At 41.3% G+C, this 72,089-nt stretch overlaps 1 protein-coding gene and 1 pseudogene across 1 annotated transcript; one reads left to right on the top strand and one right to left on the bottom strand.

Moving 5' to 3' along the window:
• The first annotated feature begins 11,674 nt into the window (after nt 1–11,674).
• On the top strand, nt 11,675–44,083 carry DRAM1 (DNA damage regulated autophagy modulator 1). Its single transcript, XM_039877964.1, has 7 exons — nt 11,675–12,186; nt 24,583–24,650; nt 27,360–27,502; nt 33,301–33,478; nt 38,027–38,085; nt 41,342–41,434; nt 42,052–44,083. Exons 1-7 carry the CDS (start codon nt 12,056–12,058, stop codon nt 42,094–42,096), a joined length of 717 nt encoding a protein of 238 aa, XP_039733898.1. The 5' UTR covers nt 11,675–12,055; the 3' UTR covers nt 42,097–44,083.
• Nucleotides 44,084–44,310: 227 nt separating this feature from the next.
• LOC120615193 (uncharacterized) lies at nt 44,311–44,429 on the bottom strand (annotated as a pseudogene).
• Between the last annotated feature and the right edge of the window lie 27,660 nt (nt 44,430–72,089).

Raw genomic sequence — 72,089 nt, 5'->3', positions numbered from 1 at the left:
CAGAGGCTCAGGTGTTGTCTCTCTCGGATTTGTGGCAGGGGTTACCAGGTTACTCCCCGCAACCCCATGGCAGGTCCCACTCAATTCTCTTCCACTCCCCAAAATATATGTGAGGGAGAGGGCTTTTGGCTTTCTTTAAGCCATCAAGAGAGGCTAACTCTGTCTCGTTAAATTACTGTTACATCCCTTCATCCACACTGAGCAAGCCTAGGAACACTCTGTAGAATGGCGTTTTATCCATTTCAAAACAAGAAGCCAGCCTGAAGAAGGACCCAGTTAGGATCCCCATAGTAGAAGCCTCACAGTGTCCCCAGCTTCACATTTCCTTGCCCTATAGCTGAACAATAGATTGTCCCCAGTGGCTTGGCCCAGAGCTTAGAACATCCTCTGTCACAGAAAGTTGCCCTGAAACTTATGATTAATGTCCTTATGCTTACTGATCACAGTCCTTCTGGTCTAGCATCCTTTCCTGACTGCTCCCATCTTTGTTCCTGGGTTGCTAATGCCATCAGAGGACCACGTTGCAAGAGGGATAGGTTCATGAAACACAACAGACCACCAACACCCTCTCCACCACCCAACCATCATGCAGCCTCTGGGGAATACTGCCCAGATTTTCCCCTAAATACTCTAAGCTGGGCCAAGAAAGTAAGGCAGTTTTGAAGGTCTTAACCTGCAGCCTTCTCAGATCACTGGTGCTCTGACAATGAACGCTTATTCTAAATATCTCAACTCTTGTGTGGATCTATTGGCTGAGCGGTACAGGCAGCATGAGCCCTGGACTCGATTGCCCCCCTCCCCCCTGGGTTTCAAGGCCAGAGCCCCCTTTGTATGTGGTTTATCCTCTCATTGCAAATTGTTGTTTTCCCCTTTTCTAATTAATCTTTTGAGTTTCCACAGGGAACAGGGGCTGCGTGCAAAGTAAGGATCTTGGCCTCTAATCTCTTCTCCTACATCTTCCACACTCTGCACCACTAGACCAGAGGAAACGTCACAATGGGTAGATTTCTCTTTTAGAAAATCTTCCTTCTTCCTGAAGGGTACCGGCATATGCTGTGCTGGCTAGAAAATTACTGCTTGGCTATTGCCCATGGGAACATAGGCTATCGCCCATGGGAACATAGGCTATCACCCATGGGAACATAACATTCTAACAGTAAGCTTTCTGCTTCTATACCCCCGCTTGCACACCCGACCTGTGGGTTGACAGGTAGTGAATAGGAGGAAAATAGACCTTTGTGTCTAAGACAGAATGAGGAATGGGATTTAGGGCTTAAAAACCCTGTACCTCTACATTTCAGGGCTGCTTAATTTGGGGTCTGCGTACCCCTGGCAGACCCAGCTGGCTGAATAAAGAGCATGTTTCCTATAACTCACTCATTTCTGGTGGTCCGTGTGTCTTTCGGGGGCTGGCGGCTACAACAATGCCACCCTAAAATATGACTTTTTGGCATCTGAGTTGTTTTGAGTTAGAGGCAATTGAGAACCAGCAGATGAAAAAAATAAATAAATTTAAAAACAGGGCACCAGTTTTCCTTTTGTAAAGAAAATTTACATTTACAAAGGAATTTTAAATTGGAAAAGTTGTCTTTTCCAATTTAAAATTGAAAAATTTTAAATAGGGGTCTTAGTAGGAAGAGAAAGACCCCTAAATCTCATCAACAAGAAAGCTTTCACTTAAATCTGTGTAAATCTTATCAAACAATCCTTATTTATTATACTTTCCCTTGTCACCTTCCCGAAGCTTGCCTCCTTCCTTCCCTCCCCCAACCCAGAAGCCAAAACCCTGTTTCTTCTGTTCAGCCTAAGATGGTATCTAAGCCCAAGTTCAAGTACTACTTTGGGTTTCTCTTTCATGAGTACTCCTCTGTGCATGTGTGTTGCACATGTCAATAAACTTGTTCGTTTTTCTCTCATTAATCTGTCTTTTGCCAGTCTAATTTACAAGATCCCAGCCAGATAACCTAAAATAGGCAGAGGAAAAAGTCTTTTTTCCCTCCCTTATATTTCTTAATCTAAAGCTAGTACTTCTCCTCCCTTTCTCTGAGGCAGTAAACCTCTGCCAGCCTTAAAGTTAAGAATGTTTGTAAGAGAAAGAAACAGATTATAGAGAAAAATCTCTTTAAGGGAGATATTTTTACCATATTATACCAGTTACGTCATCCTTTAACTAGACATTTTGAGTGATTTCCCACATCATCCTTGCCACCTTTTAAAGAAAATCAAGAAGCTATATGGTTTTATGTAGTTGAGATATAATGTTTAAAATTTTGACAATAAGACATTAGAACCTAATATTAATGAAGAAGATGATGATGAAATTGAATAAAAACATAGAAAACTGGACATAGCAGGAATCAGAATGCACACTCCTTCAGATTTTGATCTGCTGCTGAGTGCTTTGAGCCAGTTTTCAAAATACTTTTCTTTTTTAAAAAATTGTTTAACCAAAATAATGTAGAAACAAGTGTCCTGGATGAGAACATGAAACCTAGACTATGGTAGTTATGATGGAGATTCTGCCAGTACAGAGCCATGTGAGTTTGGATACATTACCTCTCTAGTTTTATGTCCTCTTATATAAATTCAAAGGATGAGGCCAGATGACCTGTAAGGACCTCCTCTATGGCTCTATGATTTTGTCTGAAATACTCAGTTCATTGTCCAGAAATGTGGCATTGAACTGTCATTCATGGGTCACATGTTAACCTCTTACTGGAAATGAAATACATCACACTGCTATTATGCAACCCTCCAGCCCTTTAAGGGTTGGGCTATTAAAGTTAGCCAGAATAATATGCCCAATTTAAGCACAGGCACAGCAATTATGTGACTGCGATTGGCAAATCTGAAAAATTTCTGCACAGGGAACACATTTTTGCTTCTTTTTATTCCCTTTTCTTTTTCCTCCCTTTCTTCCATGACTTTATTTCATTACTTTACTTCCTCTGCTAGTGAGTCTTCAAATTCTCTCTCAGATAAGATTTTGCCCTAACCCATAAATGTGACCATCTCCTCATTTTGTGTTCATGTAGTATTCTCTACCTATCATCTTAGAATAGAAATCTGAACCTACTGCCTCGGTCGATGCAACTTTTACTGAAATGCAACATTTACTGAAATGTTTCTTATAAAGATTGTCAATGACTGCTTATCTGCCCAAACCAGTCTTTTCTCTTCTTATGCATGATTTCACCTCAGCATTTACTCCGTTGGTGATCTCACCTATTTTTATAGTGTACCATACCCATCCATTGATGTCTCCCAGGTCAGTTTCCAACTACCTAGTAGTTGTCTTCACCTGGGTATCCTATAAGCATCTTACGCTATTTATTAAACAGTTGTATATCTAAAACCAAACTCCTAATCCTCCAAACTTTTTTTGTTCCCTGGCTCAATTAATGATTAATATGCACTGAACCTCTCAAGCAGGAAACCAAACCTATTTCATAATTCTTCTCTCCTATTCCATTTATCCAATTGGCCACTAAATCCCTTTCCTCCATTCACAATCCACTGCCTTAGGCTATGTTGTTAGCATTTGTTAAAAGGACCCACTCATCATTAATCCCCACTGCTATCTCTAGTCCATCCCCTCCCAGGCCTGCTGGAATTTTCACTTCAGAGAATAAATCTAATAATGATACCACCCTCCTAAACTTTCACCTCCTTGAAGACTGCTTCCCAGTTATAACTATTATCCTTAGCATACTGATGCAAGGCCTTTCACAATGCCATCATCGTGATCTCCCCAGCCTTATCCTCACATGTTCCAGTCACATCTCCTAAGCAAATCAAGTTCATTTGAACACCGTGACCATAATTTCGGGCACTGAATATTCTCCTTAGGTATGCTTAATCACAAAGCACAACATCTGACAAATTTTTCAGCCTCAATCAATGTTTGTTGAATGAATTAACCATGAATCCTGGGTGACTGGCTCTTCCATAAAACATTTTAAATTAATTGAGTAAAAGGATTATGAAAGAAACGTGTCCTTCAAAAAAATTATTTCTTTCTAATTAGAGGAAGACAAATAATTCCCTGCTGATCTGAAGTTTCTGTCATTATCCTAGCTATTTTCAAATCTTATTCAATTCACCTTGAACTATCAAAAGAACAGCTGACAAAACCTTTCCAGCCCCCTCTGTAATATCTGTACATGAGATTATTGTAAACTTGAGCATTATACCTCAGTTTTCCATAGATAATGATAACTAAATCATGAGCTGCACCTCATAAGAAAACTCTCTGTAGGAATGTTGAAGTACATAGAGATTTAAGGTTAGCTAAACTAAGAATGGCAGATCATATGAGTTCCTGTATTTGCAAGTTAATTTAGAAACTATTCATAAGGGGAAGGGAGAAAAAACAAAATTTACAAGAAATTCTCACTCTTATTGTCATAATGGAAATTCCCAAATTTCTCACATGTGTTCTCTTCTTCATCTCTGGTAGCATAAAAACATCTGCCAGAAAATATGAAACTGAAAAAGTAGCTGGTGCCATTGTCCAAACCTATAATAACTTGTAACTATCAGATCATTCTCATGAACAGGTATCACTCCCATGAAGGGCTCTGGTTTTTCTCCCTTGAAGTAATGAAAATGTCTAAGCCTTTGTCGTATCTTTCTGATTTCTGTACTCAGTGATATAGGGTTAATAGTGCCTCTTATGAAATACTGATATGCTGATGGTATGTACAATTATATAAAGACCCAGATTCTCTAGGCAATAGTATTAAACTAATATCAAGCATTCATCTGTTCATATTTTTTCAATAAACATTTATTAATCATTTATTTTGTGCTAGTAGTTGGCACTAGAGAAACAAATATAGGAGGTTCAGTTCCTGCTCACAGTTTGGAGTCGAGTGGGTAGGCTGACAAGTTAATGTTGTGAAACACATAATAAAAGCCACCCAGGATGCTTTGGGATGTAGAGGAGTGGCACAGAGGTCAGACATTGGTGGTGTTAGGAAAGACTTCCTGAAAAAGCTCATTGCTGAGGTGAATAGCTTCAGCAAATATTAAGCATCTTGTCAAGCACTATCCCAAGCCTGGGGATATAAGCAGTGAACAAAGCACAAGGTCCTGCCCTCATGGAGCTTACATTCTAGAATCCCCTGAAGACAGTTTGCCAGATGAACGATTTAAAAAGAAAATGAACATTATATTGTGCTGGCTGGAAAATTACTGCTTGGCCATCACCCATGGGAACATAGGCTATCATCCATGGGAACATAGGCTATCACCCATGGGAATATAACATTCTAACAATAAACTTTCTGCTTCTGTACCCCCCGCTTGCACAACCAACCTGTGGGTTGACAGGAAGCGAATAAGAGAAAAATAGACCTTTGTGTTTAAGACAGAATGAGGAATGGGATTTAGGGTTGAAAACCCTGTACCTCTACTTTTTGGGGCTGCTTAATTTGAGGTCTGCATACCCCTGGCAGACCCAGGTGGCTGAATAAAGAGCATGTTTCCTATAACTCACTGATTTCTGGTGGTCTTTCGGGGGCTGGCGGCTACAACAATATCTCTAAATCTCTAAAGTTTAATTATGTACTGGTGAGTATAGCTTAGGCACCAGAAAAGTGGCTCACTATATAATCTCTGTCCTATTCAAACATGTTGAGAATATGTTGAAATTTCATGCCTTTATAAACAGAGGGGTGACTTCTCTCCATACCTGGGAACAGGGCCCAGAATCCATTTACAGCTTAGGGGTTCCTGCCAAAATAAGGACACACACACACACACACACACACACACACACACACACACAGGAGTGGGCCATTTACATGCTGACCAACACCCCAAATCATGTCATCCCTATTGTGACAATGTGCCCAGAAGCTGGACTATATGAGGAAGAGATTCTACCTAACCCCTATTCCTTTTAAGTTGATTCTTGATCATAAAAGGGAAAATAGAACTCATACACAGTGCTTTTTAAAGAGGTGGTACACATTAATATGTGTGCCTCTTTTTCAGAGCAATGGTTACACACATTCACTCAGATTAACTTATCTGACTGTTGCCAAGGACTCTTTGAAGGGGAAGGGTGTGACATGTCACTTGGGCGGAATGATCCTGCGATCCTGCCATTCATTGAAAAACATACTATTTTGATTTAATTCTAAATGTATTGATTTGCAATAATTTTTATTCTCTTTAGTTCTCCTGTATTTGTTTGTTATTCATAGCAATGTTTGTTAACATCTACCTGACCCTGTGAATGTAGAAATACCATATCAACTCAATTCAGATGAGTTAGACAAGACAGGAGAATCAAGTTACATAGATCTAGGTTTAAAGTCTATATCAATAACATATGTTACTGAACTCAAGGGGTTTGTTTTGCCTACATGCATCAAAGCCAAAAGAGACACACACAGGAGTCTACAGAAAGGAAAGTAGAGGTTTAAAGAAACAGCACCAGAGCCCAGAGATACAGGTGAGCTAGAGCTCAAAGACCTGACTCCCCAGTGGCCTCTAGGGGATGGGTTATAAGGGGAAACTCATTAGAGTTTGGGTCATGGGCTCTACTGGTTGGTTGGGGCTAAGGTAGGAGGCGGTTAATCATTGCATCAGGTCCTGATGTCAGTTGTGGCATTGTTCTTTCTGATTTCTCATGGAGATGCTGGTTGAGTCTTCTGCCTTAACACGTGTGGAGGTGCAAGATGTTATCTTTAGTTTGAGGATGGAAACTCTGTTTCTGTGGTCAATTGACCTGGGGCTTTGTTCCTAAGACTTTTTGATGCTGATTTATGGGCTTAATGATTGAGGGAGTGGCCGTGCAGTGTGCAGAAGAATAAAGAAAGAAAAGAAGCAAGTGAGCCCAAGGCCAGTTTGAATCAAGGAGAAAGAAAACAAGTCTTTTTAAAGAAGTGAAGATTTACAGGGTCACATATGGCTTCCAAGGTCATCATATGCATTGTCATCCAGCCAGATGATGGGGGAAGACAAAAAGCGAAGAAGATATGTCCACTTTTCACTACCTGTACTGGGCAGTGACTCATATCTTCTATTGGTAAGAACTACTCTTATGATCCTACCAGGAGAAAATGAAGTCCCTGTATGAGAAATCCCTTCCCAGTAAGAATTACACGGAGGAAAAGGAACAGGAATCTTTCTAGGTGAACGTCTAATCATTTCCACTACAATGTATGTTTTCTGCTTCTACAATATAATTTAGAAAAGTATACTAACTTTGCTCAAATGATTACTAGACTTAGTGTGGTGATCACATAGTAAGATGTGTAAATGTCAAATCAGCGTGTTGTACGCCTGAAGTGAATATAATATTGTATGCAACTATATTTTAATAAATGAACTAAAACTGGAATAAACTAAAAAAAAGTAATATGGTTGTCATAAAGTGACTAATGAAGTGTGAGATTTTAAATATAAGATCTTATTGAGTGTGTGGGTAATTACTGCAACTTTAAAAAGTGTGGTTATTTTGGAATAATTTTAGATTTTTAGAAAAGTTGCCAAGATGGCACAGAAATGCAGGTGATATAAGACTCAGTTTCTCTGAATGTTAACATCTTATACATAACCATGGTACATTTGCCATAACTAAGAAATTAACATTGTCTCATTACCATTAACTAAGCTATAGGCTTTACACAAATTTCACTAGTTTTTCTACTAAAGTCCTTTTTCTTTTCCAATATCCAGTTTGATATGCCATGCGTTTAGTCATCATGCCTCTTTTGTTCCCTCTAGTATGTGACAGTTTCTCAATTTTTTTCTTGTTTTTCATAATCTTGGCACTTTTGAAGGTTCTAATCAGCTATTTTATAGACTGGCCCTCAATCGGGGTTTATGTTGTCTTCTTACGATTAAATTGCAAGTATAGGTTTTAGGAAAAGTACCAAAGAGGTTAAGTACTTTCTCATTGTATCATTTTATGAGATCTTATATCAATGTACAGAACATCAATTTATTACTGGTGACATAACTTTGATTATCTGGTTAAGGTAATGTCTATACTTTAGGTCTTTAGAAACAAGTCACTAAGTTCAATCTACATTTAAGGAGAGGGGCTACCGAAACTTTTAGAATGGAGAATTGAGGCTTTTACTTCCTGTGAATAAAAATATATAGAATAATTAAAGACATGGTGATGGGAATGTAATTTTTATACTCTTTTATCTGATATTAAAGAGTTGAGTAATGACAAGTGACCAAGCTGCTGAATTGTGAATTTTAAAAAGTTGCTTTCATAATTATTTATTCCTAATAAAAGAAGTGGACCTAATGTAGTGCCCAGCTTCTGCTTCTAATTTTGTTGGACTAAGATTGTTGGACTAGGATTTTGTTGGACTAGGATTTGTTGGACAAAATGCTATCGAACAGCATTCTATGCTACAGAGAAATCATTAGTAGAAGCAATAGATGCGGCAGACTTCATTGTTGTCTTATTTTAAGAAACTGCCACAGTCACCCCAAACTTCAGCAACCACCCTAATTAGTCAGCAGCCATCAACATTAAGTGATGTTCCTCAGTTGTTTATATTGTTATAGAATATTGTGTAAGTTTTCAAATTGCATAAATATCTCCATGCATAAGCACACACAAATACACCAAAATTCAAAACTAAAAGATAACTACATATATTTTGAGGCATTTCCATCTGGAATTCTGGAGTTTGAGAAATTAGAAGAGTGAAACAGCTCTTCACAATAGTTGCGGTTATAAGCTCATGAGTCGGATAGACCTAGGTTTAAGTTCTGCACCTCTATTTATTAGCTGCATTACCTTAAGCCTTGTTTACCTCACCCATAAAAAGAGAATGACACTTGAGCATTGGTGTCAGGATTATTTAGATCAGGAAGCACACTGCCTTTCAATAAACAGTGGCTACCAAAGAAGAATGGCTTCATCCTCAAAAGGACAGTCCATTGAGACCCTTACTTTGAGTCAGTGTGACTTCCTTTGACAGAAAGGAAGTCAGGAATCAATTCAAGGGGAGAAGCACAACTTTTATTATATATTCAAAGGTACCCAGTGTAGGATAGGAAAAATACTTAGGTTCTCTGCAATTGTTTAACAACAATAAAAAAAAAATTAGGAAGAGGAAAACAAGTTTACTAATATGTATATTTCATATATACATGGGAGAAAATCAAGGATGAGTAACTCAAAGGGATGGCTAGAGCTTGGCTTTAGATAGCATCTTAATAAGGAAACAATGAATTTGTACAGAAATGACATGACAAAGGTGAAACTTATGGGGGGAAACTAATGGAGTAAAATTTGTTTGCAGATTCCTCTGGTGCCATCTCTGGGCTGAGTCTAGAGCAGTCTCAGGTAAAGGAAATTTATATCCTGCCTTTGGACAGAAAGGAGGAGGGCGGAGAGAGCTCTTCTTGCTTTTGCTGCTTCTTAATTGCCTGCAGCTCAAAGCTAATTCCTATGTCAAAGAAGCATATTTTGGGGTGACATTCTGGTTTCCTTCACCAGTAAGATTGTTTCCTAGGACTTTACCGTTTTGTACCTGTCAACAAGAAATGTCCAAACCTATAAGAGAATTTTTATAAGAGTTCACTTGAATCAAACCGACAACATATGCAAGATCTCAAATACTCCAGAGAATAAGTTTTGCAGTTTCTTTTATGCATTCGAAGTTAAGGAAGATTGCATGGAGGTGGAGGAAAGCAAGGTGGAGACTGGAATACAAGGTAGGTAACAAGATTCTGTGCTCTCTTGAGGGTGGTTAGGCTTATTTCAAAGGTCTGTTAACCTAGATGCCTAGAAACAATGTGCGGGGCTTACTTAAGGCAAAGATAAACCTTTTACTAAAGAAGTTATAGTCCTGGGACATGACTATCAACCGTGACCTGCCCAGTTAGATTGATCAGATTACCTTGTGAGGTTACTTTCCATAGAACCCATCCCCTTTTCCCCCGCATCCACAATACCATATGAACTTCACTATTCCAAGGAAAGGATATTATGAGGTCTATGGTATTGAAAGCGTTTAGAAGGGGAACCAGCACTGTGTTTCTCAGGACTGCTTGACACTATGTGTATATATGTATCATTTATTATATACTCATTTTAAATATATACATGTATACATACATACTTTAAACAAAATATTTATTGCTATTATAGTCAGACAACTCTTGTAATGTGTCAAGGGTGATTAGTCAATTGGATTGCTTAAGGGAATTACCTAAGCAGTAAAAAGTTAAGATGGTCAGGTGAATTCCATTTGATGTCATGATTCCTCTGCCTCGGGGAAGGTTTTTTAAAATCAGATTAATCAGTATTAGAGTAGGAAAGGAAAAAAGGAAGGGGAAGGAAGACCAAGAGAGAAGGTGGGTTTCAGAACACAGACACCTAGGTAGAGATGTACACTATGGATCACCATGGATGACAGCTTTTGCAATTTCTAAAAAGCCTTAATTTAAAGCTTCTGCATTATTCAAAATGGTGCTCACTCCCCCCACAGCCACAATGATCTCCTGAAATATGAGTCTGTCCATATACCTAAACTCTCTTCACTACCAACCAATCAACAAACTAACAAAAACAAAAAACAAACCCAAACCAAAACAAACCCAAAACCAAAACACATTTTTAAAATGAAGATTCTTAGCAGGGCTCTGGTTATATGGTCTCTTTGTCCACCTCTGTATTCCCTGTCTTAACACTTATTGGGGTGTTTTTTTTAATTCCAGAAAAATAAGCAGTTTCAGTCTATGCATTTTCTCCTGTGTCCTTGGCTTGGAATGCTCATCGCATCTTTCTTTGCCTGGTGAACAATTATTTACTTTAGAACATTCTGATATCTTCAGGGACTCTTCCCTGGTTCTCCATTCCAGCATTGGCCTGACTCCCAGCTCCGTGCATATGTCTATTTTTTAAAATCTTCTATCTAATATTCCATACGATTTTATTTTACTTTGAATTTCAGTTCTCTAGGTCTCATAGAACTATTTAATCTTTGTATCTTGTCCCCTAGCAGAGTGTGGCACCCAAGAAATGGTTATGCGGCCGAAGTTCGGTCACGAATGACCCAAAGACCTCCGCTACAAACCTTGGGCTCAGAATCCCTAAATTATATCTCAAAACTACCACGCTGGCAAGTGCCCCCAGAACACAAATCCCTTTTCCAGAGTTTAAAATGTATTAAGTCACCAGTACTCATCTTAGGTCAAGGCTCCAAGCCTGGGCTAACCCTGATCAGTGTGAGCGGGCAAAGGGAGATCTAATTTCTAGGAAACATACTCCAAGTCCGCGGTGGCGGAAAGCAGAACCGTAGGCGTCACAAGGGGGCGACCAGCGTGGGTAGGGCTCAGTCCCACCCAGACCCGTACACACTCTTGGTTTTCAGGTGGACACCATCCAGGTGGCTGTCCCATCCGTGCCGCGTGGCCCGGGGAACATCAGGGCACACTTCTCCCGGACCCCTTCTGCGGGAGCGGCAGCAGCAGCGCGGCAGGATGCGGTGGATGTCACCACGCGGTGGCCAGCCTCCACCCGGCGACGGGCGGGCAGCGGGACGCGGGTGGGTAAGCCCTCGGTGTTCGTGGGCTGGTACCCCGGAACTCCCGAGGGAAGGAGGTGCCGCGAGGAGTTGATCGGTTTCTCCGGAGTTGCGCAACTGCCAGCGCCGCGGGGCGGGCGGTCCCGCCCGCGTCCCAGCGCCGCCGGCCCGCGCCGACCCCCGCAGAGTCCGAACCAAAAGCGAAAGGAGCCGCGCGGCGGGGAGGTCGTCGCGAGCCTCCAAGCCCGCGGGGCCGCGGCTTTGTGACTTCACTCGTTTCGCAACAAGCCCGGGCCGCCCGGGCCCCACCTACCCCGGCCCGTCGCCTCGCCGCGCGCGTCCTCCTCCGCTCCCCGCGCTTCCCCTCCCTCCGGGGCCGGGCCTGCCCCCGCCGTCGCGGAGCCTCCCGTCCGGCCGCCCGTGGCTGTCCGCGCGGTGGCTGCCGCCTGGCGGGCCGGCACGTGGCTGCCCTCGCCCCGCGCCGCAGCCCGGAGCAGCCCAGCGCCCGGCCCCGCAGAGCGCCGCGCACTCCCGGCGGCGCGATGCTGTGCTTCTTGAGGGGAATGGCCTTCGTCCCCTTCCTCCTGGTGACCTGGTCGTCCGCCGCCTTCATCATCTCCTACGTGGTCGCCGTGCTCTCCGGGCACGTCAACCCCTTCCTCCCTTACATCAGGTGAGGGGCAGGGTAGGCAGAGGGCTGGGGACCAGGCAGAGGCACTACAGGGGAGCGCTGCTGTTGTAGAGGGCAGGGGATCGGACCCAGCTGGAGTGTTTTGCAGAAAGACGGGGGTCTGACCGCGAGGAGAGGAGAGGGTGCATCCTGGCAGATGTGTAGGGAAGCTGGGAGTACGGAGCTGAGCAGTGGTAGTTGTGACTTTACCCTGAACGCCAGACAGAGCGGCATCAGGAGGGGTTCAGGATAGACAGTAGAACTTGCAGACTAGGAATGGTACAGAATCTGTAGAAGACGCTTCTTGGGCGATATTGAAACAAGGGCGGGTCCTGATGGATGCCATTTATTGGAAGTGCAAGTTGCAGATCCAGGTGAGCGCTAAAACAGCTCACAAGTTTCACTTCCGCTTCCCACCATCCTCCTGAAGCGGATAGCTGGCTCATTTTTTATGAAAGGAAACTAAGTTTAAGCAGATGTTGAAAAACCACCAGTGTGACCCTGATGTCACAGCTGGGAAATGGTGGAAGCAGAATTCACACACACCTTGATCTGTCCTATGCCAAAAGCAACAGTGCTACCTCCAGGCCTTTGGGAGCTGAGTTTAAGCTCTTATAGATGGAGCTGCCCAAGAACCCTCTGGGTTCTGTGTCCCCAAAGTCAGAGCCCACAAATTGTCAACTTGTCATATTCTTTGTGTTGTCATTATTTTGTTTCCTTCTTCATGAGTTTTTCTTGAGTTTTGACCCAGCCTTTTGAGGGTCACTTCATCAGCGCCCCAGACACATGTCCTGATCCTTTTCATGTGGCTCCCAACTCTGTGCTTTCCTGGCGGATGTGTTTATTAGAACGATTCTTCATTATTTAAGTGCTGTGACTCCTCTGGGTCTGTAGTGACTAGTGAGGGGATAAAAAAGTTGATGACATTCAAAGTTTGTAGAGATTTCTAGAGATTGTAGGACCTCTCCCACCTGCAGCCATTCTGCCTATGTGCAATGTTCTGTAATTTTTTTAGTGAGTGAGGAAGGGGAAACGAAGATGAAGCAAGAGGAGACTAGAGTTTAGAAATGCAAGAAAGAGAGCTTTATGGAGAATAGGGCAAGTCTGCAGTACTGGTGGTGGTTTTGCCCATGCACAAAGAGGTGTTCCATGCATCAAGCAGACTCTCCCATCAGGCCTTGTGCCCCTGCAGAAACCTGGGCCTGGTTTCTCAAGGCTCATCTCTGTCCCACGTGCCATTGTCTTGCTCCTCTTGATTCTGAAGCAGAATAGATAGATCCTCTTAGACTTGTGTAAAAAGCTGCTTTTCCTGCAGTGATTTTTATTGAGAAGGGTAGCTGTGTTTGTCCTGGATCCGAAGGTCAGGAACAGATAATATTTGATACACATTGGCCAGGCAATCAGAGGGCAGGGTTTGAGTCTTTGTAGAGGTGTGTGATATAGTTGTGATTAATATCACCTCCCAAGGTGAACTTGAAATGGAAGACATTCAGAAATGGGGAAATGAGCTGATAAGATGAACCACTTGTGTGATACTCTAAGAAGAGGTTTTAAAGTAAACAAAGAAAGGAAGCCCTTAGGAAAAGCAGAATTACAGGAGGAAAGGGCATGAGATTGTCCTCTTGCTGCCAGGAACCATCACCCTACAATCAACAAGCATGTATGTCTTGCCCACATGTGCCTGGGCCTTTTAGATTGTCTCCTCTCTCTGCCTACAAGAGCAGCTGGAGCACTAAATTGCCTCTGCCCCTTCTAGAAAACTAAATAACCGAGGCAAGGGCAAGATGTAGATAAGAACTAGACATCAGGACCTGATGGAAGGAGTGCCAGATTTATCAGTTTTGTCCAGAAATGTTCAATCTTATCTCTTGTAATTCATCTCTGCTCTCAATACCTCCTATTCTTCCTTACACGCACCCCCCCTCCACCGCTCCCTCCACTTCCTCCAGCCACACTGGTTTCCTTCCTGTGTGTTACATATGTGCGCCTCCCCTCATGGCCTTTGCACTGGCTCTTCCTCTGCCAGAGTGCTCTACCTCCATATTTCACCCTCTCCTCCTCCTTTGTTCAGATATTATCTCCATGAGGCCTGCTCTGATGACCCTATTTAAAATTGCACCCTAGTGCTCCTGATCCCCCATATCCAGTCTTATTCTTCCCCATAGCACTTATCACCTTCCAACAAATTATGTGATTTACTTATGATGTTGCTTGTTTGTTTTCCCTCTCCGAAGTGTGAGAGATCCATCAAGGCTCCCAATATGTGTCGAATTAACAGTTCTCAGGCAGTCACTAATGGGTATTGTTATCATTCCTCCTAGAACAGGGCAGATTCCTTCAGGGAAGGCCTGATTAGGTAGGTCACTGGTGGTTGGTCAGCGATTTGGATGTACAGACAGACGCTCCTCGACTTTGGGGTTACGCCCCAATAAACCCATTGCAAGACAAAATGTGTTTAGTAACCTAACCTACAGAATAGGATAGCTCAGCCTAACCTACCTTAAATGTGCCCAAAACACGTACATTAGCTATAGTTGGGCAAAATCATTGAACACGAAGCCTGTTTTATGATAAAGTGTTGAATGTCTCATGTCATTTGTCAAATACTGTACTGAAGTGAAGAAACAGAATGGCTGTATGGGGACTCACCATTAATCATTAGCACAGCTGAAAGTACCCTGGGCCTGAAGGATGTCTGAAGCATTGAACCAAAACAGAACCCTGGCAACATAGTACACTTTAGGGTACCATTTTTTTAAAAACTTTTTTGTTTTATTAAAGTATAGTTGGCATACAGTATTATATTCATTTCATGTCTTTGACATAGTGATTGGACATTTATAGAGTATAAATTGTTTACTTTTGTGATCTTGTGACTGGGAGCTGAAGTTCATGGCCACCGGCCAGCATCACCAGAGAGTATCATACTGCATATCGCGAGCCTGGGAAGGGATCAAAATTCAAAATTTAAAGTATAGTTTCTGTTGAATGCGCATCGCTTTCACACCACCATGAAGTAAAGAAAATCAAAAGTAGAACCATCGTAAGTCGGGGACCATCTGTATTTAGAATGAGCCTCCTTTTATGTGATGACATTGTTCAACCAATCTGTTCCAATGTCTTTTAAACAAGTGGAACACATTGAAGAAGAGCCTTTGCAATCTAATTAAGAGCCTGAACCTGGGAGGATCTCTGTCTAGTATGGCATTCAAACCCAGCCTCCTTATCAAATATTTTCTTACAACATTGTTATCTTCAGTATATTGGATAAATGGGAAAATAGCTCTTAGGCATATGGAAAGATGCTCAACCTCATGAATCAAGTAAAAAATTCAAATTAAAACTCCTTGCTGCCTCTTTTCATCTCCTAGACTGGCAGAAACCCAAATATTTGGCACACTTTCTTGGTGAGTCTTTGGGGAAACAGGCTCTCATATGTTGCTGGTAGGGATGTAAATTGATTCAATCTCTATCGAGGAACTTTGGTATTATCTATCAAAATGTCAAAATTATATATCTACACGGTTACTCAATATTGCTTTCAATAACAAAAGGTTGGAAACCATGCAAACATCCATCAGGAGAGGACAGGCTAAATAAATATAATTTATCCAAAGAATACCTCAAACAAAGCTCTCTTTAAATTAATACATTGATATGGAAAAATTTCTGATACATTGTTACATGGAAAAAGCAAGATGTAAAACAAAGTATGCTACCAATTAGTGGAGGAGGTGGAGGTTAGGAGTGAGGGGCAGGGAATAGTATACATTTGTATTTGTTTATATAAACTAATAAAAGTTTATCTGTGTATGATGGAGGAAGTTGGTCATGGTCAGGGAAACCTTAGCAGATGGGAATAAGGTGGAAATAAGACTTTTTTTTGCCATACTTTAAAAAAGTTAATCTCTTTATTTTGAGATAATTGTAGATTTATATGCAATTATAAAAAGTAATACAGAAAGGTCCCATATGTCTTTTACCCAGTTTTTCCCAAAAGTAACATCTCGCAAACCTGGCATACCTTTTTGTATTTATTTTTCAGCCAAATGGATGGGTTTTCTATCAAAAAACTAAATTAAAAACATGGGATTCAAACAGCCACTAAATTTAACGAGTTGGAGTAGAACAGTGCAATAGTTCTGTATTATGAAACCATTAATGCAAGGATGTCAAAACCGAGGACAAATAAAAGTCAGTCTGAAAGGATTAGTTTAGATTTTTACAAGGTTACACCCATATTCTTGAGAATCATCCATAGTTAATGTGTTTCTTATATTTCCTCCATGACCAAATCCCTCAGGCTGTCTTGGATCAACATTGCTTATCAACTCCTCCCAGATGATAAACTACTCTGGTTACATCTTCTTTGGCTTGTGTCTCATGCTTCCAGAATATTCTGTGGCTTTTTAAAGTTTTGCCAATTCTGCATCACAGTTGCATCCTTTATTACCCTAGTCTCACTTTTTTTGCAAGTGCTATTTGCTATATACATTGTGGTCTTTGGCCACACCCATTGTTCCTCTTGACCACAAATCTTGGTCAGTGATTGGTGACAGAAAACCTAGAATTAAGCCACCTTAAAAGGGGGACCAAATGGCATAATAAATAAATAAAAGAAGTTGGGTTTTTAACTCCAAAAATGAATCTGAAAATTAGGGAAATTATTTTATCTTTCATTTAGTTAATGATCACAAAGTTTAGATTATAATCACAATTATGTGCTAATTCTTATAATGAATAAAATTTATTATAACAAACACTTCTTATAATGAACAAAATAAAATGAAAAGACAAAATTCTTGTAATGAACTAAAAATCTTAAAATGATTCAGGTGCTGCTATTTTAAGGGAGGAGTACATACTTTTCAATACTTGACACAAAGTCCTCGATTTCACATTTGTCTTTTGAAGGGAGACATGAAGCAGCTTATTTTTGAAGAAATGATTTATGACTTCAGTTTTTCCAATGACCATTCTTAATCTGTGTAAGAATATTGATTTTGTGGACTGTCTCTCACACAAAAGTTCCATGACATTAGAGATTTAGGGTCTGTTCACTGCTGCATCCCCAGCATTTATGAAAGTTCCAGACACATAGGTGCTTAGTAAATACACCAGATGCACCTGTTTTATTTATGTTTGTTTTATTAATTTTGTCATCTCCTCTTCAATTGTTAACTGATTCTGTCAGTGTTGTTCATTGCTTTTGGCAATGTCGTTCATCTCTTCTCCAACACTATGTCTACTGACTTCATGAAATTCTCCATGTTTTACAAGATTTGAAACCTCAATCTGTAGCCAATTTGACTATTTACTTATCAACCTTCCCAGATAATAAGCCACTCTTTATATCTTCTTCTTAGGCTCAGTCTCATGCTTCCAGAATATTCTGTGGCCCTTTATTTTTAAAGTTTTGCCAGTTCTGCATCCTGCTTGCTTCTTATTAGCTTAGTCTCACTTTTTGTGCAAGTGCTGTTTGCTGGATAGAGTGTGGGCTTTGGTCACTCTCATTATTCCTTCTCAGGACCAAAAACACCGTTTAGTGATTGGTGATGAAAACTGGGTCATCTGTTTATACAGCATTTGATAATCATACTGAGAGGCAACATAGTGTGTTGGATAAGGGAACAACTTTGGAGCAGACAACTTTGGTTAGAAAATACCATGTGCTCCACCTATAGGACTTCAGACAAATTACTTGACTTCTCTCTTCCTCTCCGATAATAACACTTCCCTTATAAGTTAACACATGAACCCACTTAGATCTCATTAACATTCTGGTCCAAGAAAGTAATAAGTTCTCTGTAAGCATTTGCTATTAGTATTATCAAAGGAGCAGTCCACAGTGGTCTGGATAGATGCCAACGTTAAGTAGGAAAGCACATTTGGTTGAGGGCTAATTTTGTAAGTGATCAGTTTATTGGTGGAGGATATAGCAGGTTTCTTTATCTTTCTTTCCTCCTTTTTTTTCCTCCTTTTGAAGTTGATCAGCAACCTTTATTCTGCTCCTTATCATTCATTAAACAACCCACACAATTCATTTCCTTTACCTCTGCCCCAAGTAACAGTAGCCAGGAATGGAATACACAATAGTGGAAGACCTTGTAGAGAAAACTAACCAGCCTCAACTTAATGAACTTACTGGTTTAACTGATAACTTCATTTTCTGAAAAATAAACAGACTCAAGCCAGTGGACCCTGAAAACTCCTCCCAGTGGTGGCCACTCTCTGAGCTGCTCTGCTTTCTTCTTTCACCTGTTTCTTTGTATGTTTATCAAATGCCAGCTGTGTTTGTTCTCAAATTTGTTTATGTCAATTGTATTTTGTTTATTGTAATGGTGTCATTTAACTCAATATCCATAAACTTGGTCTGTAAATGCAAAAAGAGAATTGTAATTTCTAAGGAAACTCGATTAAATGTTTTGGAAAGATTCAAAAGAGATAAGTCAAAAAAATTGTAATTTATTTAATAGTGTTTATGACAAATGTAAAGATTTACAAAAACTGACAAAACACTAGAAGGATGCTGCATTCAAATTGCTTCAAAAGTGTCTTTAAGATTTCTCTCCACTCTAAAGAAACCCAAACTGGAAATGAGATCATTCAGAGTAAATGGTTTATATGCCAGGAAGACAGATATAGTGGACTTGTACTCGGCTGTAGTGGACTCATACTCTTGTGACGGCCTTGGCCTACATCAGCAGGTAGGCAAGTGACTGTACCTTTAGATATCTGTGGTGTGTATGTAACCATAAAAGTTTTTATGACTTCTCGCTTCAACCAACTCTTTTGATTACTAACTGTGTTGAATTTCAGGCAGTTCGACTGTAACGACGGGGTCCCAGGTAATAACTAATCACAGAATGAAGTCTGTGTGCATAATTTTGACACAATTTTACTGACACTCATCTTTATAGTGCAATGATTATGGCCTCCTAGTATCTCTAAGCCATAGAGTTATTAGAACGAAAAAGGAGGCATGCCATTGAAAAGTTTGAGCTAAAAAAGTATCCTTTTAAATTGTAATTTATAGTTTAATATTTTCTTCCAAAAAGCATTACCAAAATTAGTTAATTCTAAGAAAAGAATAATGAGAAAATTGAAGATCCCAAAATTTTACAGCTTGAAAATTAATTGATGTTTGGCTTCTGAACCAATTGTAAATAGATAATTTCTCCTCTGTTCAATTTAAATTTTCCATTGCCACTTGATAACGTTACCGTCCCCCCCGCCGACTAAATTAAATAGAATTGTGAACGTTTTTCTTTTGCTACTCCTACTTTTAAAAAGGCATTAATTGCTCAAGAGTCTTGACTGATGCAGGGCTGACAACTTTTAAATATAAGGGCTCAATTTCAACTTAAAAAAAGAAAAAGTCTTCCTAAACATAATAGTCCTGTTTACCTGACAGTAATTGTGTCTCAGTCCAACAAGAATATGCATTGTAGAGTTATTGCATGCCAAGGACAACTTATGAATGGTTCCAGAAGGATTAGCTGATGCTGACGTGGTTGTAAGTATACAATACTGTAAACTTATATGGAAATATGATATCATACAAAGCACAACAGAGAAGAGTCCTAAGTTGTGTCCATTAAAATTATCCAGCTCTAGATGCAGGACCTGGCGTCCCCGTATGCTATCTATTTGACCTTTTTTAAGACTCAGTTTCCTCATTTTTCAGATCGCGATAGTAGGTACTTTCCTTATAATGTTGTGAGGATGTGCCTGGCCAAGTGTAAGTGCCGAGAAAACGTTAATTATTTTTTCTTTTGTAATATCAACAGCTTTAGTCTAAGCAGCAATGCTTTCTAGATTCCCCTCAAAAAACTTCTCGAATGTGACCTCTTACTCACCTCCCTCTTGATTAACGCTCTGGTCCCAGCCACTGTCATCTCTTGACAAACTGCGGGAATAGCTCCCTCATATGGTTTTCCTGGTCTACACTTGTCCCTCTACAGTCCTTTTGTACCATCCTTTAAAAACATTAACTTCATATCACTTCCCTGCTCTCAGCCCTCACCAGCTTTCCCTCATGCTTAGAATAACATTTGGAGTCCTTATCGCAACCATGGGGCTCTCGGTGACTCCCCCCGCCACATGCACACACATCCTTGCTCGCTCCCCTCCAGCCACACCACTTCCTTGCAGTTCCTCTAACATATTGCCACCTCTAGGGCTTTGGCTTCGCTATTCTCTCTGCTTGTAATTTTCCTGGCCCAAATATTCCATTTCATTCAGATGTCTGTTCAAGTACCTTTCCCAGATTACTCTGTCTCAGGTAGGCGGCTCACCTAGCCCTCTGTCTTCTTCTCCAGCTTTCCTTTCCTTCACAGCATTTATCACCCCGAGACTGTTTTTACTGCCCGCCGCATAGGAATATAAGTTCCACGAAAGAGGGACTTTTTCTGTTTTATTTACAACTACATTCACCATGCCTACAAAGTTGCCCATTACACAGAAGGCAGTCGGTAACTATGTGTTGAATCAATGAATCCTTGAAGTTTTTGTTAGCTATCAAGCTTCTTGAAGGTAGTGAATTATTATTTTTTATCTCTGTATCCCCAATCAACTGTCACAGTTCCCGAAGCTTAAACAATTTTTTAAAAAATGCGGTATGAGTGACCAAAGAGGAAACTCAGATTGACAGAGGGAAAATTATATATGAGTCGTGTGAGGAAAGAGCAAGTTATTTGCATTTACGAGCAGGAAATTCTTTTTACATTTAAAAATAGTCTATATAGCTTTACCATGCCACTCTAAGGTAATTGTCACCAAGTAAAGCTGCCTAAAAGTTAGTCTTAATAATTAAAAGCATCTCATAAAATGTAATTACTTTTTATTATCATACTTATTCCTTTTAAATAATGTATTTAAATATTGTGAAGATAGAGGAAGTAATGACCTCCTTTTACTGGTGCATTAAGTGTTTTTAGGTTCTAAGTCTTGATTACTCTTCCAAGCAATGGGCCTAGGATTTTAATAAGCCTCAGTCTGGGCACGTAGATAAGTTTGCATCTTGCCATGTCAGTCCTCCCAATAAACCATGACTCCAAGCTTTAGAGTAATGGAATTGCATGTATCCAGTGATTTAAAGAACAGCATTTGACCAAGCTCATATGGTCATACATGCCTTTTTTGTATTGTTTCCATTCCTTTGAACATCAAGTGATTACGCACTAGCTCAACATTACAAATTAATTTGGAGAAGGACGTTAGATGAATGACTTGGAATTTTCCATGATGAAATTAACTTGTAGAATTACAAATGAAGGAAGTGTAGACATAAACTGATTTCCTAGGCACGACCTACCCTGGAAACTACCGTGTACACATAATCTCAGCAGCTTCTAAGCCACATGCAAATGAGCTATTAGTTCCTATCCCCTCTTCACTTTTCAAGAAGTGCCTCATTTATGAGGTGGCAAGTGGGGAGGTAGATAGGACTGGGGCAGGGCTGGAACCACATTGCTTAAGCCATGTGGTACAAGATCATGTGGTTGGGAGTTGAGTAGGGAAATTGCTTTTGCTGGGTTAGGAAGCAACAGATTTTTCTTCTCATTTTCCAGTTTCCTGAAGAATCTGGTACCTAAGTACAGCCACACCAACCAAAGACGACTACTTCTGCCTTTGCACAATTAGATAATTTAGTTTGAACTTAAAAAAATTAATAAAACAAAGAGACGCTGCCCACAGGATCTCTTGGTACTTCCTCAGTGTTATACTCATCTGGATTCCAACATCAGGCAGAAGATGTAAAGCGATATTTATATATGATATAACATATTAGCACATTTTCTTTTGCTGCTTGGGAAGCTTTTTAGATATTCTTGAACAAAATTTCACCAAATGTTTTAGGTACCATTTTGTCATTTTAATGGAAATAAATCACAAACTGACCATTCTTACCTGACAGATTGGGGAATTTGTGTCTCCAATTATGTCTAACACATAGTAGGTGTTCTGTAAATATTTTTTTGAGGAGTGGGTAATTTTCATAGTTAGATGTGGAGCCAAAAAAAAAATTTTTTAAAGATGGCTGCATTTAATCAAACAACTGGTTATGAATGCATTAATATTTTCCCCAACTTTTGTAATGTCAACACTGCCTATGTTTTGCCAAGTGTAGAAATGTCGTCCCATTGGTGCTTGTGCATTGATGGTGAGTGTTGTAGACTCAGGAATTCTGAAAGAAAATCAGATTTACCATGGCAGTGAATATTTGTGAAAGACCTTTATAATTAAATTATGGCATTCGAGAAGCTGTGAGGTCTTGCTTACTTGACCTTTCTTGGTATACAGCAAAGGTGTGTTGATTCCTTATTACCATCGTGGTTCATTGCCCAGGTGTGCTGGAGACAGCTGGTGTGTGCTCCCGAAAGCCAACTGTGTGCATTGCTTCCCAACTCTGTGTTCAGTGACCTACATTTTGGTAGCTTGAATTTTTGACATTTTGAAAGTATTTATACCATGGAAGTGGGCTTATGCCACAAGTCAACTAGAGCTGGTTGTTAAGCCTTTACCCGCACATCAGTCTTGGTTCTCTGCCTCACCCCCAATAGTTCTTCTAATTGCTTTGTTCCTTGCCTGCTGTTAGAGCACAATGAAGGCAGGAAAGTTAAGGAGTTAGACATCTGGAATATAGATTCTGCTATGTAATAGCTCTGTGACCTTGAACAGGATGAGTTCTCTAATACCAGTTTTCTCCTTCGTAAAATGAAGTTGATATAGGACCCATGTATGTATGATAAGCACCTAACAGTGCCTGGTGCATAGTCAATGTTCAATAAGTGGTATCTTTTAGATCAGTTTTTTTTGTTGTTGTTGCAAATACTGATAGTCATTTATTCAAAAAATACATATGGAGTGGTTATTGGCAAAACACTAGTGTGCAGACAAACAAGAATTAAATACCACCCTGAAATTCTGAGCTTTCAGATCGCATGTCTGATGTTGTGCGGCCTGTACATCTGGGCCCTTGCCGTATGTCTTGGTTTTCTGTGAGTGGACTGACAGTCCCTGAGTCTGGTCTTCTTATCTCCTGTTAGAAGACCTTAGTCCCCCTAACTCCCCATCCCCCTAAATATCCTCCTCACTCTTTCATTTCCTTCTCTTCCTCCACAAACAAACAAACCGTCTTACTGGCATGTGGCAGGTTACTCTTAGACTTTTGTTAACAAGTCCTCTTGCATGGGTCACCTGGTTGCTGCTGTTTTATATCCTAATGTCAAGAAGAAAAGGCTTGATTTCCCTGTGAGAATGAATCTTCCGGCCCCAAAGTGCTGCCCAAGGGTTGGAGCGATCTCTACCTTCTTCCCATTACTGGCTCCATTCTCTCCTCACCCACTCAGCCCCATATCGTGCCCAGAAGGGTGTCCCCCATCTCAGGCTGCCTTCACTTCAACATTTCTTTAGTGAGAATAAATAGAGGCCTTTGGGTAAAAGGAGGAACATTAACCTCTTTATACTCTTCAAATATTAAGTGTTCATGAAACTTAAAGGCTCCTACTTTCCACAAACACAGGCTTCTTGTGGAATTTTTCAAATACTTTGAAGTGCGTCTTTTTCAACATGATCAGGTTTTCAATACTCAAGTTTCAGAACTGTTTGAAAATGTGGGAAGACGCAAGATGGGTATGCGTTGTTTCCTGTTGGAAGCTCTTTTGCTATCAGTTTTAAACTGTTGCTTTGTACGAGCAGCTGGAAGATGTAAACATTCAAACCTTGACGGATGAATAAAGAACAGGACCTGTCAAACACAGTTTCCAGCTCGTTCAATAAATGAATTGATAGATGCACCTGGAAAATATTTTATATAAACTATGTTTTGTTAAAATAATTTATCACAATTAATATGACCTCAATACTCTATTGTTTCCATAAGGTACTGATAGGCATCAATAATATCGTTCAGAGTTTCATGATTATATTTTCAGCAGTGTGAATTTGTGCATAAATAAAATTGTTAAGAAAATTTAAATGTGTTTATGTGTATTTAATATTCTAAGGGTAGATTTTTCAAATGTGATTTTAGACTTATTTTTTCCCTGAAACGGTCACAATGAAGTCTTCACCAAGAATGGACATATATCAATCAAGTTTAGTAAGCTCGATCATTTCAGAAACACCACCACACCATTCACTTTAAGCATTTCCTAGCTTTTTACAATGAAATAAAAAAAAGAAAAATGTAATCTTTCATGGGAGAAAAATGAATTTTAGATTTTTCGGAGCCAAAATGAAAATACTGTAGAACAAAATCAGGTCAAATCTTTGGAATTCAAAGTGACTTAACACCTAGAAGAAACACCATATAAAACCTGCCAATTACATGCCTGCCCAGAGGTCTGAACTGAATTCATTTTTAATAATTCGGATATTTCTTCTCTTTCTCAGTGACACAGGAACAACACCTCCAGAGAGTGGTATTTTTGGATTTATGATAAACTTCTCTGCATTTCTTGGTAAGTCCATAATAATTATTATAAATAAATAAATAATGCACAATCTCCGGTGACATGAAATATATGATTTACAGTTTGTGTATAATATTTTATTTTTTAATAAATTTTCACAGACTTTATTATTTTAGAGCAGTTTTAGATTTGCAGCAAAACTGAGCCAAAGGTAGAGATTTCCCATATAGCCTCTGCTCCTCCCCCCAACCCCGCAGCCTCCCCCATCATCAATATCCCCCACCAGAGTGACGCATTAGTTAGAGTTAATGAATATTCATTGACACATCATAATAAAACAAAGTCCATAGTTTTTACATCAAGGTTCACTCTTGATGCGTATCATCGTTTAAAAGTATAACCTTTCAAACTAGAATTTTGCTTTACTTCGAGAAGCTAAATGACTAGAAATCCAGAGTTATTTATGATCTTCTTATAGAACTATTTTTCACTTCATCCGGTAATTTGCCACAAGATTTTGAAATAGATTTTATTTGTATTTTGATTTTTAAAATTGTGACTTATATCCAATAGATTTGTGGAAACCAAAGAGGCCTAATATATAAACTACAATTTCTCAGAGTGTGTTCTGAAGGCAACGTACATGAAAATCATCTGGGGTCCTGGTTAAAATGCATGTTTCGGGGCCACACTGCTGATCTACTCAGTCAGAACTTCTAGAGTGGGGCCAGGAGCATGAGTGGTGAACAAGCACTCTAGGGGACTTAGATACTCACTAAAGCCGAGAACCCACTGACAAAGGTATTGTCTCACTTGTTAAAGAGAGGGGAAAGGTGAAGCAGGGACGTTTGTCTCCAATTCAGGTATGATTTTTTTTTTTTTTTAATTCCTCAAGTGCACCTGAGATGCAGTTGCTAGAATACAACCCTCTCATGAGCAAATTAATGTACTGACTGAAAAACTTAATCTATGATGGAGTGATCCAAGTGTATAGATGTAAGATATAGGACTCTTTCCTTAGTCCTTCCATAAACGCCTACCCTATGCAACAATCAGGTGTTTTCCAAGAGCCTCTCCTGTAACCAGCACTTCTGTCCCTCTCTATTGGTACAGGGTGGGAAGGGACAGAGGTGCTGGAAACCCTACTTAGTGACTTGACACCTTTGGAATTTGATCACCCAACTTGGTAGAGAGAAAGTTTCACCCTGTCACCCATTCGTGGTCGTCCCCTTCCACGGATTTAGAGGTGAGCAAGGGGAAATAGAAATAGTCCATCAATCCAATTGCCCTCTTATACCATACTTGCCTGGAGTCCAGATTTAGAAGACAGATTATTTTATCACCAGCAAGTGATGAGTATGGATTTTTGCTTCTAAGCAAGGCAGAATCTGACATGAATGTCTTCATTTAAAATAGTCTATGATAAAAAATTAGCTTTAGCTTGCTTTTTAAAATTCAGCAAAAATATTACTAAGTGCCTACTCTGTGACAGACTCTGTGCTTAGGGCTGGAGTCTCAACAGCAGACAGACAAGGACCCTTCTGTCATGAAGATTACATTTTATTGTGAAATTACTCTCCAAAACAATAAATGGTATTTGGTTAATTGACTAGCTTTTTGGAAAAACATACCTTTAGTATCCTTCTCACATCATTTACAAAAACCAGTGGAAACTACAGAACTAAACATGAAAGCAAAACTATAAAAGGATTAAATTATAGGAAATATTTTTAAAAACTTAGGACGGAGAACTTTATCTAAATTTATACAAAAACCAGAAGCTAAATAGGAAAGAATTGAAAGATTTGGGTAGATAGAAAATTAAAACTTCTAAGTGATGAAAGATACAGAAACAAGGTTAAAGACGAACAACAGACCAGAAGAAAATATGTAATATTTATAACAGACAGTGGACTAATGTACATAATGTATAAAAGTAACTAAATTAAAAATGAATAGACAAACTCAAGAGAAAAATAAGGAAAAATGACATGCAATTCTCAAAAGAAATGTGTATGACCAGCAGACATACTGAAAGTTTCTCAGTCTCACTAATGATCAGAGAAATGCAAATTAAACCAACAGCTTGCCATTTTTCATTCATTAGTTTGGCAATAACTTAAAAGGCAATGACATATAGAATTGCTTTCAAACTCTGTTGTGTGAGTATAAACTGCTACAGTCTTGGCACACTTTGGAGATACCTCTTGACATTTTAATTGTGCAGTTTTTTTGACCCTGTCATGCTACTTCTAGGAATTCATCTTTCAGAAACATTGAAAGTATGCCAAAGACTTATATACCCAAGGATGTTCATTGAGAATTGTTTGAAGTAGGAAACATGTAGGAACAATGTAGAAATCTGTCATTAAGAGAATGATGAAATCAATATGGCACTTCACACTATATACCATGAGGAGACCCCGAAAAACAATGAGATTGACCTATTTGTACTGACATGGCAAGATCTCCATGGTACATTTTTAAGTGAAAAAAAGCAAGTCACAGAACAATATATGCCCAATAGCATTTATGTGAAAAGGATAACAGCCAAAAAGAGGTGTGCGTGCGTGTGTTTATCACCCTGGGGAGAGAGTAGGATGGGATGAGGAAGGACAGGGATGGGCGAGTGGGGAGACTATTGCAATCAGGAAATTGAAAATACAGACTTTAAAAGAGCAACGAAAAGCTGTTTCTGTGTTTTTCATTCCGAAAAGTCAAGTAACAGAAATTCATTTTAGTACTTTTCTTTTTCAGGTGCAGCCACGATGTACACAAGATATAAAATAGTGGAGAAGCAGAATCAAACCAGCTATTTCAGCACGCCTGTTTTTAACTTGGTGTCGTTAGTTCTGGGATTGGTGGGATGTATTGGAATGGGCATTGTAGCCAATTTTCAGGTATGACCAAAATTTTTTTTTTTGGGTTGTTGGGGTGATGGAGTATGTGTGTTTGGAGGAGAAAAGCAAGAACAGAAGAGCCACACTTGTGCCAGTATAGCACAAATAGTTGATGAGTTTGTAAAAATTGGGATAGTTTGCTTTTTAGAAACAAATATCATTTGAAAGTCAGTCCCGCCGGTACTCAGAAGAGTTGGGGCTCATGCGGGCACAGTTAGGAGAGAGCGGGCTTGGGACGAGGCTATGAGCTTTGCCTGGCTCCATATTCTTACTGATGTGGTTCGATGTGTTGGAAGAGCTACTTCAGCCATTGTAATGATTCCACTAAGGGTGTGAAAATATTAGTATATGAGTGTGTGTGTGTGTGTGTGTGTGTGTGTGTGTGTGTGTGTGTGTGTGTGCGACTCTACTCTACTGTTTGAACCTCTGGTATTTATTTAAAGAGCATCTGAACACTTTCACAGATGAGGATATATATATAGATAGGTACATGGAAGTGAAATAATTTGCTCAGTGTTCCTCAACTAATTAATTGTTGAGCTAAAACGTGGCCCCGTTGGAGCCAGTTAACTTACATGGTGACTACTGCAGAATCTGCTTGATATTTTCTTAGTTTGTCAAGTGTGTGAAAAAACCTTACTTGAATTATTTTGATTTGTGCATTCCTGTTCATCCCAAGGTCTCTCTCAGGAAGGCATGGGACCTATTTGTCTATGGAGACAATATTTAGTATTTTAAAAACATTTGTTGTATTTCAAATTATAGTACTCACCTCATAGGGTTATTGCAAAGACTCGATGAAAATAATGTGCAGTAACCAGCCGTCTGTCCTTGGCGGCCATCATGGTCATCATCAGTTGGTCATTACAGGCTATCATTACATACCCCTGTCCATCACTGTTGTCTCTTGGTGACAGCAGAAAGGAAGTTATTCCAGGACGACTTTTTTGTTCATCCCAGGGGTACTCCTTTAAGTTTTTTCCCACCAGAAGTGGATTGATCCTGTGTGGTGCTTATTTTTACAAAAAGGTGTTAGTCGTCACCGCTATCAGGCTGCTACAGTATGTCCGCACACTGAAGCACCAGCCTCGGGGGGCCGCCCCCTAGTGTTAATCTGGGAGGATAATAAATAACCTCAAGCCTCCACCTGCCCCATCTGCTTTCCGTCCCTTCGCTAACGTCTGCTCCCATGTTAAGTCGGCCCCTTGGCAGAGAGTCCTCTTGTCTGACCTGCACCACGTGCGCCTCATAGAGTCACGTTTTCTGCACTGCACATGGGGGATGCCATCTGTCAATGCAGGGCACACATTATGATAAAGAGCTCTGGGCCACTCAGTGCTGCCTTGAGGGGGGAGGGGAAGGCACCCTTCCTTGTGTGACACAGTATCTTTAGGACAGCTAACAGGGCCCCGGGATATTCTTTCAGGTTTCAGGGCCAACAAGTTTTCATGTTTGGATGTAACAAATCCATAATTATGAATGCTTCCTTGTTCACATTGGAAGCTAGAAAGGTGGGAGCCACACTTGTAGCCTCTTTGAAGCAAGTATGTAGGGCTTCATGGAGGGCATTTTGTGAACTAAATTCTGGCTTCTGGCTTCATGTCACTTTGCTACCCTTATTATTCCCTATGTGGCGAAATCAGACAAATAATGCTGCAATGCATGTTTGCATGTGACCTTTGGCACACAGTAGAGACACTCTGTGACATTTCCTTATGTTTTATGATTGCGTATGCATTTTGTTTTTCAGAACCACACTTATGAAAACATTGAATGCTTCAACTCATATAATTCTAATAGTAACCTTAGAAGACAGGTAGTATAATTTTCCTCATTCTCAATGGAGAAATAGAGGCCTAGAGAGGTTAATACTTAACCAAGATCATATGAGCAATAAAGGCAGAAGTGGCCCTTGTGTGAAAGCAGTCTGTCCAGAACCTGTGGGAAAGAGTTAACCTCAATGCCAGAGTGGGGAAATCTCTGAGAAAAAAGCATGTCACAATTCACACAGTTCTAGTATGAGAGAGCACGATGAAAAAAAGGTGGAGAGAAAGGGAGACCAGGAATGATATGATTTGTCTGGTGCAGTGTGGATGTGAATTGTTCAGTGGGCGTAGTTATTCTCCAAATCACTCAACCTTCTAAGTGAGACAGCTGTCAATTTTTAAACCACAAAGTCCAGACTTTAGGGAAAAACACTTAGATGGTTAGATAATTGAACTTTTGGTTCTCTTTCAGGTTTCCGTGATATGATTACATTTTTACAAAAACCAGAAATAGAATCTGTAACTTTCCCGAGAGCGAAGTGTTTGTCTTGTCATTGTTCCTATAAATATATCTTTACGACTTCCTTGTTTGATATCCTGTAATTCATTTTCAGCATGCCATGAGCAAACCAACTTGAGCTGCTGTTACCTCAAGAAGAATTAGAAATATCAGGGCAACAGAGAGCATTGACTCTGGCGGGTTCTCCTCAGTAGAAAGAACAGTGCATTTGCCGGAAGTGCACGGATAACACCCTTTCCCAAATTGGTGGGCGGGAGGGCTGCCTTTTGGTGTGTCCTCACTAATCTCTGCCAGTCTTTTACTTTTCCTCGAGAAGATTCCTTTCTGGAAAAGTCAAGTTTTCTAATGTTTAACTCCCTCAATATTCTAGTTTTCTCTATTTTAACTATCTTTTAAATTACCAAGAGGGTTTGGGGAAAGAGATCCAAAAAGGGCTCCAGGTTTTTATCTTACCCTCTGTCCAAGATTCATGTTTATTTGAGAATCATTTTCCCTGGAAGAGGTATCTTCGATGAGAGGGTATGTATTTGTAACGTGCCTTTTTCACAGAGGAAAAGCATATTACAGATACAACTTTCACTCAGTCAAGGGCCTTTGATCTGATAAGGTCAGGGTTGATGTAGGGTGGAGGGGCATGACATTTGCAGATTAAGATCCTAAAGGCTATATTGACTTGACCAGGGTTGAGGAGGCAAATTCCTTGGCAGTACTGGTGGTGGGGAGGACAAAGTATGTAAATTCAGGATATTGACTTTGTTAGCACAGAAAGAAAGTGGAGAGTGGAAAGAACCAGGATTCTCGGAAGAGTATTCTTGAAAATGACTCATTAGCAGTAGACGCCTTGCTTTTTATTTTCTCTTGGCCAAGTATTTCTAACATTCAAGGGTGAAAAGGACTCTTTTGTTATTATTTTTTTGGTTTAATATAGTTTTTCTCCCCAGTTGAGATATCTTTGACATATAACTTTGTGTTAGTCCAAGGTGTATAACGTAGTGATTTGATTTATGTCTATATTGTGAAATGGTTACCACAATAAGTTTGGTTAACATCCATCACCTCGCAGTTATAATTTTTTTTTCTCGTGCTGAGCACTTTTAAGATTTATTCTCTTTGCAACTTTTAAAAATACACTTGTTAAATATACTCACCATGCTGTACATTATATATAACTGAAAAGTTTTTATCTTTGAACGGCAAGTGTTTGCCCTTTGACCACGTCCACCCACTTCCCCCACCCCTCCACTTCCCGCCTCTGGCAGCCACCAGTCTGTTTACTGTATCTGTTTTTTGTTTTGTTTCATTTTGTCTTTTTAGATTCCACATATAAGTGAGATCATGTAGTATTGGTCTTTCTCTCTCTGACTTATTTCACTTAGCATAACGCCGTCAGACCCATCCATGCTGTTGTGAATGGCAAGATTTTTTTTCATTTAATCGAGAACCAATCATCCAGAGATATTATTATTGTTGATATATTATTATATATATATACATATATATTTTATGAGGCGCGCGCGCGCGCGCGCGCGCGCGCGCGCGCGCGCACGCGTGCGCGCGCGCGCGTTGGCGCGCGCGCACGCGCGCGCGCGCGCGTACGTGCGCGCGCGCGCACGCGCGCAAGCAATGCGCGCGGCACGCGGCGCGCGCGCGTACGCGCGCGCGCGTGCGCGCATGCGTGCGCGCGCGTACGCGTGCGCGCGTACGCAGCACGTGCGGGTGCAGCGTGATATGCGCGCGCGCGTGCGTTACACGTGCGCGCGCACGCGTGCACGTGCGCAGCACGCGGTGCGCGTGCGCAGCGGAGCGCGCGGCAGTGCGCGCGTTTGACGTGCGCGCGCAGCATGCGCGGTCGCGCGTGCGTGTGCGTGCGTGCGCGCGCAGTGCGATGCGCGCGTGCGTGCGCGGCAACCAGTGCGCGCGCGTGCGTGCAAAGTGCGCGCGCGCAAAGTGCGGCAGCAGGCAGCAACTGACATCCCCGATCCATCCCATCCCCAGCGAACCGATCCCGAGAATATCCTGATCCTGGCGCAACATCGCAACAAACGAACCGATTGAATGGTGCATATGTCTTTTTAAGATGGTGATTTCATTTCCTTTGGATTATTTTTAATTGTGGTAAAATATACATAATATACAATTTACCATCTTAACCATTTTTAATTGTACAGTTCAGTAGTTATTTTCCTTAATTCTTTAAATATTTAGAGGCATACGCACATTTTAAAAGGCATTGAATGTGTTTTATTTTTCATATATAACTTCCCTAAATCTATATGCCCATGCTAGGTATCCTAAATATATAGAGTCTATATATAATAAATGAATAATTGATATGCCATGTTGCAGAATGTTAATGCATTCATATTTGAATATAACACAAATCAGATAGTGGACTTTTCCCTATATTCTTAAGTTTGATACCAGGAAATACATTTCCTTAGAAAACAAATTTAAATTTTTTAAAAATTTCCCTTTCCCATGTAGAGAATAAAAATTTTCTTAAAAAGTTTATCTGAGTGAAAATGATTGAAATCAGGCAGTACCGAACTAGAAGTGGTTAGGAATTCAATCTGATTTAAAATGAGTTTTTTCGTGGGCAGTCTGGATGGAGAACGCTGGTTCTGGGAAAACCTGGGTGGCCCAGGTTGAAGACAAATCTGGGGAACAGGCGTAGAGAGTGAATTGGGGCCGACATGGGTCTGAGACCAAAACCAGGTTGTCTTGGACAATATAACTTGCTCCTTTGCAAAGCTTGAATTTTTAAGTTCAAGGGGAGACCAGTCATTCAATCTAAATGTCATTGTTATATCGGAAGGTAGGTGCCTCGATGAGCACGTTTGGGGCCAACATCAGACTTGCCGTCTAGAATGGGTGTAGCAGCTGCCTTCTTGTTGAAATGTCTGGTTAGAAGAAGGTGAGGGCTGGGGACTCGAGTTTGACACTGTCTTTGCATTTCAAAAGCAGTGTTTTTGCTTAAATTTGTGTGTTCATTTGGGATGGTTTGGGAGGGACTAATAGAGGTTATTGGGGAGCAGGGAGCCTAAAATCCTCAAGCCACCCATGGCACCTGCACAGAACAAGTCGCGAACTTTTATATGTAATTTATCATATAATCTTCACTGCAAAACCTGCAAGGCAGAAATTATTATGCCCGTTTTACAGATATACAGATTGAGGTTTTAAACCAAGAGTCCAGTGGTAAAGTCAAGAAATTTTTATCCAGGTCAGCCAGACTCCAAAGCCTACCACCATACTCAACTCTGCCACCTCTAAGATAGATGTCACTCTGTCCTTGTCCCATGTACCCACGTTTGCTGTGGAACAACATTTATTTCATCATAGGGGAAGGCCTTTGCCTTGGTAATCTGCAAGCAGTTGCATTTAACAAAGGTCGGGGGGTGAGTGCAATATCGAGGACCAGTGACTCTGAGCAGCCCAGGGTGAGTGAGCACTTGGGTCTTGGTGTGGACAGACTCATGGGGAGTAATGTGCCTTTGTGACTCTCTCTCTAGGAGTTAGCTGTCCCCGTGGTCCACGACGGCGGGGCCCTTCTGGCTTTTGTCTGCGGTGTCGTGTACACACTTCTGCAATCCGTCATCTCTTACAAATCGTGTCCCCAGTGGAACAGCCTCTCCACGTGCCATGTAAGGATGGCTATCTCCGCCGTTTCCTGTGCAGCTGTGGTCCCCAGTATCCTTTCACATGTGTCGGTGTCCTTGCAAGCTTGACACCTTCCCCGACCCACCCCCTAACAAAAAAAGCACAAAGGTTAACAGCCAAGTTTCCATGTGCTTCAGAAGAACCATTGAGAGAAGAGTGTCAATCATTAAGAAAATGTCTCAGCATTGTCAGGTTCGATCCAAAGAATCTTTGGGGAACAGAATTGTATGAAGGAGGATGGAAGAATGTGGGCAAACTTCAGTCTCTGTTTACTTTTCTTCCAACAGGGTCACTTTCACCCGCCGTGTGAAAATATTTAGTTTTCTTTGTAATGCTCGGCTAAAGACACCAAATATTGGTAGTGCACTTAAAGTAATAGCCCTGTGAAGTGCTAAGAGGCACGTAGGTGATTAGATAGTTTGATTTAGTCATCCATATTAAGAGGTTTTTAAAAAAACTCTTGTATTATTTATTTCTAAGTCAGTTAGAATATATTTAGCCTTTTCTTTTTTATTACTGATTTCATTTTCAAAAATTTCACTTCATTTTCTAATTCCACAATGTGAAAAGAAAATATGAATTTATCAGGCTTGTGTGTTCTGATTTATAGGAAATGAAAGCTTGCTTGCTCTGTCTGTCTGTCTGTCAGTATTTCACAAAGAATAAAAAAGCTGTGGTCTTCAAGGGGTGGAAAATTCTCCGTCTTTCGAAATACCATCTGCACTCATATTAGAGAAAGCTACAGAGTCATTGAAAATGGTGACTACTGTCACATTACGGGAAAACGGGAACTATTTTATGAGTGAGAATTTTGTTAGTCTGGGTCGGATTGTGGTATAAAGTGGACGAGCTTTAATGAGAGCACACCATGCGTTTCTCAATATTAAGCTTTGTTTCTCTTTTTATTTTTATTTATTATTATTTATGCCTACAGCACCTGGTCTTCCTAGGTGGTCTCCCATCGAAGTACTAACCAGGCCCGACCCTGCTTAGCTTTCAAGATCAGACATCGGGCTTGTTCATGGTGGCATGGACTGTGGCTCCAACCCAGGACCTTCTGCATGTAAAGCAGATATGCTAACTGCTCCACTATGGAACCACGTCCTCTGTTGCTCTTTTTAAATAGAAGCTATACAAAATGTGAAGTATGTGTATGGTTTGGGATTTATTTTTTCACCTTAGGGAAGAAAATTTTTAATTACAAAATTTTTAATCAAACAAATCCTACTATTGAGAAATTTAACAACAAAATATATACCCTGGTTCCTGAGATAGTTCCTTCTCAGGTTCCTTGTCCTGTGTATGGATTGAAGACATTCATGCTTTCTCTTCAAATATGTCATTTTAAGACCTTTCGCTTGTGTTAGCTATAAAATTCAGAGCAGAAGTGTTTGCAGTGTTGAATGAAAAGTTTCTTGGTGTAGGAAACCTTCTTTTGCTTCCATCTTTGGAGACATCTCTAGATATTAAAATAGAGAGTTTTAGTAGAATAAGCTCAGAATTTCACATACTAATAGCTCCCATTTCTAGAGGGTTTTATGAGCTATGCCAAGAGGTTGCAGCCCCACACAAATATAGGGTATGTCTCTGTATCAAATTAACTCGAACAAATTCATCCATACGAAAAAGTCTTTTAAGCACTGGCGTGGTATTGCTATTTCCTACCGAAGATGTCAAAGCATCTTTAAAACGCCCTTGTTTCTCTTTATTGTAATATTTCTGTGAAATGGCCTTATTTGACTACTGAAGAAACTGAGGTACATTAGAATCAGGCTTCAGAGCCCTCCGTGGTAAACTGTGTGTCTTGCCCCAGCTTCTGCGGTGTTCAAAAACCTTCACAAAATCACTAACAGCACAAAGTTCAGGTTCCTTTGCTTGAGACACATGCTCTGAGATTACCTATTTTTTTGACCTCATTTTTACGCTTCTCACCCAGACTTAGCTGTTTTCTGTTTTCAACTTTCTCCCCCTGCCTTTCTCCTGGCTGAATTCCCCCCTCTACCTTGTCTTTCTGGAGCTGAACTGTCTGTCCAATATGGTAGCCACCAGCCACATATTGCACTCTTGAAATGTGACTAGCCCACAGAGAGACCTGCTGTCCACATTTGAGACGTGCTGTAGTGTAAAACACAACACCAGATTTCATAGACCTAATGAGAAAAAGAATGTGAAATAGCTCATTAATAATTCTTTGTATGATTACACATTGAAATGATAATATTGTTGATCTATTGGGTTAAAGGAGCTATATTATTAAAATTAATTTCACTTGGCTCTTTTTAGTTTTCTTGAAATGTGGCTACTATAGTAGAAAATTTTAAATTTATGTGGCTGGCGTTATATTTCTGTGGGATGGTGCTGCTCCTCGAACCTCACATTTTAAATTAAATTCAACTCAGTGGAGCCTTCCCTGACGCCCCAAACTCCTTCTACTCTGAATTAATACTTTCCCCCCTGACGCATCGCTGTGCCTTGTTTTTTTCTCTCACATGGCACAGTCCTGGGCCTCCTTCAACAAGACTGTGATGTCTCTGGGAGCTGAGACCAAGTCTGTTTGGCCAAGGGTTTCCCTGCCTCTTCCTTCTGCCCCATTCAGCATGGTACCTGGTGCCCAGAATGTGGAACTAAAGAACAGCTCAGTGACTATGGCCATGCCACCCTGAACAAGCCTGATCCTGGTTGATCTCAGAAGCTAAGCAGGATTGGGCCTGGTTAGTACTTGGATGGGAGACCAAGTGCTGTAGGCGTAAAATATAAATAAAAATGAAGGGATTGTAAACTGACAAGGTCCTTGCAATCTGTGAGGTCAACCAAGGGTTGCCTTGCCTGAAAAATAAAAAATAAATAAAAGAAGAACAGATCAGTGAAAGAATTAAGAGGCTTTAAAATAATTAGAAACAGAAATTTGATCCTTGAAAGGATCAGAGAATCTGCTATGCTTTCTACTTCATTTATATTAAAAAACCGAGAAGTGTTACGCTTTGCAAAATACAGGGTTGGAGGGCTGAGAGAGAGGAGGCGCTGACTCTGATTTTAGGGGGTGCTCTAAACTCGGCATCGACGCAGCACTTCGAATTTCTAACTTTTCGTAAAACCTTTTTTAGAGCATCTCGTTGCTCTTTTGCTTCCAAATGTTTGTCACTGCCTTTGTGCAGACAGCAGTGTCCATGGAGGGCGAGAGCCTCGTCCCAGGCATTAGGCTGACCCCAAGGTCAGGTGTGGGGTGTATCTCTTTGATTTGTAAAACCCTTTGGTTTGAGGAGGAAAGGCTTAGCTTATATTTAATTACTCAACAGAAATCTCTTTTTTTAAAGATAACATTTTTAGTTTCTGTAGCTTATTTTTCTATATGAGCCTTGATACTTTGTAATGCTTTAGTACTTTGAAAGGTTAATTTTTCCATAAAATTGTTGCTTTGAAAATACTATTTTAGGGGAAAAATATTATTATGCAATATTTTTATTAACGAAAAATAGTGTTTTAGGTAAAAAGTACTCGGAAAGTATTAATCTTGGACTGTAGCATCAGTCATTTTGACCAAATTTAAACAACCATTGTAGCTGGGAATGACACAAACATTCAGGGTCGAGGAAAACAGCTGCAAAGTAAAATTTCTCTATGTGTAACTAAAAAATATTGCTGAGGACTATTTACATATTGTAATTTAACTGCTGTCATAACTGAATTTAAAATCTGAGGTTGTAAGAAGCTTATACAGCCTGATTTGACTGAAGAAATGTTGGTATTAACATTTTGTTATTGTGTTAAAATACACATCGCATAACATAAAATTTATCATCTTAACCGTTTTTAAGTACACAGGTCGGTGGTATTAAATACATTCGCACTGTTGTCCAACCAGCACCACTATCTATTCTGTAATTTTTTATCTGGTTAAATTGAAAATCTTTGCCTATTAAACTGTAAGTCCCTTTAGCCCTCAGCCCCTGGCAACCACTGTTCTACTGTCTTTATGATTTTAACTACTCTCAGTACCTCATTTAAGTGGAATCACATCAGGCTTGCCTTTTTGTAACTGGCTTATTTCACATAATGTCTTCAAGCTTCATCTATGTTGGAGCATATTGCAGAATTTCCTTTTTAAACCTGAAAAATATTCCACTGTATGTATATACCACATTTTGCTTATTCAGTCATCTGTCAATGGACACTCGGGTTGCTTCCATGTTTTAGCTATTGTGAATAATGCCGCTATGAACACAGATACACAACTATGTCTGAGGCTCTGCTTTCAATTCTGTGGGCTATATACCCAGAAGTGGAATTGCTGGGTCATATGGTATTCTATTTTTAATTTTTTGAGGAACCTTTATACTGTTTTCCACAGCAGAGTTACCAATTTACATTTTCATGAACAGTGCACAAGAGTTCCAGTTTCTCCAAATTTTCGCCGATACTTGTTTTTTTGTGTGTGTTTTTTTATAGTAGCCATCCTAATAGATGTGAGGTAAAACATTTTAACACTGTATAATTATTAAATTATTAGAAAATAATTTAGTCTTAACATTAAAGGACATGTTTTCTTCTGTACTTTCCTTAACAATTCTCTTTTTTTAGTGATTGCCTGTGCTTCACTAATTTCTATAACCAAGCTGGAGTGGAATCCAAAAGAAAAGGTAAGACTGAAGTCATTTTCAATATAATTGTCAAACCTGCCTATGTGGACTGTGGCTGAGTGAAGCCTTCTTAGAAAGGATCACTGCCATTTCTTCGAACAAGTTGCAAAATATGGAGTAAATATGGCATAATTAACTGTCAGTTATTTGGCAATGAGTGGTCATAATTAGCTCTCAGAGTAATCTCAGAAGGTTCCTGGGATTAGTTTCAAAATTTTGAATTCCTAATTCTCTCTTAAACATTTCAACCATCTATGGTAAGTAAGAAAGGTCAGACGATTATGGGTGTGGGAACAGTGGTGACTGAAGGTGTTTGGAGGCCAGAGGAAGCATAGGGTGTCAAGCAGAGGGGACAAAACCGGCTCTGGTAGAGTAGATAGTTTGTTTCAGGATAAAATAAAACATAAATGGGGTCAGGGGTGAATCTTGGAGTAGTTTACGCAAGGCTTTAAGAGGTGGGCAGAGAGGCTCATGCTTCACTTAGGTGACAAGAGTAAGCTTTCGAAGGCTTTTGAATAGGAAAGTAAATCGAAAGAATATTATTGGATGAATATTAGTTAGAAGTAAAACTTGGGATGGATTGAAGAGGAGGAAGCCTAGAGGTAGGATGGCAGGAGAAGGCAGTTCTTGCTGTTAGTTCAGATTTCACATCAAGATTAGCCTAGGTTAGAAGTAATAAAGGAAAAATATTTGGTGAGTCCTGGCAGGTGACTAAGATGAAAATGAAAGGACAAGATGAATCAAAGATGATTTCCCAAATTTTTATCTTGAGTGAACCAAAGAATTCGTTCCATGAACAGAATGAGAGATCAGGGCCCTAACAGGAATACATTATTTCATGGGGGGAGGTGGATGGGTTTGGTTTTAGAATCATTGCATCTGGAGCGACAGTGAATCACCAAGGAGAAATGTCCAGTAGGACATGTGGGACTCAACCTTCTGGTAGAGTTGAGAGCCGTCAAAGCATAGGGTAGAGTGACTGGTCATTTCCAGACCAAACATCGGAACACATGGAACCGAGTGTTTGGGGCTCAGGCCATCATGGCGGTGCTTCTTTTAGATGCCACGTGGAGAATGAATGCCGCCGGGAGAGAAGAGAGTTAGCGAGAGAACGGCAGGAATGTGTGTTCAAGGGGCGGGTGGAAATACTGCTGTTTTTCAAAAAATCAGTTTCAGTTAGAAATGTTGGCGTTAAAAGCCGATCGCAGGGGTTAAAGAAATGGTGAGAGGAGCGATTCATTTCTTCAGCTATTCATGAATGTTTGGAGGTGAGAGAAAGAGGAGAAATAAGATGGTGGCTAGAAGGGGCCATGCCACCTGGCGTGCGAAGGAAGCCTGCAGGAGACCAGGGAGAGAGACTGAAGATGTTGAAGAAGAGAATGACTCAGACAGAAATTTTAAGAAAAGATGCTTCCCGAAAGGGAGACCTCAGGACAGAGCAGCCTAAGGCGTACTTAATTTTTTAACCACTAGGGGGAGATATTCCTCCACAAATCCAACAAATCAGCAGCTGGGAAGGATTCATCAAAGCATAGCCCCTTAATTAAAAATCTTTTCTTCATTTCATTTTAATCTTAAAAATGTGAAGAGAACCTAGTTTTCTATTCACTCCATAAGTTGCCATGTCATTCTTGTATTACTTTCTGTTCCCAATATCAACGCATACAAAGAAAATCCTTTACATTAATTCACTGAACAGAACAATCTTTTAGGCACTGCCCCAGCTAACTGTGGTGCTTTAGAGCTTTCGAAGGGCATCCCCGGGCGTTGATTTAGTTGGTAGGCGGGGCAAGAATTATGCCATTGTCTCATTTTACATAGCAAGGAGATTAGAGCTTTGCCTGCACTCACAGGTGTTAGTGGACGAGTCTGGACTTCTGGTTCAGTGCACTTTCATTAATATACTAAAGAAACTTCTGCCAAAATTTTATGAGTTATCTTCATTGCCCAGGGACTGTACGGGATGGGGCGGATCCCCGGGTGCTGTCGCCAAAAGGAGGCGGCGTCTGTTCTCTACCCCTTAATGTAAACTGGTCAGGTCCTCCTTGGTGTGGCCTGGATGAGAAGAGCAAGGGCAGGTGTCTATGAGAGTTTGATGTGTCTTGATTAAGTCTTTGCGGATGGAAATTGGATCAAAGGAAACAACTGTCACCATAGAACCGACCTGCAACCCAGCACATTTGTTTATTCACACTTGTAACCTACAGCCAAGCAGAAAACGAAGTAGGAAAAAAATAGGTCATTATTTGAAATCAGAGGGGTCGACCTGACAGTCCACAGGCCTGATTTAGCAAGTGGGCTAACGTCAGAATGAAGATGTTATTTTTTAATTAGACGGTGTTTTTAAAAGCAGTTTTCGACATTTAAAAGTCAGAATCTCTCTCTCTCTCTCTCTCTCTCTCTCTCTCTCTCTCTCTCTCTCTCACACACACACACACACACATACACGGACTTTTCTTTTTACCTCTTTGAAAGCAACACTGGGGTCTTAATTTCCCATTTGCTGAAAATGAAATTGAGCTAATACAGCGCGAAGTCTCCATCTTCCTTCTCTTTTTGTGACCATCAGCCTCATTTACTTTTATGCATCTCCTGGCCTCCATAGGCAGCTGACTTGGGAAACACCGCCCCCCGCCACACACACGCCTGCCATTTAATCCATTCTCATTCTTGCCTTCTGTTCTCATTCCTAACCCCCAAGAAGATAGTGAATGCGTAGATGTCTCATTCACATTTACTTTGTAGCTATGTTTACTTTATAGCGTTAAGCAAACTGTTTTCTGATCTGACATTTTCTATAGTGGTGGAGAAACACAAAACCCTGGTGACAGTCAGCCAGTTTCCTCTTGTGCATACACACTCATTCTTTGGAATAACTGCACAAACGCTGAATGCCTTTCAACTTGGGGTTTTCCATCCTTAGGAGAGCAAGTCTTGCCTTGTATGAAACGTTCTGTCTTCTGCTGAGTCCACATTTGCTTTCCAGTCTCAGCATTTTGTGTTCCTTATTCTGCGTTTTGAAACATTATATAGGCAAGTCTTAAAGCCAGAGTGTGTGAGAAGCAGAAAGCACTTTTGGAATTAGTACATTTATGTTCTCATTGGGCAGGGGCCCTGCCGTTCACCTGCATGCCTTGCTGGCTGTATTTCCTCACAGGGCTTTTTCCTAAGGTCTGATCTTCTCCTTATTATGTCAGCACCTCCATTAACGTGAATGGATTTCAGCTAAATTCTGTTTCTTTATCATTGCTCTTAGGATTATGTATATCACGTAGTGAGTGCGATCTGTGAATGGACAGTGGCCTTTGGTTTTATTTTCTACTTCCTAACATTCATCCATGATTTCCAGGTAGGTATTTATTTATTCAAATGTTACAAATTGCTGACAATGAGGATTGTAAAAATTCATAGGATATTTCTTGCATAACACAGAGCATTATTTTTCTTCCTTTTCATCCTTATGTGTTTGAAAAAAATGTCTTGTACCACTTAGTTTATTCCTAAAGGCAACCATCTTTAATAGCTCTCTCAACCCACGAAATCTTTCTGTGTCCTCAGCTGGTCAATGCTTCTAGTCATACATCCTGGTTATTTATTTATTTTTTGAGGTTGTTGCATTTACTGGTTCCAAATAATAGGAAATATGTCTTTAAAAAAAAATAAGTGCGTTGTTGAAAAATGTTCCCAAGACAGGGAGAAGGTGAGACCTTATCAGATTTGGCTACAGGTAAAAATCTTACATTTTGAAACAAGTGAATTAATTATTAGCTAAAAGGATATAGAAAGCCAAGAAGATTCTTTAGGATCCAACTGTAGTTTGAGGCTCAGCACAAACTACAGCGAGGTGACCTCTTAGGGGCTACAAAGCTGTTGGAATTTCATAGCTGGCGCTGGAATTGTTTACCTTCTTTTAAACCTTTTTTCTTTTCTTCTTCTTCTTTTTTTTCTTTTCTTTTTTTTTAATAGGGGGTTACCCTAAGGATATCCACAGAAATCAATGATGACCTTTGAAGAACGAAGAATTACACTTCACTCAGTGACGGTCACAGACAATTTCTAGAAATGGTATAGGGGACAGACAGGGTTATAATGCTGCTGAGTGGCATGCATCTGCGGCACACTGAGGACTCAAGTTTCATTATGAATTCCCAGTAGTTGTACTGTTTGCAAAGGTATGTTTTCCTAGAGAATGTAGAGCATTTATGACATTGTAGCAATGTTTTTATAATTTTCTAAATAGATACTTTTTTATATACACAAATTCATTACAGAAAAGATGAGGTGTTACAGAAAACAGAGCTCTTATTTTTGAACAGATTCTGTTTTGTTGTTTGTGTGCGTGTGAGTGATTTCTGGAAATACACTAAATGAGGAATTTATTAAAACATAAAATTGGGAAATTCATTTTTAAATTTCGTGTTTAGATAATGAACTGTATATTTTTATATCAGAGCATTTTTAAAATTCAATTTATGGTAATCATAAAGATTTAGTTAATAAATTAACACTAACTAAGAAACTGATTTTTAGATCAACTAAGCAAAATGGTTCTATCGATAAGCCTTAATACCACTATGTACATTAACTCTAAGTGAACACCGAAGACCTCAGTATTGAAATTCCGCCCTGCTTAACCTCCCTGCTCACAAGAGCTGGAGCTTTTAACTTTGTTGTTCCTTGGCTGTCTGTCATGAAAATAATTTCAGGTGGGATGGATTCAGCGAGGTTGATGAGAAATCAGAAACCTTATAACAACCGGGTAAAATGGAAAGGTTTTCCAGCTAACAGGAAAACCTCACTGGAGTCTGGGTTGCTATCTTTGCTAGACAAACGACGAAGGGAAAGTGTGTCTCAGGGAATATTTGTGGGAGGTAGGATTGTGCAAAGGAGACTTTTGCTTCATATAAAACGTCTGCAAAGCCAACCTGTGAACATCATTAAAAATACCATTTATAAAGCCAGCCTTTATTGTCACTGGCATAACTTGATATGCAGTCTGACTCAGAAGCTGAAACTTAACATCTCAAATTCATTTCATGCCTGTGAACATGTTGAAGAGAACACAGGTCCCAGGTGGAGAGGAGAAAGGAGACAGTTAGCAGGGTGCAGTTCATTTGCTCCCCCTTTTAATGCCTGTAGCTGCACGTTTGCACACTGTGTAAAACATGAGTCAGGAGCTTTGCAATGACATGCTGTCTCCCCTGAGTGCTCAGAGTAGGAACCTGATAACCATTTCTGCATCTGTTGTAACTTGTCATAATGCCATGGGTCCCCATTGTCACACTGGAAATGAAAGACCGATGAAAGCCGTGTCAAGCGTTCATTATTCCAAAGAAGAGGAGGAACACCACGTACCTTCACTATGGAACCTGTAGATGAATGAATTCTTGGCGGTTCTCACTTCGAACAGACTTGTTATCAGCACTTCTTATAACGTACTGTCATTCTTCATGCCCACGTCTGCCTGCGATATTAGATTGGGAGCTCCTCGAGGACAGAGCACGTTCCTTCATCTTTCTCTTTATAATTCCAGCATTTAACCAGGTACCTCTGGGTACACAGTAGGTGCTTAATAAATACTCACTGAATGCATGAATGATTGAGTGAACAAATAAAAGAATGACTAGGGATATTTGTAGTGCTGCCTAATGAGATTCACTCTGGTTTACTAGTTAAGGGATAAACCAATAGTCTGTCTCATCCAGTAATGTTGACTGTTTTGCTTTGTATACTGTGAACATTTCAGTTGTTTGGGCTTCACCACCCTATGACAACTGTCTTCAGCCTGGACATTTACCACAGACATTGTTACATGGGCTAGACAAAATGTACCGCGGGCTTGGCAATCTGAGGAGGCCAAAATTCAGACAATCACATTCTCCTGATTCCATGCAACCTCTAAAGCTGGTCTTATCCACATTTTGGTATTATTTCTAATTTCCATGAGTTTGCATTGCCTCATGGCAGAAAGAGTAAAATAAAATGAACTATTTCTTTATTTTAGTAGCTTGTGTCTCTGTTAACCTATAATGTCACTGGGTGTAATGATGAAGTGTATTTATCCAGGAAACAGTTCTAGCTTTATTGGATTTTATAAAGGTGTAGTTTAAACCTGATGTTTTTTTCTTTTGCTTTTTTTTTTTTTTTTAGGTGAGGCAACCCTTGGTTGACCTCACAGATTGCAAGGACCTTGTTAGCTTGCAATCCCTTCTTTTTCATTTTTTACGCCCACAGCACCTGGTCTTCCTTGGTGGTCTCCCATCCAAGTACTAACCAGGCCTGACCTTGCTTAGCTTCCAAGATCAGACGGGATCGGGCTTGTTCGGGGTGGCATGGCCATAGACTGATGTTTTCTTAACACATGTAGCTTTGCATCTGGGCACCTTTGTAGAGATTCTTGAACATTAGTATCAGAAGCTTCTATCATTCAAGACTCTCAGAGTTGAATGCACCAGAAACACAGCTCAGCTTGTCGAAAGGAAAAGCGGGTATCTATTGACTCAAGTAACAGAGATACAGGGATGGAGCTGGCTCTAGGGATTCAAGATTGCCACTAAGACTCTATTTGTTCTCTCCTCTCAGCTCTGCTTTTCTCTCTTTGGTCATCGTTCTCAGGCAGCCTGTCCCCTAGCGGGAATGAGATGGCTTCTGGAAACCCCAGGGCTACAGACTGTCCAGTGGAAAGAGAGGACTTAGCAGTAGTTCCAACATAAACTCCTGCGTTGAAACTCATTGTCCTTGATTGGCTGGCTTGGGTCCCATGCCCATCCGGTAGCCCAGGGAGGCAGGATGCTGCACTGAGTCAGACCTGAATTACATGTCCACCTCTGGAGCAGGGAGGGGTCAGCACCACCTAGACTACTGGGCTGATGGTGGGTGAAAGTCGTTTCTCAGAAGAAAGTTGTGGGAAATGGATCTTGGACAAACGCAAAGCAAGATTCCACTATGGAATTAAAAGTCCTCCCCACACCTCGCACACCAGACAAACAACCTAACTTGATTCAGAGTAAACCAAATTATACTTGCTGACAACCTTTTCAGGTTAAAAGGAAAGAAAACATAAGCCATTCAGGTAATAAACATGCCTTCAGTTACCTTCAAAGTGATCTTTATACTTTTTCAAGCTTCTTGTGTTGTTTAATCTCTGTGAGGTTGGTCAGGCAGTTCAACACGTTTCAGACGAAGAAACCAAGGTGAAGAGAATTCGATGACCTGCAAGAGATTCTACCGCCAGATGGCAACAGATTCTAGTCTGGGACTCCTGTTTTCTTGATTTCTAATCAAGTGGGTCTTTTTTTTTTTTTTCCTTTCTTCCTTTTTTTTTAATACTAACACAGAGGATTCCACAGAAATTGCATGTCATAAACCAAATTAAGTACATCAGTATTGTGCTGTGTTTGGGTTTCCTAACAGCCCTTCCTTACATGTGGCATTGTCCCATGTTCCCATTTTTTTACTCAGTTGGAGACATACTGGTCTGGTGTTTGGGCCTGGAATGAGGAAGGAGGAGTGGGAGGGAGATAAGTGGTATCCCATTCTCTCCCACCCCCTGATTCTGGCAATCGGTAAGCCCAGCTGTCTCCCCACACACATACTCTTGGTCTGGCTCTGAGCGCCCCGCATTCTCAAGGCCAGAATGTGATGCATCTGCGTCCCGTCTGTTGCTCAAGAGAACAACCACAGCTTCAAGTCGTGCAGAAGTTTCTGACTCTCCTTGGTCACCCCCAGCAGATTCATCTTCTAAAATGAAGAGCAGCAGGATGCCAAACTCATATTGGGGACGAGGTGGCAGTGACCTCCCAAATCGATGCCTGGGAAATGCTGAAGGAGATATCACAATATGCAAATACAGTAAAATGCTGTTATCTGGACTCACCATGCTGGGGTGAAAGATGATTTCTAAACAAGTGGGGATTCGACTGCTCCCACTCACAGCCCTTCCTCTCTGAACCATTTGTCCTTATTTTAAAAAGTTCGTATCTCCTTCCATCACCCCACATTTAACCCCTTTTAACCTTTAACACAATGTAATATACAGAGGATGTGTAATAGAAATGTACATTTGAAACCTATGTAATTAGCCATTTTACCTCGCTAAATTTAACAAACTAAAAAAGTGAAAAAATTCAGTAATCACAATTCAAAAAGCAAAACAATATAGAAAGGGATTCTATGAAAAGCCTTTGTATTTTCTACCCACATTTCCTCAATTTGCCCCTCTCCTTGTAGATATCCTTTTTATGAAAACATAAAGAGAAACATTTAAAAATATATCCCTTTTAACTTTTACCCCAAAAGTAGCGCACTGTAGAGCTTTGAGCCTTCCTTTTAACCGACTAAGCAAAGTATCTTAGACATGTTTTCTTGTCAATACATAGAGAGCTTCCTCATTTAAAACATGTGTTCCGTTTGACACCTGTACAATATTCCATTATGTGGCCGTGCCCTCATTTATTGAAAAAGTCCTCTATTTGATAAACAATCTTGTGGTTTCCAAACTTTTGCAATTACAAGTGAATGACCTTGTGCGTACATCATTTCACACATGTGCAAGGAAACCTGTGGGAGACATTCCCATAAGTGGGGGTGCTGGTCAACGAGAACTGCATCTGTGATGTGTAATTTGACCACTACTGTCTGTCATCTTGACTTTAGAACCTTTTCACTTAAGTGGTTTTTTTGTTGTTGTTGGAAAATCTTTCCAGCTATTTCACACTTTCTTCTAAATTGAGGATGTCAACTACAAGTTCAGGTTGTTCTTGGGTGACGCATGGATTCGTCTACCGGCACAGATGTGGATTCTGCTGCGGGTGCCGTGGGACCACGTCACTCACACCTCCTTATCTTTTTGGGAACATCGTGCTTTTACAGACATCAGTCATCAACCACGATATTCTCTTCCCCTTTTCTGGCACACTGACCCATCGCAGAACTCCTGGGGGAATCCGAAGACCATTTGGCCCTCCCTGAACTCGTAGGTTGGTGGTCAAGGGGAATGACCCAGTGAGTGGGGGACACCAACAATGCAGGGGACACAAAAAGAGAGCGTAAACTCCAGCTTTTATTTAGAAATCATAGGCTTTAATTTTGCTTAAATGTGCTCTTTATGTAATGTTTAAAAATTAATAAACTATTTTTAGATTCACAGGAAAACTGAATGAAAAGTAGAGTTCCCACACCACCCCTGCCTCCACACATGTACACAGCCTCCCCAAATAACCACATCCCCCACCAGAGCTGCACCTCTGTACAGTTGGTGAATGTCCATTAACACATCATCATCACCCATAATCCACAGTTTACATTGGGAATCACTCTACGTGTTTTACGTTCTCTGGGTTTGGGCAAACGTATAATGACATGTATCCACTGCTGTAGTATCACATACAGAATAGTTTCACTGTCCTAAAAATCCTCCTGCCTTTTTTAAAAATAACATTATTTAGAATTACCTATAGAAAATAATCCTATGTTTTTCAGTACCAGGTATTCAGGGATTTTTGCTTAGCCACCAAGGACATTTCTCTGCCTGCTTGCATTATCATCCAGATTCTGTTAACACTGATTCAACACCTACTACATAGAAGATATATTATTATAGTTGGTCCCATTTTACTAAATAAGGAAATTAAGGTGAAACGAGATCGTCACCAAATACCATGTGATGGGACTAGGACCAAACCCAGGGCTGTGACGCCTACAGTCAACTTTTTCCAAGAGGACAATGGGATTCTCAACTATTATCACGTGAGTATGAATTAGGTTTTCTAGAGTCATATAATACAAGGCACTGAGGAGTAAAATCCCTAAACTGGAAAGTTTAGAAAAATGGATGAGATATCTGGGTTGTTGCTTCAGAAAGGCAGATCCTGGTTGAACTCTGCATCCAAGCCTTAGGGGTAGGGGGTAGGTAATGGGTATCAGGATTAGAAACATAGTAGAGGACTGGTATGCCATAGCTAATGTTTGGTGAGCGTGCGAGAGCCATTCTCCAGCACCCACGCAGACCTCTGAGGAGGAAACAGTCTGAAATAGCCTAGGAATCCATTGGGCAGTGAGGCTGGAGCAGGGACGGCCTTGGCTTTCAGTATGGTTACGGTTCTGAAAGCTGTGAGGTGTGTTTTTTTAGGACCCTCGACTGTTAGTATCTTTTGCTTCTGGTTGGTGCAGTGAGATGGACTCAGGTTTGTCTTCGGTTTGGAAAGAAACATCTGCTCTTTACTCCCCACGGGAGAAATCATGGTGGGGTAAGAAACATACTCAGAGCTCATGCTTTGTCAGAAGTCTGGGTCTGCCACCACACCTCCAGCATGTGGAGTTATCTGAGCCTGCATCAGGAAGCAGTGAAGGCCTCGGGACTTGGCGTCTGCTCTCCTGCTTTCTTGCTCATCAGGCCAATATACGCATGAGTGATAGGAAGGCCTGGAAGACAAATTTCACCTTTTTGAACAATCCTTTTGCTCAGAGTCAGCCTGGAGTAGCAGGTTCCAGGTACCACCCAAGACCACCTGATTTAAGGTGAAGAGTGATGTGTTTAGAGTTGGCCAGAGATTTGATAGCTGCTAACATAACCTTTAACATGTGCATTAAAATGAATAGAGAGCTCAGTTCAGTCTGTCATTTCCTCTTAATACTTGAAAAGCCACAGTTTTGTTTGAAAGTTCCCTCAAGAGGCTCTGGCAGGTGAATTTATTCTTCTGCATGATCGCACTTGGAACCCTGAAGTAAGAGCCACCTTGAAATTGAAACCGGCCAAGAGAAGAAGCAAAGGTATGTTCTGAGGTTTATTAAGTAATTACCAGGTTGTTGACATGTGGTGAGTGGGGGTGGGGCGAGGAAAGAAGCTGAGGTGTTGGCAACTATGAAGAGACAGGAGTGAGGATTTGGGGTCATGTGGCTCATAAACGAGGTAGAACATTCTGTGTTCCCTGACCTTTGGCTCAGGTCAAAAACTAGGGGGTGTTCTTTGGACTCAGCTAACCAGGCCTTGGCATGGCACGTCATCGTTTTGGCTGTCTAAATAAATGACGGCGGTCAACTGTGATCAAGTTAATCCTGAAGATACTCAAAAGTCTTGAGTTGTTGGTAGCAGACACAGCAATGCCATGAAGGGAAGAAAAGGGGGAGTGAGAAAACCCAGAATTAACTGCCGCTTGGACCGCCCGTCTGCACTTGGGCTGACTGGCAGAATAGGGTAGGTGTTCTAATATAATAAAGTTCTCTGAGACCGAATCAGTTCGGAGCTTCAGGGCAGGAAGATGTTTTCCATTTGGTGATACCTTCCATCAGTGTTCTCAAACGTCAGCCATTTGTGTGTTCTTTGCAATTTTTTCCATGCTATGTACTAGAATTTACTTAATAATTTTTAATGACTCACTTAAATATTTCTAAAGAGAATTTTTTTTTTTTTTTTAAATCCCACTGCTTCTCCTGGACTGCCTCACTTGGGGAGTTGGGTTAGCATCCACTGGGTCACCCAGGGCAGAAATTCTAGAGTCATATCCTAGACTCCCCACTCTGCTCCCTATCCCCACAGCATGTTTTATAAACTTTATTTCTCCTATGTACAGGGTGAACAAACAATTATATCCAAACCATGGCATCTAAACTAGGGCATTTGGGGGAATGAAAGGGGCACTATTAATAGGTGTACCCAGAGTAAACTGGATCTGCCTGAAGTCAATGGCGATATGCGGTCAGCTCATCTACATGGTCTTGAATCCTCTTCCTTATCTCCATTTCCACTTCCACTACCTTAGGCCTGCATTATTATTTGCTTGGACTAGTGCAGTAGCTCACTATTGTTCCCTTGATTTTAGTCCTGGTCCTTTCCAATACATCTTACATACTGTGCATACACATTCGATACATCACCTTCTTACTTAAAATCCTTCAGTGGTTCTCCATAACTTCAGGATAAATTTTAAATTCCTTAGTGTGGTTTACGAGGCTCTGCATGGTTTTTAACTCTATCTGCACGTTAGAATCACATGGAGAGTTTCATAACACCCCACTCTCTGGAGCAGTTAAATCAATTTTAGGCAATGAGGCAGATGTGTCATGATTGTAGGCGATTCCGACGTGCAGCCGGCTGAGACACGCTGTGCTAGAGCAGTGGTTCACCGACGTTAGTGTGCATCTGAATCACCTGGAAGGCTTGTTAAAACAATTCCTGGGCCTCACCTCGAGTTTCCAGTTGGGTAGGTACAGAACAGCCCTCCACTTTATTTTATCTTCTTATCTAGTGCGGTCTGTATTGTTCTACCCACTACCTGACCTCTTCTAGACCCATTACTCTATTGCAGTTTTTCTTAAAAACATTTGCCAACAGCCTTCTTCAGGCCAATAGCCTCAATATTCTCCAACCTGTTCTGGCTTCAGACGGTTCACCTTGTCTCAGAATTCTTCTCCTTTGAATTCTGAGCCTCTCCTCATTTTTCTTTTCTTCTCCCACCTCTGCTTGGAGGGAGGATTCTCATGTGGGACTCCCATGACCATTTCCTTGGGTCTCTATATTTATCCCTGAAAAAAGAACACAGTCTCAGGAGTGACACAGACATGGGTTCGCTTCTTGCACTTGGGCAATTCCCTCGAGCTCTGAGTCTCATTTTCCTCCCTGATGAGTCATGGGTGATGATAATAAGGCCCCTATAAATAATACATCCCTGACACATAACACTCAACTATTAGCTGTTTTAGTGATTCACCTTTAAGAACAAGGTAAAATTGGACCTTGAAGAGAACTCTTGGAGTGAGACCAGCCCATGGAATATACGTGGCAGAGCCAGTGATATCAAAAACACAAGAATATTAAAAAACAATCAAACAAACAAACAACAAACAAAAAACAAAGCCAATAAGCAAAGAAATGGTCCTAACTGAGGATTTTCCAGGAGGCCTGGGCAGGCAAGGAGGTGACAGATAGGATCTAACGAAGGGAACTGACAGAGAAATTCCCTGAGACTACATTAAAATGCGAGCCTACGAGCTGGTCTGCGCATGGGGGGATGGGAGGGGTGTTATTCATAGACGAGCGATAGAATGGCCCCGGAGGAAACCCACGAAGGGTATTCGACCCCACCAGTGTGAAACTCAGTCCCTCTGGCAAGAAACAAAGCAATAAAGAACCTGGTGGAGTTTGCGCTATTTATTACGGTCGTGTGCAATGCATGGCCGCGGGTGTTACACAGAACTCTTGGTACAAGCGAAGGTCTGTGTGCCGTTTCCCATGGGTGATGTTATCCAGCAGGGAGGTTCACATGCTGGAATCTGAAGCTCCTTGGGTGAAGCTTCCCTCTGCAGGCTGCACCAGATGTTGCTTATGGAGCTTCCCGAGCCCAGAAAGATGAATTAATCCTTGAAGGAAATTATTCTGAACTTGCATCAAACTCAGAGGCTTTGATCCAACAGGCCATGGCAATAAAAACAACATGGCTATCAGAAGAGCTGTGGGTGGTAGTCCCATCTCTGAGAAAGCAGCAGGGCCACTGGCCAACGGCTGCATTCCAGAAGGCCTCCAGATGCACAGAGCCTTGAGCAGAGGCCCTCACTTAATGCGATGTTGTGAAAATTCTGAACTTTAACCACATGTAGTCATAAACAAGAACTTCCTCACCCTTTAAAGACCCTACAGAAGTATCGCCCTCTCCAAGATGCTTCCGCTGAATGTTCCAGACCTCACTGATCTCTCCTTCTACCTTCTTTAACTTTCATCACCCATAGTGCACTTGTATCTCTGTGTCTTGGTATCTTTCAATGCCTAGCCCTCTACCAGGCATAATGTGAGTCATCTTTTCATCCCTAAAATCTGGTACCTGGAATGTAGCAGACACTCAAGGGGTGAATAGGTACTTATTAAATGAATGCAATTATTGGTTGATGGCTAAATTGAGTTTGCATGTAAAAAAACAAATAAGGGGAAATGTAACAGGCACCTCATTTTGTTTGCGAAGCACCTCGCCTCCCCGACTTCCAGAAGTTTCCTGTCCGTGGCCCCACCTTTGTGGTTCCCACTGGGGATGCTGTGTTGTTTCATGAATCTCTGGAGTTTATCTCTGACTCAAACTGTTTCAGTGAGTCCTTTGCTGGGATTTTTTGACTTGGAACCAGAGAGAATGACAAGATCATCTCTTCCTAGTGACCAAAGCTATATAGGTACACTGGTAAATTTGGGAGCTATTGAAATGATATTTTCCACTACGTGGAGAAAACTGATTGCTAGCTAGAATGAAGGATGAAACTAATGAAGAGAATAAATGGAGACAGAGATGGGAAGAATCAAAGAGAGTCCTGGATGGCCTTCGAGTTCCTGGTTTCAGTTGCTCCTTTGGCCCAGGCACATCCTTGTCTTTGGGTTCCATGGACATCACATCACATTATCTCTTATAATAACCCCCTCCTTTGCTTAAACAAGCTTGAATTAGATCCGTGTCACTTATAACCTCACAAGTCCTAACTAATCTAAAAGTGCCTGCCTTGTGGTTGCTCTAAAAAAGAATGAATGAATAAAATCTCATTACGCTAATTTATGAAGTTTTTTCAAAACTTCCCATCCTTATTTGTGGTTTCAATAAATACCTCTTTGATATCCCTCCCAGAGCTTGCACGAAGTATACATGACATTTCCGGTAGGTTGATTCTTCATTTTTCATTTTCTATGATTTTTTTATCCATGTGTGCATTTGTCGAGAATCTCAGCTGCTTGGGGCTGCAACGCCATCTGCGCCTGATGGAAACCATTTGTTAGGACTTTGTAAAGGGCACATAGAGTGATAGGCCCTGAACAGCAGCCACAGAGGGAACACCAAAGGATGGTTTTCATGAGCAGGAACGATGGGAAACAGCCTTTGAATAGCTCCAGGGTAGAGAAGAGGGTACTAGAGACTTAATGGTGTCCACATTTTCTGAACTTCAAATCCAGGCACATGGCCCAGTGCGGATGGAGAAGTTTATGGGAACAACGGGACAGCTTATTTGATGTCGTGTGACCAGCTCAGCATTTCTGTTTACCATATTGGTGGAGCTAATCTTTAGCATCAAACCCTTCTCTAGACAGGCTGGTCTACTTACTGCCACCCAAATAGACCACTGGGTTTTATCCTTGGCCCATCTGCTCACAAAATTCCTGGTGCCAGATACCTCTCCCTGCCTTATTTCATCTTCCTTTCATATCAAACCCATCTTCCACGTCCGGCTATCCTGCCTCCTCCAGAAATGACTGCTCTGTCTCATCTGCCGCACCTGGCATTTAATCATTCATTCTAAGAATGGCAAGTTCGTGCCATATAACCTCGTATCCACATTCCCCGTTCCCATGAAAAATGCCACTAATTGATATTGGTGCTGTTTCCCTCCAAGACTGGCAAGAACCTCAGAAATCTTCTCAACGTTTGGCACTTGAGGCAGCTGCTGAACACTCACTGGAGTTGGCAAGTAACATGAAACCTTGTTGCTATCTCTGATCCATTTCCTTTATCATTACTGGAAATTTCTGAGTGTGCCTGTCTTCTTTCTCTAACTGGGCTATTCAGTCCTTGAGGGCAGGGACCATAATCATAATCATAATAACAATAATAATATCAAGAATCGTAACAACAACAATAATAGCAGCAACGAATATTTATGGAGCACTAATAAATGCCATCCATTTTATGTGTATTTTCTAATTTAATCCTCAACACAATCCTGTGAAGAAGGTATTAGTGTTATCCCCATTTTGTAGATATGGAGTCTGAGTCTTTTATTTATTTATTAAATTAATTTAAAAAAAACAAAAATTTTATATATTTAAGGTGTACAATATGATGAGTCGATACACAAAAATGCAGTGCAATGATTACTATATTCAAGCTAATGAACATAGCTTCTCCTCTCACAGTTATTTTTTGGTTGTGATGAGAGCACGTAAAATTTACTCTCTTAGCAAATTTTCGTATTCAATTCAACATTATTAACTGTAGCTCTCTAGACTTTTTCATCCTATGTAACTTTGTGCCCTTTGACCAACATCTTCCCATTTCCCCCACCTCCCCAGCCCTGGTAACCCCCATTCCACTCTTTGCTTTTGTGTATTCGACTTCTTAAGGTTCCATACATAAATCAGATCCTGCAGTTTTTTTCTTCCCGTGTCTGACTTATTTCACTTAGCGTAATGTCTTCCAGGTTCACCCATGTTGTTGTAAAGAGGAGACAGTATCTCCTTTTTTAAGGCTGAATTATATACATATCTCACAACTTGTTAATCCATTCACCTGTTAATGATGGTTAGGTTGTTTCCATATCTCAGGTCTTAAATATGACATGTAACTTGTCCACATATACCCAGCCAGAATGTGACGGGACCAGAACTTGACCCCCAAGCCTTTGCTCTTACCCAGCATGGTGTATTATCTTGCCCTTCTATGTGTCGTCCAACTGGCATAGAGCTGTGTGCATAACTAGTCTTTGTTGAATTGGGGCTTTTAAAAAACAACAAAGTTCTTCAGAAGAGACAGAGAGAAATCGAATAGAAAATACCAGAAGCAAATTCTCTTCCACCACAGAGTTAGAACATTCTTGAAAGGGGTCTACCTCATTATCCTTGGCTGAAGGCAATGCCTTTTCCCATTCTGCAAATAAACACCCTTTATGGTGACAGAAACACTACAGATCAACCATGAGGTGGGGGATATTGGTGAGGAAGCAGCTCTGGGAGCATGGCGGCCTCCTGACGAGTCCTCACAGTAGCTCTACTACCATCTGGCCACCTCCCTGCGACTCAGTTTCCAAATTTGTAGAATGATCCATCTGGACTCTATCAGCACTTTCCACGTGTGTCCCTGGAATATTAGCCCTATGAGAAATGTATATAGAAAGTAGGTCTGTTGTCAAATATTAACTGAGAAATTGCATTTCCCCTTGGGAGACACACAAACCATATTAATGGATCTGAAAAGACCAGCAGGAAAGAGTCCATTTATATAATGTTTACTTAGTGCTTGTTAGCCCAATATTTCCTAACTCCTTTGGTTTCACATAGTAACTGCTTATATCTCTCAGAAGTAATACTCGTATTTGGTGTAAAAAAAAATTAGCTAAATATTTTCTAACGATCCTAACATTCTATAAAGCTATGAAATAATAAGTCGACTTGACTGTAATCTGCCCCTCAGTGTATTAAAGATAGAATCACAATATAAAAATTTTGAGATTTCATTTCCGAAAAATTTAGAGGGTGTTAAGATGACAAGCCAGAGTCTAGCAGTTCGTGCAGCCCTGTGAATTTCCTGAAATGGGCAATAGGGGGCACCAGCGGACTGCAGTTGCGGCCGGCTCGCGCCAAACTTGGCAAGAAAGGGCAAGTTTATAGCCACCAGAGCTATTCCTTTTCCAGCTGAATGGAAAGCTACTGAGAGCCAACTCCCTCTCCCTTTTGGATCTCTCTCTCCTTATTTCCTCCTTTGGAGGAAAAATGGGAGAGAATCAAGATAGACAACACAGCACTTTAGCCCTTCACTTTTCTAGATAGAAAACCATATAAAGCATCTTTTTTTCAACTGTTTGTCATTGGCTGTGTTCGATTTGGGACAGCTACATTTGACAGTGGAAGTTCTTGTTGGACTAAACATAGAGCCAAAGAGTTGAAAAAAATTCTTTCATTCACCCATCCTCTCATTTCGAAGAAAAAAGAATTATACAGGTGAAGAAAACTGCAATAGGATATGTTCTTTTTAATTAATATATTTTTTTCTCTAAACTTTGGATGTAAGACTTACACAATAAGACTTTTAAATGATGTGGCAGGCTGTAAGAGGCTTCGGGGTAAAAGGACTATCCATAACTTTTCTCACTTTGCCATTTTCCTGTGAAGAAGCAGGCAGACCTCCGTATCCAAGTCGAACTCAAGAGAATGGAGTGCCTGGTTCTAAGGTGACAATCGTCATTATTTTCCTACATCCTCCCTCATTGCTAATTCTTTTCCTCCCCATACTGCCCCCTATACAGAGCCTCCCACTTAGGAAAGAAATGTTACATAGACTTTAATTATTATTTCTTCAAGAGTAAGTGTAAACAAGATTCAGGAGTATAGAAAGCCCACAGAAACTAATAGAGGTACGGAGAAATCACGTTCCTCCGATAGACATTCTTTTCAGAGGAGCTTTGAGCTTGGAGGGCCTTCTGTATTCGCCTCATCTCATCTTTCATTGTATACAGGAGGGTCCCTGGGGACCAGGGAGCTACCAGCCTGGCCCATTCCCGAGCTTCTAGCCACCTGCCCATCGATTTGCACTGGAGTCCAGGTGAGGTTCCAGCACTCACTTCTGCAGGCAGTAAGATGCAAAGCCGTGTTGCATCCCACCCCGACTCTGCATGCTGCGTGGAGCATCGAGTTTTTGACAATCTCCTTTCTGTTCCAGTGAGAACAGTGGAGAAAATGAAATGTGACGAGGAGCTGCTGGACCAGCAAGGGAGGCCCAGTCCGATTCGTGATCCATCTCTACCACTCACCTCTTTCAGAGAGTGAGGCTGGGGAGGGCTGGGAAGCTACTGCCTTAGAATGCCAGGAAGTGCTGAACCATGGAGTTACAGAAGAGGAAGAGATTCATGAGAAAAGGATAAGATGGATATTTATTGAACTCCTCCCATATTATTAGATTTTTTTTTTCAACCTCATTGTGACTCTCTAAGTTAGGCATTCTACGATTTTTTTTATAGAGGTGGGGGGAAAGAGGATCAGAATGATTGATCGGAATGATCAAAAAGAGGATCAGAATGATTTGGGAAATGGGCCCAAATCGCTGAACTGGTAAGCTAGGATTCAAACTCGGGTCTGTTTTGACTGAGAATTTGAACTCAGGTCTGTTTTCACTGCTCGTAACCATATACTACTAAAGTCTTTATTCTTACTTACTGTTTCATCCTGTGACGGTGCTTGATCCATAATCCGTATACGTGAAAGACTTGTTTTTCTATACTCTTCAAATTTGCACAGATCACAATATTCTAAAACCACAGTCGTGTCTGCCTTTCACAATCTTTAGAGCGAGCAAGCCCTTCTTAGCTTCTAACGTAAATCCCCCCCATGCAGCGAGAGCCACAGACTCGGGCTCAGGGAACACAGGGATGGCTACAACGTTGCAGTTAGCAGCAGCTTCCTAGTCCTGGTTCCAAACAGCTTCTGTTAAAAGAATTGCCAATTCAAAACACATGCTCTGCGGTGAAGCCTTGCCCCTAGCCCAGACAGTCCACTCTGGGCCCCTTTCACGATGAGCCTGAAATTTCACTCAGAATCATGCCCTGTTGTGCAGATTGTGATCAAGATGAATTGAGTCTTTTCTTGCATCCCTGTTCCTGACCTGAGCCCTGACAGGATCCTTTTTTTCAAAGTCTGTTCTAGGGTTTAATATTTTACGTGACCAGATACAGGACCCATTTACATGTGAGCAATCAGTGATCAGAAAACAAAATTTCTTACATGGAGAATTTGGGCATCCCTTTTGATTCTTTGTAAATAGAAAAGATGTAGGCTGGGAATCCCTTTGCAAAAAATGTCTGTGTGTAAGGCACGATTGAAAAATAGAAAACATAGTAGTACAGCAACTTGAATTTAAGAGTAAGTGAAGGTTTTCAGAAAATGTAGGGAATTTGGAGCTAAAAGGCCTGGGTGTGAATCCTCTCACAGCCCTTTACTAGCTGTGTGATTGTTGGCACATTACTTAACCTCTTTTTCTTAACCTTACGTTTTCTTCTCTGTGGAATGCAAATAATAACGCATAACTCATACAGTTGTTGAAAAGATTCTTGCAATGTGCTCCATAAAAACTGCAAAGATATTACCGTTAGCACTATTGCTATTGCTGCAGTATTAAAAAAAAAAAAAAGCCTACCTCTGAGTTGAGAGAATAACCTTAAGTCTTGCTTTTGGGGGGCACACTTTTATTCTGGGTGTTTACTATGTGCCAGGCTTTGCATGCTTTGAGTTTCACAAATATTAGCTCATTCCTAATACTGGAAGGTAATTGTTATCTTTAGCATCCTCATTTTTCAACTGAGTCAAAGGAGAGGAGCATATTACCAATAACTCTGAGCTAATAAGTGATTGATCTTAGGCTGTCTAATTCTAGAATCCATGCTCCTGAGCACTAGATCAGTGAGGACTCATCTTGGAGGTGAGTAACAGAAATTCAAAATAACAGTGGCCTAAACTAGACAGACGTTTATTTCTCTTAGGTAAAAGTCCAGAGGTTGATAGTTTAAGACTAGATATGAGGAAGGGCTCCATGCAGTGTCCCAGTGCTACCAACATGGAGTCTTATCCCCAACATCCCAAACAGATGCTAGAGCTTCAGCTTTACATCTATATTCCAAGCAGCAGAGTGGAGGAAGGGATAGGCTAGAAAGGGGATAACACACGTGCCAGTTGTTTATTGTGCACTGCTCCTGAATGCAGCCATGTATTTCTGCCTATATCTCATTCATCATAGTAGCAGAGTGGCTGGGAAATATAGTCATTATTCTGGACGGCTTTGTGACAAATTAAAAATTGGAGGATTTTATTTCTGAAAGAAGGGGAGAGGTAGTCAGGGGCCAGGGGGATGTATGGAGGAGGAGTGGGAGATGAAGCTGGAGAGCTGGGCAGGGGCTGGGTGATGAGAACTTACCAAGATCCTACAATTCACCACTGTAATCTTTGGGTTCATCTCTCATTTCAGCATTTGCCCAGGGAAGGTCGAGCTGTCTCCTGAAAATCACCAGTTATGGCCATTGACTGGCCCTCTAAAGCCTTGTAATAGGTACTTGATCACAGATTGTAATAGATGTCTACCTTGGTGGTGGACTTGAGGCTGGTTCCAGCCTGAGACCCTTTAGCTCATGAGGTTAAAGTGGATGTGAATGGCTTCTGAGTCATGTTTCTAGAGAGTTCAGAGAGACGAGGTGTGGAGGGAAGACCAGGACAGGCTCTGAGTGGCCCTCAGATGGCTTCTCTGAACCTCCAGAGAGAGCTTGGATGCCACACACCGGAAAGTCACTCAGTGGTTTCCGAAGCCCTTCTCCACATGCTATGTCACCTGAAACACATAATGACACTGCAGCAGGAGTTGTGCTGCTCCCTATTTTGCCAACAAGAAAAATGAAGTCAATATCCTTCTGTGGTGAGGTACTTAACAATGTCTGTTCACAGAAGTGTCATGTGACTTTTATGATTCTTTCATGCTCAGGATGCTGAGTGATATGGGAAGGTCCCATCTAGGGTGGCCGATGAATCATGAGACTGTAAGCTCCATGATGACTTAGAGTCATGTCTTTCATCGTCACTGCTATATTGCTACCTGGCACATTGTGGTTACTCAATAAGTATTCGGTGAAAGAATGAATGAAGACGCTTAAGTATCCAGGCTTCTCAAATTTTAATTCCTCTAGTGCCATGGAATAATCCTAGAATGAGCTCACATTTTTATATGCTTAGTGCCAACAAGGTAGGCAATACATACTATTAAGACCTCCGTTTTAGAGATAAAAATGACTTGCCCAAGGTTACACTGGTAGTAAGAACTAGAACCAGGATTCAAAATTAGGCTCTTAAATATTATATTCTCTTGTTACTCTAATAGAGAATAACTATTCATTCCATGTCAGTAGACTTACCACAGCTCAAATCATTCCCTGTGAAAGTCTATTTCGTAGACATTTAATATAACAGTTAACCTAATACACAGATGTGAGTCCCGTCACTCGACACCAATGTTATAGAAAAGTTCCACTCTGCTTCTTAGACTATTTGCTCGTATTGAAGTGCCAAATTAGATTGGCGGACAGGAACGTATATTGACCTTGAATGTTTACTTGTGAGCACACATCTGTTTTTGTTAATGGAGATGAGGGCAAGGCAATCAGAGTGAATTCTCAGAAGCAGGCATTCTTGACACGGAATTCTCTCTCCGTCTGTGGAGTTTTATCATCCCTCAGGCTGGACCCAGAAGTTTCTGAGCTCTTCTGTTCTTTCAAGAGAGCCATTGTTTCTTCAGGACCTTTAGCTGAAGTTGAACCTTAAGGAAATTGAGTCACTGCATCAAAAAGACCCCAAGTAGATTTGGAAGAGTAAAATAGCTCTGTGGAGGAGAGTAAACGCCCTCTCTTTTCCAGCAACAAATTCATGGTATGAGAGCTGATCTTTTTTTCCAATCGGCCTTCTCCTATTCCTCTGACCACTTTTGTAACCATGGCCTCAGCTCTGGGGAGAGAAGGGGGCCCACATCGAGAATGGTTCCCATTTCCTTCCATTGCTGGCATTCCTTTATAGAAGATGTAGCACAGATCACATAGGCAAGTGTTACCCCATAACGTGTTTGGCATTAGCAGCCTTTGTTTAGTTTCTAAACACGTTCTTCATTTGTCTTAGGTACAGGTAAGTTGGCTCCTGCACTGAGTGACCACTGTCACACCGGAGCGGGTAGGCCTATGGGTAGTCAATTAGTGGGTTTCATGAGAACTTTGCTTTTTCATTCAGCTACTTTGCCTGAAAGAAGAGTTGAAGACAGGACGATATGGTCCTTGGAGGCGAGCAGCCGTGACTGGGTTTGGGGATCCACCCCACCACCCAAAGTGATGAGAACAGTTGCTGATTCATTGACTGACTGAAGCTACATCCCTGACGTTTGGTGAAAGTAAAGCTTTTTCAAAGAGCAGGATATGAAAAAATAGAGGAGGTGGGAGGTATGAATACAAAGGGTCTTGGTAGTAAGTGTATCCACGAAGTGGTGTTCATAGTCTGCCTTTGTATTTCTTTTCTAACTCAATAAAAATGTTGTGATTTTGTTTCTTGGTTACAGAAGAAATATGATGACTTATGGTTCAATACTTCCATATCTGGTTTCGTAGAGTTTTGACATTTATATGCTTCTAAGAGTTACCCCCTTTGATTTCTGAGATATCTGCTCATTCCATTGGAAAAAGCATTTTGCATTTCATTTAACCTCTTGTCATCCCAGCCAGAACTCTTCATATCCCCATCCCCCACATGCCACACTCAAGCTTTCCCGAATTATAACTCTGCCAAGTAAAGAAACCGGAGGTCTGCATCTTGCCTTCCTGTGTGGGTTTCATGAGAACTTTGACAGAATGTGAGAGCTGGCAAGCAACAGGTGGTTAATTAAAGATTTGAGCGAGAGGGGACCAGTGCCCACTCCAATACCTCTGAGGTAGATTGACCTGAATAAAGCATGTTTGTGCGTGAGAACTGGACACTACCTTCAAGGTTGTGGGAACCCAGGAGGACGTCTCCCTTCAAGAAGGTTTCCCTGCACCCAGCTTAGAGAAACAGGAGGCACCTGCATAGAGCTTCCTCCCTTCACACTGCCCATAGAGGACTCCAGGGTCCTCACCATCCAAGAGAGGGAAAGGAAACTGGGAAGGATATCTGGTATTGAGCTTCTGGCCAATTTTGTCCCCTCGGGCATTAAAGTTGGATTTAATTTACTATAGAAAAATATAAAAATGTTGTCATATACATGCTGAATATTGTTTAAGAATTCTTAACTGTTAACAAAATATGAAAGAAAAAGTCAACCTCAAAGTTGCAAAGAAATTAAAATTTAATTGAGATGTTTTTCCCCTTTAACAACTATAACAACAAAAACCTTTTAGAAGCTCACATTCAAAGATGGTGCTTGAGGGTACAGTGAAATGGGTATGCATAACCAACCTAATATTCATTAGATATATAAATTGGCACGATACTTTTGATTCATACTTGGTAATTATTAAGAGGCTTAAAATTTACCGAGTAATTCTTCTTCCAGCAATTATAATGAAATAATCAGAAACTTGGATAACAATTTATACTCAAAGATATTCACAGTAGTGCTATTGAGTTATAATAAATGAGATATAACAATATCTCATAAGAAAATAAGATAAGAAAATAGTTGAATAAATTATGGCACATCTGTAAGATTTAAGAGTCATTAAGACTGCAAAAATATGACTCCCTCCCAAATGAAGTTAGATACAGACATGTGAATAAGTCTATTAGGGTAGATTATATTATCTTTTCAATTATTCTCTACCCCTTCCCTGTCCACTGCCCCATGAGTTACTGTGCCTCCTGTGGGAGGATTTTATATCTTCACCTCACTGGATTTGGGCTTGGCCATGTGACATGCTTTGGCTAATGAAATGTGGGTAAATATAACATTTGCCATGTTGGAACAGAAGGTTTAAGATTCATCTTGAGTTTTGGACAGTTATCTAGCTCTTTCCCAGGCATATGCCATGCAGGGGCTGCTCTTTCAGCCTGGGTTCAGAAATGAGAAGACAGAGCCCAGCCAGGTTGTGAAAGAATGAAAAATATATATATTGCTCTCTGCCTCGGGTCCTGGCACAGAGCTCCTAAAACCCTGGGAATTTCTTGGGTGACAACAGTGTCTTTTGTTCTAATGAGGTGACTCTGGGTGGGCTCCTGGATGGGGACTGGTCACCAGAAAGACTAAAAAAACCATGATTCGAAGCTTGAAACTTTCAGCCCCACCTAACATTCTCCAGAGAGGAGAGAGAGGCTGGAAATGGAGTTAAGGATCGATCATGCCTACATGATGAAGCCTCCATAAAAATTCTAAGAGAACCAGATTCAGAGGGCTTCCGGGTTGGTGAACGCATGGAGGTACTGGAAGGGTGACACGCCTAGAGAGGGCACGGAAGCTCCGAGCCCCTTTCCACATGCCTGGCCCAGCGCATCTCTTCCATCTGGATGTTCATTTGTTCCTTTATCATATCTGTTTATAATAAACTGGTAAACCGTAAGGAAACTTTTCCTGAGTTCTGTGAGCTGCTCTAGCAAATTAATTAAACTTGAGGAGGTGGTGTTGGGAACTTCTGATCTATAGCCAACTAGTCAGAAGCACAAGTGACAACTTGGACTTGAGATTGGCCTCTAAAGGTGGTGTTGGAGGAAGTCTTGTAGAACTGAGCCCTTAACCTGGGGGATCTAATGTCATCTCCAGGTCGGTCAATAGTGTCAGAATTGAATTAAATTGTAAGACATCCAGCTGGTGTCACAGAATTGCTTGGTCTGGCACCCCCCTCCCCAATCTGGTGTTGTGAATGTGGTGGTGGCGTGAATTAAGTACAGGGGAGACCCGCCGGAGAGAGAGTGAGGTTTCCTTACTCGTAGGCCCTGGTGCAAACCACAGCCCACCTCAGTCTCTGTAGAGCACTCAGGGCAGGTAAATCATTGTTGTTGTAAGTCTCTGAGATGAGGGTGGGATAGAGAGGGTTGTTAACACAGCAAACCTCATGAAGAAAATTCCTTTTCTACTTTAAAAAACATACTGAAAATTATGGCTGTCAGTGACTCATAAGTCACCAAATTCTAAGTCCTGCCCGTAAAGGATACTGCCCTCTTCTCTATTCTCTCTTTCTCCCTCCCTTTCAGTTATAAGGTGTAATACTTCAAAATCAGGTTGTCCTGAAGTAAGCCAGTTCACAGATCCAAGGCTGCCCTAGTCCTCTTCTAAGGGCCACACCCCCATTTTCTGAGAATGTTCCAGTATTCTCGCCTGAGGACAGGTAAGAAACTATTCTTCAGTAAAAGACTATTTTAGCACTGGTAGAGAGCATGGATGACATGATTCAGAAGTCACCAACCAGCATAGGATCCTCATCATTCTGAGTTAAAATAGAATTGTTTCATTCAAAATCTGGCTGAGCATGCTCATAAACCACGTATAGAGAGGTTGATCATTTATATACAATAGACCCATTTCTTCAAAGAAAATGTAGTATTCTTATTATTTATATATTACTGAATCTTCCTTATGAGCCCCACCCCACTGAGTAACAAGGACACTTACAGTTAAGTATTTCAATGTTCCCTCCCCGTCTTGGCCTCCACATGGCCTGTTGGTACTTGGGTTTGCTTACTGTGTTGCTGTGGAAGTGGGCGGGTAGGAACTAAGGTGTGTGTGCTAGTCCCATGCTGCTCTTTGCATCTTCACCATCTTCAAAGAAATGATTTCCCTGTGTACCTGCTCACTGGCACCTTCCGTGAACATCTGTGACTAGAATACTTCAGGTCTTCTGTTTCTCAGATCAGACACGTCCTCCTAGTTAACTTGCCTCATCAACAATCTGGGGCTGTATATTTCTTTCAAGTATGGTGGATTCCCATTTGATTCTCAACTCAGGTGGTCTGCCCTGCAGCCCCCATTTTGGCAACCTTCTGCCGAGCTTGCCAGCAGCACTATAGACTACCTTTGTGTCTTTCACTGGGCCCTTGGGAGACTTCTGGACACTCTCCATGCCACATGGAAGTCAAGGGAGGCTGGGCTTAGCTGTACTCAAAGTGGCAGCCCAAATAGGTGGGGAGGGGGCACTCTGTCTTGTTTCAATTGCTGCCTTTGTGCATAAGAGGAAGTATGTGAGCTAGATTTCCTACCGTTGGCTTTGGGTGAAGATCATGGAAGGAAGTGAGCCATAGCCCAAGGGTTGGAAGTGGGGGTTCTGTGGGCTTCTCGAACTGGAACGAGATTCTCTCCTGCTTCTCCCAGAGCCACGCTTGGGCCATATTTGGGAACTTATTTCCCATCTGTTTTTCATTTCCTCAGCATAGAATGTGGGAGGTCAGGATCACACAACATTCCCTTCTCATTCCCAAGATGCCTCTGAACTCCCTTCCTTGAATTTTTTGTTCCCATCCATGCTGAATTATTTGAATGGCTCCCAGCACACACCAAGCTATTTCATACTGCTGAGCCTTTGCCCATGCAGTTTTCTCCACCCAGACTGGCCTTCCAACCCTCATTTCTCTTGAAAAACTTGTACTCTTCCCCCAAAACACTACCCCACACTCTTCCTCCAAGATGCTTACTTCCCATTTGGTACTTCATTAAAGAGATTGTTTGTGTCTGTCTTCATATTGAGACTATAAGGTACCAAGGGGCAAGGGTCCAATCTGAGGTGTCTTTATTTTCCTGATGCCTGGCACAGAAAAAGTGCTCAAAAACTGTTGGTTTAAAAAATTAAACCGTGGGTAAAGGGTACATGTTATCTGTCTGAATTATTTCTTATAACTGCATGTGACTCTATAATTGTCTCAAAATAAAAAACATTTAGTTAAAAGAAAGCCCTTAACGAACAGGGCCAATTATTCTCTAAAGCTCCCTCTTTGACCCCGGTAGAAGACCAGAGTCCAAGATGAATGCAAGGCCTTTACAAAGTTGCCATTTCCAAATGGAGGATGGATACTTCAAACTATAGTAGGTGGGTGCCCTGTACCCCACCTGTCCTCGGAACTATTCAGTCCTGAAAAGCTTTGAGGGAAGTTGAGTCACCTGTTGGTAAAAACAAATTATACCAGTTAATGAAAGACACCCATCCAGGCAGATAAATTAGGAAAGTGGCCTTCTCTAGGCTTTGAGGGTGGACAATATCTGTGCGTGGAATGAAAGTATGACATCCCTTCCTCTGGGTGCTTGCATGCACACAAACAGGCCGAGAGAGGAGTGTAGGCCATATTTCAGCACCCTCTCTCTTTCTGGGGATGTACCAGGGTTGTCACATTTTTGGACCTGAGGACAGATAAGAGACTATTCTTCAGTGAGAGACTATTTTAGCACTGGTAGCGAGTATGAATGACATGATTCAGAAGTCACCAACCAGCATAGGATCCTTATCATGTATAAGGCCTAACCTGGACACAGCAGCCCAGACCCAAGTAATTTCCCAGGTTTGCCTTTTTCCTTCAAAGGGCCAGTGGCCATGTTTCCATACACTTGGAGTATCCAATCATGCTGAAACATTACCGTGGACGTAGCAAAAGCAGCATTTTCCGTTAATTTTTTTTTTTAACGAAGGTGGTGTAAGTGAGGTTCATTTTCCACTAAAATTAGTTTTCCTTTAGTGAATATCCCCTCCTTTTGGATTTGTTCCTAGTGAAAGTTCTTACCAGATACGGTCATCTGGGGGAAGGTGGGCTTTTTTTTTCCTTGAAGAGTGAAAGCAAGGGTCCAGGAACAAGTTTGGAGCCCCTTTAATAAGTGGCCCTATGGGACTTTGCTAATCAGGCAGAAGTATGCACCTTAGTTAAAATTATAACTTGCTGCCTGGAGTGGGGTCGCAGAAACAGCCTGTCAAAGTCTATTCTTACCTGACGTGCCTTTAAGTGCATTAGTATCTATTATTGCCTTCGATCTCTTTTCCACAAGCCTGAGAACCTGTGGTTAGAGACCTTGAGTTCTTCGCACCTGAATGCTGGCTAATTTCCTGCGGTCTGATGCTGTTACACCAAGGCGGCACAGACACACACCTGACTAGCGACATGCAGAAGAAAGTAGAATATGGTTTCCTGGGGAAGCTTCTACCTACAGAGGCAGCAGAACACATGGATACCCTGGGCTGCCATTGTCTGACAGATAGAAGTGTGCTCGACCAATCACAGCTGAGTGTGTGCCAGAGACAGCTCAAGAGGAAGGACCCTGTCCTGTACTGCTTTACAGATTTATAGGAAAAGAGTGGCAGAGAACATCTGGTATACTATATAATACTGGGAATTCTCAAGTTGAGGAAGCAGTCTTGCTCAAAGATGGAACCTTCGGAGGTCAGCTTCTGGCATCAGCCTGATCTTTCCTTGAGCGAACACAGACTTGCTCAACCAGCCTCTTGCTAAGCTACCAAGAGGGCAGCTGGGATTTGTCTCTTCTCTGGCACCAAGGAGGTAATTAGGCACTCACTGAGTTTGGAATACACAGAACTATTATCATTAGGAGGAAACTCATGTTTATTTCATTTAAATTTGCTCTCCGCCCACGTGCCAGCTATGGTAAAGCCCTCAGGGGTAGATGAGCAGGGTGGAACTTTCTGTGCCTGCCCACTTCACAGGGAAGGGAGGGGGCAGATTAGCTACAATGGGTTATTTGTGCTTCTAGATTCCTGGAATGGCAATCAAGTGAACTTCTCTCAGCTGCTGGGTAGAAGAGGTAGCCACTGGAGAGGCATAGGTGCAAGGGAACCAGGTGGGCACAGCTTTCTGCCCTGCATCACAGCTTGGGCAGAGTAGCCTCCACTGTGTCTGGGAGAACCTCAGGACCACTCTGGGAGAGGTCTAGTTAGGTGTGGCAGTCATGCTGTCCCAATCAAAACATCCCAGCCTGTAGCAACCATGTGATGACTGTTGAATGCTCTTTTGGAGATAAATACTTGAAATCAAGGCTATCTCAAAGGGAAAAACAACACAGGATCCACCAGAAAGTTGGCTTTTCGTCTGTGTGTGTGAGCTCTGAAGGCCCAGCATCCCTGGAAGTTCTAGGTCTGGGCTTAACATGGAGCAGGATAGCGCTCCCACTGTAACCAAAGAAAGGGGCTGAGTTGGGAGGAAGAGTCTGGACCACAGATGGCTGGGGGCTGGACGATGCTCCTGGGGAGAAGAAAGCTTCATTTCCTTTCACAGGCAGTAAGAAGCACTGCAGTTTTAGAAGGCAGAGGATGTGGTTCTGAGCAGTGGGCAAGCCTTTTTTGTTTTCCCTCCCTCAAATTGAAGAGACTCTCAAGGTGGGCTGGATCTGCAACCTTGGGCTGGATCTGTGACCTCCGGATGATGGTTGGACCCATGAACTTGCCATGCCAAGGATGAGAAAATATAGCCTTCTCTGTCAAAGGTCATTGTGGCCTATCTACTCCTACTACTACTGGCTATTAACCAGGAACTCTGCTGAAAGCTGTACAAGGATTTTTTCACTTAACCCTCAAAATAACCCCATGAGGTTGAACAAGAATTTTCAGCTCTTTGTTCTGCTTCTGTATATATGCTTGCCTCATAGGCCATGGGGCAGGGTGACCTAAAAATTAACTAAAGACTCATTCTCCCTTTTGCTTGTTCTGTCTAAACAACAAATGTAACTGCCTGCAACCCATAGCAACTCTCGTGCTTTGTAACTGTCTGAGGACAAATTAACCAATCAGCCCAGGCCGACTAAGCCCTATAAAAGCAAAGTTACCCCTGAGCTCCGGGCCCAGATCTTCAGAGCACTAGCTCCTCTGGGACTGCGGTGCAATAAACCTGAGTTCTCCAACTCTCTGAGTGCTGCTTGGTTTCTTGTTGGTCTGATTTTTGCAACATTTCTGCAACAAGGTAAGTACTACTGCAATTTAGGAATCCGAAGCTTAGTGAGGCCACATAAATTGCCCAAGATAAAACAGCTCAGAGTGGTATAGCCTGGATCAGAACATAATTCAGTCAGACTCTCTAGAGTCTAGAGTTCACCATTACTCTGCTTTGCACATGCTTCAAATGTCTCAACAGCAAGTAATCTATGCAGCCAAAATATTTTTTTCAGATAGCTCCACATGACAGTAACTGTGTTTATCTTGTTCACCAGTGTGGTCTAAATGCCTTGGCCAGTGCTTGGCCCACAGTCAGTACTAGATACGTATTTGTGGAATGAAGACAGAAATGAGTATGTAGCAGAGAACCAGCAGTTTGTACTGAGCCTCTTTCCTGAAGCGAGCTATGAATCATCTTCCTATACCAGGTCAAGGGAAGAAAGCTGCGGGCCATCAGGCAAGTGAAGCTTTTAGTATTTCACATTCAAAACGAGCATTGTTTTATGATCCAAATCAATTATCTTGACATTCTATCACATCTTATCGGCCTCTTCTTTATTCAAAATGTTGTTGGTAGTATTACTTAATACACTGGAGCAAGCGATAAATTCCACTGCTGTACAGAGACTGCGGTTGGGTTCCCAGCACCAAAATGATTTTGATTATTGAGTTGGCATATACCCTTACGCATTCCTAAATCAGTGGTTGGCAGCAGCAAGATTCTGAGAGAAAGAGAAAAAAAATAGCACACGCACACACACACGCACACACACATCTAGCAGCTTCAAAGCCTCTTACACGTTAATGGATTCCTTATGGATTACATGGCTGTAATTGTGAAAGAGGACAAAGAACGAGAAAGAACCTTCTTTAAACAAAATTAAAAAAATATATATTCTTTTGAAAAGTCATTTTTTCTGAAGAGAGTAGGAAAAAGAAACCAACATAATGGAGCTCTTCAAAATGTGTGTCGGCAACACAATAGGAAACCAGAATAAATGCATGAAAGGCAACCACAAGAGGCCGATCGTGGAGTGAGTTCATCTGTCCTCTAACAGCAGATGAAGTTAGAGAAAATGAAGAGCGGAGAATAGTCAGAGGGAGAATTACCGGCTCATAGTAAGAGGCCCAGGTGAAGGTGGAGGTATGGTAGGGGGAGGAACATTCTAGAATTCAAAATAACAGGCTATTCATATCGTATTCCTAAAATCCATATGTTGAAACCTGTTTATACTATCCTGAAATTATTTGTTCAATGTTCAAGTTTCAGCGTCCCCGCCAATGACCCACCAACAATTTCCTTGTTCATAACATTTTATTTTCTTGGCCCCTTGAAAAAGTAACGAATGAGCGTCTCCATTTATAAGGCTGCTCTGAAATGTCTTCTTACGTCATGGAGGCTGGGAGGTCATCTTGGGATACTGGATGTAATGGGGGGGCCTTGGGCTGGCGACCAGGAGGTTTTGTGATTGTGAAGCAACTTCTGATCCCATTAGCTGATGGTTGACTGACAGTTTGGAACAAGATTTTGCCAGAGACTGGGGAAAGGAAAAGAAGGAGCATGAGAAGGAAGCACTTAAGAGATTGAGAAGGCAGGAATGAACTGAGTGCTCCCAGATTTGAGGAGAATTTTATTATTGGATACAGATCTGCAGTGAGCTTTCCGCCAGGATCTCAGTCTCAGCTCGAGGGGCCTAGTATAGGTTTTCTTATCAGCTTTGTGCTAAACTCACCAAGCAAACTGGCTTTGTGAGAAAAGGTAAGTTAACTTCTCATTTACAAATTAAGCAGCTAAGTATACAGGCATAAAGAGGCAGTCCTCCCTAGAAGGTTAAAGGTGATATTTTACAAAAAAAATAAAAGGAAGTCTAGCTTTACACACTTGAAATTGTTTCTCAGAGAAGTGACATAAGCTAAAAATAACCAGTTTCATGAAAGATTTATCTAGATTCTTTGGTGCTAGACTTGTAATAATTATTACTGGAAGCGAAGGACTTTAGAGACTGTTCTTAAATTTTCCTCAGTATTCCTGTCAGAGGCAGCAGATTGGCTGAGTTGCATCGATCTGGCTGAATGTGTAATTTCTCACTGAAGACAGTAATTACACTCTGAAAGATCTCAGAAAGTTCCTCTGTCCAAAAAGTGCGGGAGAGTGAAAAACAAAAATGAAAACAATGAACTTTGCAGTCAGACAGCCCACTTTGTGGCCCACTTTGTGGCCCACTTGCACTAATTCCTGGCTGTGGGACCTTGGATAAATTACTTAACTTCTCTGAACCTCCACTCAATGATGAGGATAAAAACATATGCCTAACAAGGTTTCTGTGAAGAGCAAGTAAGATCATATATGTAAAAAGTCAGCATGGGCTCCAGCACATACTAGGTCTCCAATAAATATTAGTTCCATTTCTTCTCAATACCTTCCTTTTCTCCCCTGCTCCCACCACTTCCTGCACTCTGAGTTTTGTAACCTTTCAACCAGTGACAGAGCCTTTCCTTGCACGATCAATCATAATACTAATGGTAATTACCATAACATAGCATAAATTGATAGCATAACATCACTAAGCACTTACCATACTTGTCATCTCATTTGACCCTCAAAACAATCCATGAAATAGGTGCCATTATTAACCCTATTTCGCAGAGGAAGAAATCAAACCTAAGAAGGGTTAAATACTGTTTCAATTATCTCTTGCTGTATAACGAAGCAACCCAAAACTCAGTGGCTTGAAGTAACAACCATTTTATTATATCTCAAGATTCTGACCGGGCTCAGCTGGGCAGTTCTGAACCATGAGAGGTGTCTGGGGCTGCATTTATCTGGAGGTTTGACTGGGCTGAAACATCCACGATGGCTTGTTCACATGGCTGGCAATAGGTGCTGGATGTCAGCTGGGAGCACAGCTGGGACTGCCCACCAGGGTACATCCGTGTTCCTCCATTGACTCTCCTGGGATAGCCTCTGGACTCCAAGAAGGAGTGTAGTTAGAGGAAAGAAATGGAAGCTCCCCGTTCTTTTAAGGCCTGAGCTCAGAAGTCTCAGAACATCACTTCTGTCATGACCTGTTGTTCAACGCAGCTACAGGTCCAACAAGAGTCAGGAGAAGAAGAAATGAGTTTTACCTCCCAATAGAGGAGTGGCAGCGAGGGAAGGAGTTGATGACAGCTGTGATCAGAGAGTATCCACCAGAAATACTTTGCCTGAAGTCACAGAGCTAACGAGTATCAGAGTCAAGATTCCAACACATCAGTCTGACTTCAGAATCCACATGCTCAGCCACTAGATCCTATGCCTACATACGACAATATACAATTAAGTGCCAACGTCTATGGAAAACACAATAAACACAATATAATTTCAGAGGATAGATCAGTATGAAATTAAGAACTCTTAAGACCGTAAAATGAAAAATGTATCTCTTTTTGTGCCCTTTCTCCCCGTGTAATGCAGAATAAATGTTATTTCTTGAAATGTCACAAAGGTTAGATGTACTAAAGTTAATATGAATTCTTTCTGGATTTTTCCACTTCCAAATTCTGGATACATTCATTAAAGTTGAGTTTTTTTTTTTCTCGCATGTGTATGTGTGTGTGGAGGGGGTGGAGTGAGGAAGGGAAGGGGGCAAGGTTGGGATAGGGTGAACCCCCTTACTTGAAAGTGCTCTAAATACATACTCGGCCTGCCTATTCTCTAAGCACATACTCAGCCTGACCATTGGGTAACTCATGCCTGTGTGAGAGAGGTCGCAGAGGCCTGGAGTTGGCAGAGGAAGCTCCAGGAGGAGGCAGAATTTAGCCTGGCTCTAAATTCTGATTAGGATTTGAATAAGAGAAGGAGAAAGAGGAGGAAGGGAAAATATGAACAAGACATAGAGCTGGAAATGAGCAGCAAGTAGTAGCTAGGGGGCCATTGGAGGAAGGGTCCAAGG

Source organism: Pteropus medius, unplaced genomic scaffold (assembly GCF_902729225.1).
Source record: "Pteropus medius unplaced genomic scaffold, Ma_sr-lr_union100, whole genome shotgun sequence".
Taxonomy (NCBI): Eukaryota; Metazoa; Chordata; class Mammalia; order Chiroptera; family Pteropodidae; genus Pteropus; species Pteropus medius.
The sequence above is the reverse complement of the archived record's forward strand: the minus strand, read 5'-3'. Positions and strand labels throughout refer to the sequence as shown.

What these genes read in the sequence shown, in the direction of transcription:
- DRAM1 (XM_039877964.1), top strand. Translation starts at nt 12,056, where the DNA reads ATGCTGTGCTTCTTGAGGGGAATGGCCTTCGTCCCCTTCCTCCTGGTG. An exon ending in AAACTTCTCTGCATTTCTTG is followed by an intron (nt 24,651 to 27,359) that starts GTAAGTCCATAA and finishes TTTCTTTTTCAG; the next exon opens with GTGCAGCCACGATGTACACA. An exon ending in AGTGGAATCCAAAAGAAAAG is followed by an intron (nt 38,086 to 41,341) that starts GTAAGACTGAAG and finishes CATTGCTCTTAG; the next exon opens with GATTATGTATATCACGTAGT.